Raw genomic sequence first — 72,089 nt, 5'->3', positions numbered from 1 at the left:
TTTTTAAATTAGAAAACTTCTGTATTGAATCTAGGGCTTTATCTAGGCTCAGTAAAGGAGAGAGGATGAGATGCATTTGTGACGGCAATGTGTAATATTTTGAAATGCCGGTATTTAATTAAAATTCGAATGGTAAATTCCAGCTTTTCTTTCCCTTCTTTTTCGCCCTTCTTTCTTTCCCTCCAAACCTGCCATTAAGAAAACCGGGCCAGTTTCCTTTGAAAGTGCTCAGTATATGCTCCTTGTGAATTGCAAACCCCTTTAGTGACACACAGTAGAAAAGTTGATTATTCTATCCGCCCTATTTTTCTAAAATATCGAACCTTCAACACAGATCACAATAAAATACATTTCATTCGGTTTTAGTTTTGATAATATATCAGTTGCAGAATTGCAGACAAATTTTTTTTCAGTCGAATTGTAGTAGTTGAAAGTTGAAAGACAAGTTTACCCTTCTCAAGCTGTGATAACAAGAGCAATTAAATTCACTTTTGACTCCTAAAAAGAGTACTAGAACTTTGAATTTCCATCTTAGTATCAGTAGTAGCAGTAGCAACAATAATAAAAGTAGCAGTAGTAGTAATCTTAGGATTAGGATGTTTTTAGTTCAACATACCCCACAACAAGCATTGCAAGTTTTAATTTCATATGCAAAACTGTTCCTAAGATATTGCTCATATGCCTTTTTGACAACCTCTATACGTATGGCAGGATGTCATTTGCGAAACAGAAATTTTAAGAAATATTCTCTGAAAATTTTACCTTCATACCCTTAGATATAGCTGTAACAGTAGTCATTGCAGTAGTATAACTGCTCAGCTTAATACAATTAGCCATTGCTATGATATTGTCGATTTGCTCTTTTTTAACCGATTTGCTCTTTGTCGATTTGCTCTTTTTTTTGTCGATTTGCTCTTTTATAGTCATATACTTTTTTGAAATTTTCATCTTAGTGCCCTTAACCATGGCGCGTAACTAACATGGCACGTAACGACTTACGCGCGCGGTTTAAGTTTAAATGGTCTAGTTTAAATGGTCTGAAGCAATAGTAATGGTAATAGTAGAACTAGTAAATGTTGCAGCAGCAGTAGTATTAGTAGTAGTGTGTACATATTGCCTATTAGTCAATTGATCATCCCCTTTAAGTATTCTCTGAGAGTTTCAACTTAATACACAAACCAATTCTGAAGATACGCTATTTTGACAATCGAAATGCACATAGTGTCTTTTGTTAGTTCGAATTTTCCACTAAAGTTCTCTCAAATTTTACCTTCATAGACTTAGCCTTAATAGTACTATTATCATAATACTTTCGGTGGTCGTAAGAGTAGTTACAGTGTTAGTGTTGTATTAGCAGTAGTAATAGCAGTAGTAACAGCAGTATTATTAGCGGTACTAGCCTGTACATATTGCCTTTTGGTCAGTTGAACATCGCTTTCATGATGCACTGGAAGTTTTACCTTGACATATTAAGCTGTTCCAAAAATATTTCTGATGTACGCTTCTGACACCCTTTTAACGCCCTTTAAACATATATTGATTTTTTGTCAATTGAATGGTAGTAACAGCAGTATTAATAACAGTAGTAACAGTTATATTTTGCCTTTTGGTCAACTGATCATCCCACTCATAATGCCCCTGAAGTTTCCTCTTGTTATGATAAGCCGTTCCAAAAATATTGCTGATACGCCCGTATCAGTAATCTGTACACCCATAGCATGTTTTGATTTAGTTCAAATTTCCCCTCTACGTTTTATCAGGTATTGTTTTCAAAATCTTCACCCTTAGTAGTACTCGGTACAGAAATATTAGCTTTAGTGATAGTAGTGGTAGTAGAAATAGTAGCCTACTTTTGGTAGCTGATGAAGCAGAAGTAGCTGTAGTAGTAGCGTGCAAATATTGCCTTTTTGGTCAATTAATCATCTTCCTTATTATTTCCTGAAAATTCCAAATTAATATACTCAGTCACTCCATATACACATAACGTGTTATGATGCAGTTCAAAACTCCCCTTAAGCATTTCCTGAAAAACTCATCTTGATGCCCTTAGTATTTTGGGAAAGTAGAAGTCAAACATGCATACCTCTTCTCAATAACATATACTGTATCTAAACAATTAACAAATTACATAACATTTAGCCCTTGCCCTGAGGCCTCAGGGGGGAGGGTTGAAATCCTCAATTACATAATGACTGAGCTCTTCAACAATACTGAAAAAAAATGATGTCTCAAAACTTTGTTTGGATGTCTGTTACGGAAAATGATGGGCGTAGGGGAGGGGGGTCTCAAATCACTTTGTCTCTTAAAAAAGAAAACTAAAACTTCCAATTTAAAATCAAATGAGATCCATCTGAGTTAAATACGACGACCAATTCCATTAGTACCTTATATGCCCCCCAAGGAATAACTTGAAGCGCTTGCGCCAGGCCTCTGGGGGAAGTTCCAACATAGGAGGCATTGTTATACGTTATTTTAATTAAAATTATCATCGCACAATGTCAATAATATACATTTGATGAAAAAAAGGGTATTTGGGTGGGGGGGGGTAGTTAGTTGACCTTTATCACTATTGACCCTTAAAAGGGAACTAGAGCTTCCAATTTTAACCAAATGAACCACCTCTAAGGTTTATAGAGTCATCCTTTCTATAAAAACCCCGGGGCATAACTTACAACCCTCGTTTTTAGGCTCTGGTGGTTTGTATCAGCCTCAAAAATTGTTATATGATCTTTGGACTAATTTAAATACAAGTCCTGTCTCTAAATATGTGTTGGACGCAACTGAGGATAACGACGTGCTTGTGTGTGTGGGGGAAGGGGGCTAGGGTAGCTGCGCTCTGATCACCTTGACTCAAGGTGACTTGAAAAAGGGCACCAGAACTTCTCAACTAGAACTAGAACTACAATTATTCACGTCCAAAGCATATACGACCACCCTTTCTATAAGAACCTTATATGGTCCCAGGGTATAACTTATAACCCTTGCCCTGAGAGTTTTAGGGGGAGAGTCTTCCTCACAGACATAATTTTCGGACCCTTCAACTACGACGAACAAAATTGTTATCTCCAAATTTTGATTGGAGGTGTTGGGAGAAATGATGATCGTGGAGCAGGGGGGGGGGAGGCTAGTTGCTCTAAAATCACTTTGACTCTTAATAAGGGCACCATAATCTCCAAAGCTATTATCTCAAAATTTGGATTGGAAGTGTTAAGGGAAATGATGATCTAGGGGAGGGGGGCTGGTTGCTCTCAAATCACTTTGACTCTTATTAGGGCTACTATTACTTCCAATTCCAAATCAAATGAGCCCAATCTGAAGTTTATACGACCACTCCTTCCATAAAATATTATATGCCCTTATGGTACAACTTACAACCCTATCCTTAGGGCACTGAGGAGGGGGGTTTGTCAATCCTAGAGGCATTATTATATGGTCTTTGGATTATTTTGAACAAAGTCGCTATCTCATAATTTCAATCATATGCGTTTAGTGAAAAGAGGGGTTGTCGGGAATGGGGGACTAAATGCCCTCAACCACTTTCGACACTTAAAAAAGAACTAGAAGTTCTAATTTTCAACTAAATGAGCCTCTTAGTTAAAGAACCATCCCTTCCATAAAAACCTTACATGCCCCGTGGCATAAATTACAACCTTCGCCCCCAGGCTCTGGTGGTTTGTATCAACCTTAAAAACTTGTGAAATGATCTTTGAACTAGTATGTATAAAATCACTGTCTAATTTTTTTTTATTCGATGTATTTCGGGAAAAAGATTGACTCTTCCTCTTAACTCTACTTCTTAAAACAGTAAAAAACTTTAACGTAAAGAGCGGGGCGTTGAGGAGGAATAGCCCATTTCATATACGGAGTAATTTCTGTTCGTTTTAAGTTTTAATGTCGCTCCTTGATTTCATTCAAAAAAACTTGTTTTTTTTGTTTAATTTCTGGACGTTTTTGAATTAATGTATTTTTTTTTATCTTGGCTCTCCGCGCATAAATAATTAAAACGAAACTTACATATTAATTTTGTTGGGCTAAATGGCTTTTTCATAGTATTAATCGGAAGATTTTGAGAAAGAGCAAGTGCCTCTTTTGAGAGCAAGAGAGGAGGCCTAGTTGCCCTCCAATTTTTTGATTACTTAAAAAGGCAACTAAAACTTTTAATTTTTTACGAACGTTTTCATAAGTAAAAAATATACGTAGCTTACGAATTAACTTACGTAGCGAACTTCTATATTCGTATGTTTTTATTACGTATATGAGGAGGCTCACCCCTCGTCAATACCTCGCTCTTTACACTAAAGCTTAAATTTTGTCCCAATTCCTTAAGAATGACCCCTGAATCACAAAGGCCGTGGAATAAATAGTTGAAATTACTAAAAATACTTTAGCGTGAAGAGCGAGGTATTACGAGGAGGTAAACCCCGCGTAATAATTTCTGTTCGTTTTAAGTTTTAATGCTGCTCCTCACTTCCAGTAGAAAACACTTTTCATATTTATTTTTTCATGTTTTTTTAAATGATGCTAGAAAATCCTGCGCCCCCTCCATTGAAATTCTCTTCTCCCATGAGAGGTTTCTCCATGGAAATTTTCTCAGTCGTAACTTTTGACGGGTAAGATTAATCTTGATGAAGCTTATATATCTAAAATTAACATTTAAACGCAATTCTTTTGATGTAACTATTGGCATCAAAATTCTATTTTTTAGAGTTTTGGTTACTATTGAGCCGGGTCGCTCCTTACTACAGTTTGTTACCACGAGCTGTTTGATTTGACATGCCACTCAACATTTCCTTTAAGCGTTACTTTAATACCCTAAACCTTTTTGGAGACCCAGGATCGAGCCCTCTTTTTCAATAAAAATCATTATAAGTTAGAACTATAACAATATATTTCAGCCACGTAAAGGTTTATATTTCAAAACTGTCTTTACTAATCAATAACAAATAAAAAATAATTTTGGAGAAACTTTGCCCCTTATCGCAAAGGTGTAAGTTTCAACCTGCATAAAAAACAAGAAACAAATGGCAAAAAAAGAAGAAACAGATAACGTAAAAATAAGTAGCCATAATTAGATTATGGCTAAAGGTATATTGTTGCACCACCAATTATACTCCTGACAGTTCAGAAGTGTTTGGCCAGCCTCTATTACATTATTTTACTTTACCTCTATTATTATTAATTAATATATTACCTCTATTACTTATTTTACTTTCTTCTATGACAAAAATCCTCTTGTTACTCTTGGTTTAGACTTGAATTCTTTTGTGACAATTCTAACCGGTTGGAAAAGAAAGTAATTTTATATGGTTTATGTAAAAAGATGTGCCTTCATTTCTTTATTAGAATAAATTAGTCTAGAGGCGCAGAGGTTTTGAAGCTTAGATGAAGCTTGCTAACGTAAGCTTCATGCTTTCTTACAAGTAAACAGACACCAAACCTCTAAGTGGAATGGTAGCAATCAACCATATAGGGATTTCGACTGGAATAAAAAACTTTTTGCCTTTTTTAAAGACTTTAAGAAACCTTGGCGGTTGCACGGAAGAACAAGAGCTAAGAGCTCATATGGCACTTGTGACAAGGCAAGAAGAGCTAAGAGCCAAGAGATCATATGGTATGAGCTCTAACAAAATTCTATGAATCAATAGATTGATTTAAAAGAAAAATAAGAGGCTTAATGCCGGTCAGGATTTAAAATAAAAGCTCTGAGTCACGATGTCCTTCTAAATATCAAAATTCGTTTGGGGTCCAATTGTTGTCTTGGAGTTGTTAGCAGTAGTATTTGTAGTATCTGACAAAATAGTGGAGTTATTTATTTATATACTATAGCCAAAACGAAGAAAGGTTCCGCTTGTCGCACATAAAAACAAATAAAACTAGATGTGAGGTTGCTATAACAACAAACGGGTCAACCAATATCAGTCCAAAACGGCTCACAGCCAAACCTTTTCAGAATTAAATTAAATCAGAGGAAAATCAGAGGCTTAATGCCGGTCAGGATTTGAAATAAGAGCTCTGAGTCACGATGTCCTTCTAAATATCAAAATTCATTAACATTGGATCACCCACTCGTAAGTTATAAATACCTAATTTTTTCTAATTTTTCCTCTCCCTTTAGCCCCCCAGATGGTTGAATCTGGGAAAACGACTTTATTAAGTCAATTTGTGGAAGTCCCTGACACGCCTACCGATTTTCACCTTTCTAGCACGTCCAGAAGCACCTGACTCGCCAAATCACTGAACCCCTGCCCCCAACTCCCCCAAAGAGAGCGAATCCAGTACGGTTCCGTCAATCACACATCAAGGACATTTGCTTATTCTATCCACCAAGCTTCATCCCGATTCCTCCACTCCAAGTGTTTCCCAGGATTTCCCCCTCCAACTCCCAGCAATGTCAAAGATCTGGTCGGAATTTGAAATAAGAGCTCTGAGACATGAATTCCTTCTAAATATAAAATTTCATTAAGATCCTATCACCTTTTCGTAAGACAAAAATACCCCAATTTTCCAGTTTTCCAAGAATTCTGGTTTCCCCCTCCAACTCCCCCCAATGTCTCGGGATCTGGTCAGAATTAAAAATTAGAGCTTTAAAGCACAAGATCCTTCTAAATATCAAATTTCATGAAGATGTGGTCACCCTTTCGTAAGTTACAAATACCTCAATTTTCAAAATTACCCCCCCCCCCAAACTCCACCAAAGAGAGCAGATCCGGTCCAGTTATGTCATTCACATATCTTAGACACGTTTTTATTCTTCCCATCCAGTTTCATCCTGATCTCTCCGCTTTAAGTATTTTCTAAGATTTCCGGTCCTCCAAATGCCCCCCCCCCTAATTACGCTGTATCCGGTTGAGATTTAAAATAAGAGATCTGAGTTACGAGGCCCTTCTTAATATGAAGTTTCATGAAGATCCGATCACTCCTTTGTAAGTTAAAAACACGTCATTTTTTCTAATTTTTTAGAATTAACCCCTCCCCCAATAGAGGGGATCCATTCCAATAATGTAAATCACGTATCTAAGACTTCTGCTTATTTTTCCCACCAAGTTTCATCCCGATCCCTCCAATATAAGCGTTTTCTATGATTTAAGGTTCCCCCACCCCAAACTCCCCCCAATGTCACCAGATCCGGTCAGGATTTAAAATAAGAGCTTTGAGACACGATATCCTTCTAAATATCAAATTTCATTGAGATCCGATCACCTGTTCGTAAGTTATAAATACCGCATTTTTCTAATTTTTCAGAATTAACCCCCCCCCCCAACTAAACCAAAGAGAGCGGATCCGTTCCGGTTATGTCAATCATGTATCTAGGACTTGTGCTTATTTTTCCTATCAAGTTTCATCCCGATCCCTCCACTCTAAGTGTTTTCCAAGTTTTAGGTTCCCCCCTCCCAACTCCGCCCCTCCGCCCAATGTCACCAGATCCGGTCGGGAGTTAAAGTAAGAGCTCTGAGAATCGATATCCTTCTAAATATAAAATTTCATTGAGATCCGATCACCCGTTCGTATGTTAAAAATACCGTATTTTCTCTAATTTTTCATAATTAACCCCCCCCCCTACTCCCCCAAACATAGCAGATCGGTTTCAGTTATGTCAATAACGTATCTAGGTCTTCTGCTTATTTTTCCCACCAAGTTTCATCCCGATCCCTCCACTCAAAGCGTTTTCCAAGATTTTAGGTTTCCCCCCTCCAACTCCCCCCAATGTCATCAGATCTGGTCAGGATTTAAAATAAGAGCTCTGAGACACGACATCATTCCAAACATCAAATTTCATTCCCATTTCACCACCATTTCCCCAAACAAATCAAATCAAAATTTTGAGATAGCCATCTTGTACAAAGTAGTTGAAAGGTCCGGAATTATTTATTTGATGATGTAAGTTATAGGCTGGGAGCATATAGAAAGGGTGATCATATAAACTTCGGAGGGGGCTGATTGGATTAATAATCCGAAGTTCCAGTGCTATTTTAAGATTCAGGGTGATCGGAGGGTGGATCCCCCTCACACCTCGTCTTTTTCAAAATGGATTTAACGGAAATTTTCAAATGGTCATTTTTTGTCTTGGAAATTTTGAAAAGAGCTCATATGAAAAAAACTAGTGCCCATTTTCTGGTCAAAAGTGATTGGAGAGCAGCGAAACCCCCTACCACGTCCACCATTTCTCCAAACACATCCAATCCCAATTTCGAGATAGCCATTTTGTTCAACGTAATTAAAAGGTCCAGAAATTATGTCTTTGAGGATGACATCCTCCCGGAGGGTTGTAAGTTATACCCTTGGGATATATAAGGCACTTATAAAAAGGATGATCGTATAGATTTTAAAGGGGGCTCATTGGATTTGTAATCAAAAGTTCTGGTGTATTTGTTAAGACTCGAGAGCGCTCGATGGATGGATACCCCCCAAACCTTGTATTTTCCCAAAATACATCTGATAGAAATTTGAAATGGCTATTTGTAGTCGTAGAAACTTCGAAAACAGCTCATTCGATTGGAAACTAAAAGAACCAGTGCCCTTTTGAATTGTCGAGAATGATTGGAGGGCAACTAAATCCCCTCCTAAGCCCATCATTTCTCCAAGCAAATTCATTTAACGTGAAAGGTCTGAATGTTATGTCTTTGAGAATGATATCCCACCCCAAAGCCCTCAGGGCAAGGGTTTTGAGATATTCTCTGGGGGAATATAAAGTATATAAAGAAAGGATGATTATATTAACTTTGGAGGGGGCTCATTGGATGGGTAATCAGAACTTCTGGTGCCCTTTTTAGATTAAGAATGATCGGAGGATGGATAACATTCCCCCCCCCACACCTCAGGTTTTCCCGAAATGCATGTGATACAAATTTTAAGATGGCCATTTGTTGTCGCAGAACCTTCAAAAACAACTCATTCGATTAGAGATTGAAAGGACCAGTGCCTTTCTGGTCCTTTCAATTCTGGTCCTTTCAATTCTGGTCCTTTTCCGAACGAGACTTCGGAAAAGGCTCGTTCGATTGGAAATTGAAAGGACCCTTTTTATTAGTCAAAAGTGACTGGAGAGTAACAAGCCCCACCCACATCCTTCACTTTGTTTTTACTTGTTTAAAATGTTTCTAATGTATATATGAAAGGGAAAGTCCTCCCCCTTGCGCTCTAATTATAGCGCGAGTGTCTGGTGCCCTTTTTAAGAGTAACAGGGGATGGAGGGCAAAGCACCCTTTCTCTCAAGCCTATTCATTTTCCAAACGAGACTCGTCAAAAATTTTAGACAGTCATTTTGTTCAGCATGGTAGAACAGTCCATCAACTGTGTCCTTAGAGGTATTTGGCATGTCAACCCCCCCCCCCCAATTATGCAAATGGCACCTTATGCTTTAAAACTAAATGTCACTTTAAAATAAATCAAAGGTATTGTGTTTATGGTTGCCAATAAGACACTTCAGTCGTCCCAGTTGATATTCCTGTGTTTATAGGTAGGGCGCAATTACGTCACCGATGGTGTATAATAATGCTACTGCCAGAGCAGGATAGCCTACCGATTTCGTGTGTTGTAAAAGCGAATAAAGCGTCAGTATTATGTTATGCAGATGACTTGCCAAACTTGAGGTGGTCAATGTCTAGTCTAGAGGAAAGTTTTAATGTGATTTCGAGTGAATTTAGAAAGATTGGTTTGAATCTTAACGCTGGGAAATCCAAAGTTTTTTTGTTTAATTGCCCGTCTGAGCTGCCTTGAACTTCAGTGAATCTTGGTGGAGCCTCCGTTGCCCCGTCTCAAGAGCTTATTTACCTAGATATACCTATTGGAGATTTAATATCTTCAACAAGAAAGTTATTGGTGCTTAAAACTGAAAAAGAAAATCTGGGCTGCTTATGCTTCTTTAGGGCTGTCGCACACAAATAGGACAAAAAAGCTCCTCGTGAAAATGTACAATGCTGTTTTTCTTCCCCGTGTTTTCTACTTAGCTCCGTTCACAGCACAGCTTGGATACCAATATAATGGTATCTAAGCTGTGGTTCACAGTTATTTTGAATGAAAGTGATAAGAAGCAGATTGGAAAGCTATTTTTTCGTTATACGAAGTTTCTTCTGAGTGTTCCGGTATGGTCCCTTAACAACGTACTGAAACAATGTTACAGAGTTCTCGATCCGATCGTACAGCTGGATAATTTATATGTAAACTTGTCGTCAAAAGAGGTTTGCCACCCCTTGGAGTGGTTTAATTTGGAGTGGTTTAATTAGGTACGTAATTTACCAATTAACTCTTGTAATGCACTTCTATATTTTGAATTTTTATTAAGTAAATGACAAGGATCAACCCCTAGTCAATACCTCACTCTTTACACTAGAGCTTGAATTTTGTCCCGATTCCTTAAGAATGACCCCTGAATCATAATGGCTGTAGAATAAATAGTTGAAATTACTAAAAATACTTTAGCGTAAAAAGCAAGGTATTGTGGAGGAGACAAACCCCCTTATATCCGTAATTTTTCTATTCGTTTCAAGTTTTAATGCTGCTCATTACTTCCAGTTGAAAATTTTTTTAATTCATTTTCTCATTGTTTTTTTTTTTATAATGCTAGAAAATCTTGCGCCCCGTTCATGGAAATTCTCCTCCCTCATGATAAATTCCTTCATGGAAAGATCCTACCGTGTAGCCCCCTCCCCCGACTCACCTGCAACCCAACCGAAAAAGTCCCTTTGAAAACGTCTGCACACTTCATAATAGCCATAACTGTATGTAAATAATGGTAAAAGTTTGTAACTTGCAGCCCCTCCCCCAGGGACTGAGGGGGATGATGTTGTCCCCAAAGACACAGTTATTAGGTTTTCGACTAAGTTGAAAAGAAAGGCTATCTCAAAATTTTGATCCGGTGACTTTGAGGAAAAAATGTGGGTGGGAGGGGCTTATATGAGGGGGTTCTAAATCTACGTAATAATTTCTGTTCGCTTTAAGTTTTGATGTTGCTTCTCTCTTTCAGTTGATGAAACCTGTTTTTTTTTTCAATTTAATTTTGGATCTTTTCTAAAATAATGCTGGTAAATCCGGCTGCTAGTCCATGTATAGGCTATTTCTTCCGACATAGAATACCCCCCCCCGTCAAGAAAATTCCCCCAGACAATTCCATTCTAGCTGAAGATTATCCAGGGAAATTTCTTCTGCAAAATGCCGGCTGATTTTTTTTTATCCCACTTTCATTTGAAAAAGTTTTTAACATTTCTAATCGTTTTTAACATTTGGTCGAAATTCCCCCTCCGTGGAAAATTCGTGGCAAACTGGATCAAAAGAATTTGATCAGATCACTTTTAGAACAAAAGAGGTAGGAGGGGGGGTCAGTTGCCCTCCAATATTTTTGGTCACTTGAAAAGGACACTAGCAAATTTTCATTTGAATGAGCCTTTCCTCGATATTCTTGGACAATTGGTTCGATACGTTCACCCCTGAAAAAAGAACAAATAAACACGCATCCATGACAATCCTTTTAGCAAAAATTAAAAATTCCTCTTTTTGTAGATGGAAGCTTGAAACTTCTACAATAGAGTTCTCGGATACACTGGACATGATGGTGTGATTTTCACAAAGATTTCAAGGCTCTTAGGAGGTGTTCCTCCGTTTTTTTTTGAAAATTAGGCAAATTTTTCTGGCTCGTAACTTTTTATAGGTAAAACTGAACTTAATAGTTTGTATCAATTTGGAATCAATATAATAAGTCAATTCTTTTGATATATCCATTCATATAAAAATTCTTTTTTTTAGAGTTTTTGCTACTATGGAGCCACGTCACTCCTTACTTACAGTTTGCTACCACGAATTGTTTGAAAGCTAAAAACAGGTTTTTGGGTCACTTAATTTTGGTCACGCAATTTCCTGTGTATAAACATTGATTATAAATTCAGATAATTGAAAATATTAATGCAATTGATTTTGTAAATTCTAACTGGAATTTTTGGTTGAGTGGGATTTTTTAAAATCCCTCCCTCGCTCAAAAAAGAAAGATTCAATAGTGGAACTATCTCAAAAAACTTTTTAAAAGCCACCCAGTTCAATCATTCCACTTTACAAGTCGACTTTACGTCAGACTTTTCGCCAATTAATGATGCTTGTATACAGCTAGTGCAAAAATCTTGTTGGCACCACTTCACAAGATCCAAATAGGGATAATTGGAAAGACTTCCCCGTTATCTTTGTGGATATTTCCAGTCTGTTAGTGACATTTTCGATGCAGCATCGGTGGTTGTAACCTGATTATCAAACAGTTCGTGGTAAGGAACTGTATCAAACAGTTCGTGGTAACAAACTGTAGTAAGGAGCGACCCGGCTCAATAGTAACCGAAACTCTAAAAACGAAATTTTGATACCAATAGTTACATCAAAAGAATTAGATTTTAATGCTGATTTTAAATATATAAGTTTCATCAAGTTTATGATTACCCATCAAAAGTTACGAGCCTGAAAAAGTTTGCCTAATTTTAGAAAATAGGGGGAAACACCCCTTAAAAGTCATAGAATATTAACGAAAATCACACCATCAGATTCAGCGTATCAGAGAACCTACAAGGACAAATTTCAAGCTCCTATCTACAAAAATGTGGAATTTTGTATTTCTTGCCACAAGACAGATCATGGATGCGTGTTTATTTGTTGTTGGTTTTTTTTTTCAGGGGTGATCATATCGACCCAGTGGTCCTAGAATGTCACGAGTGGGCTTATTCTAACATAAATTAAAAGTTCTAGTGCCCTTTTCAAGTGACCAAAAATTGGACGGCACCTAGGCCCCCTCCCACGCTCATTGTTTTCTCAAAGTCACCAGATCAAAATTCTGACAAAGCCAAATTGTTCAACATAGTAAAAAAAAAACTATGTCTTTGGGAACGGTTTACTCCCCCACAATCCCCGTGGGAGGGGCTGCAAGTTACAAACTTTGACCAGTGTTTGCACATAGTAACGGTTATTGGGAAGTGTATAGACACTTTCAGGGGATTTTTTTTTGGTTGGGGAGGGGGTTATGAAGGGGGGAAATTTCCATGGAGGAATTTTTAATGGGGGTAGAGAATTTCCAAGAAGGGGGTGCAGGATTTTTTAGCATTTTTTTAAAGAGCAGTTAAAAAAAAAGTATGAAAAAGTTTCTTTAACTGAAAATAAGGAGTAGCATTAAAACTTAAAGCGAGCAATTAAACGAAATGAAATTATTACGCATATGAGGGGTTCACCTCCTCCTAATACCTTGCTCTTTACGCTAAAGTAATTTTATTAATTTCAACCATTCATTCTATGGCCTTTGTGATTCAGGGGTCATTCTTAAGGAATTGGAGCAAAATTTAAGCTTTAGTGTAAAGAGCGAAGTATTGATGAGAGGGCGAATCCCCTCATATATGTAATAAAAACATACGAATTTAGAAGTTAGTACCGTAAGTTATTCTCGTAAGTTCCGTAATTTTTTATAAATGAGTACGTTCGTAAAATTAAAAGTTCTAGTTGCCTTTTTAAGTAACCAAAAAATTGGAGGGTAACTAGGCCTACGCCCCCGCTCCTTTTTATCCAAATCGGTCGATCAAAACTAAGAGAAAGCCATTTAGCCAAAAAATAAATTAAAGTGCAAATTTCGTTTTAATTATTCATGTGCGGAGAGCCAAAATCAAAACATGCATTAATTCAAAAATGTTCAGAAATTAAATAGAAAAAACAAGTTTTTTTTAACTGAAAGTAAGGAGCGACATTAAAACTTAAAACGAACAGAAATTACTCCTTATATGAAAGGGGCTGTTCCCTCCTCAACGCCCTGCTCTTTTCGCTAAAGTGTTTTACTGTTTTAAAAAGTAGAGTTGAGAGAAAGAGTCAAATTGGAAATAATAAATATATAATAATAAATTAATAATATAATAAAAATAATATAATAATAAATTATTAAATATATTAGGTTTAAGAAATATTAGGTTTTGACTAAGTTGAACAGAATGGCAATCTCAAAATTTTGATCCGGTGACTTCGAGGGAAAAATGTGCGTGGGAGGGGGCCTAGGTGCCCTCCAATTTCTTGTTCACTTAAAAAGGGCACTATAACTTTTAATTTTCGTTAGAATGAGCCCTCTCACGATATTTTAGGACCAATAGGTTGATACGATCACCCCTGGGAAACAAAAACAACAAACAAATAAACACGCATCCGTGATCTCTCTTCTGACAAAAAGTACAAAATTCCACATTTTTGCAGATAGGAGCTTGAAACTTCTACAGTGAAACTTCTACGCTGAATGCGATGGTGTGATTTTTGTTAAGATTCTATAGCTTTTAATGGGGTTTCCCTATTTTCCAAAATAAGGCAAATTTTCTCAGGTTTGTAATTTTGTTAGGTAAGACTTGATGAAACTTGATACAGCATTAAAATGCGATTCTTTTGATGTAACTATTCGTATCAAAATTCCTTTTTTTAGAGTTTTGGTTACTATTGAGCCGGGTCACTCCTTACTTACAGTTTGTTACCACGAACAGTTTGGTGAGGAGTGTTACTTTTTCTTCAATACTATATGTAAGCAATGGGTTAAGTTCATAGATTGAAGCCCTTCCCCCGGGGACTCTTGGGGATTAAGTCGCCCTTAAAGACATATTTATTTGGGTTTCGACTATTTTCAAAAAAATAGTTATCTCAAAATTTTGATCCGGTGACTTTAGGAAAAAGGGCGTTTATCAATTCCCTCTCCGTCGATATATTCCCCAGAAATCCCCCCCCCCCCAGTGGAAAGATATTCCCGTGGAGGATTCCCCCATGGAAAGTTTTTCCCACTGAAAATTTCCCCCCATGAAAAGATCCTCCAGACAGTTCAACCCCGCTGAAAATTTTCCGCGGACAATTTCCTCAAAAATCTTACCATGCAAGATTGTGTCGGCAAAGAGAAAGTAAAACTAATAAGAATAATTTCGTATAGAAATTCTGGTAAATTTATCCAGTGTAACCTAAAAAGATCACCTCCTGAAAATCTCCTTCCTACAAAAAATTATCCCCTTTTAAAATCCCCCCAGCAGAAAATTTCAGTTTCCCATATACTTGGTATCGGCATTTTATATACGTTTACCTTCGAGCAGTAAAATTGGACAGGCTCAATACAAAAGCATCTGTCACGTACACTGATAATTCGATTTTTATTTTTCCTGATAATTGATTGTCGTCTTAATTTTTCTGTCTGAATTTTGAGCTATATTTTGAGGTGTTAACCAGGGAAATTGCCAATTCTCTGAGATACTGGCTGATTTGAATTCCTATCTTTTCTCTTTCCCCTATGGGCTAGAGTTCGTTCTTAATTAGTTCTCATCCAATACTACTAGCACGATACTACATAACCTTAAGAACATACCTATTTACATTATTTACTATTATCTACTAAAGTACATTCCTCGTTTATTTTAAACATCTCCTTTAAATAATATAAAATAAAGAACCAGAAATTTCTAGTCCTTTCCATCATTGGCCCTGCAAGAATTGAAGGCCTCTCTTAATAGTCCTTAATATATGATACTTGCATTGGTACTTGTGTATTTTCAGAACACACTCAATAAGTGAAGTCAGGTTCTTTCATGAAACAAACTACGATGCAGGTACATTTTAATTAAATATTTGGTACTTGATCCTTATTCAAAACAAACTCAAGAGTTTTGCTGAGAAAATCGAAAGTGAACCACAAAATTAATATTGTCGACCCAGAAACTGGTGCCTCTACCCAAAAAGTAGAAAGAATGTGGGTTCCGTAAAGTGGTGTAATAAACGGCACCGAGGAACATCCCGCCATCATTTACAATCATCCTTAGTAGAGTACATATGGCGGGCGGCAGTAAAGGCAGAAGGAAGACCTCCTTTTAACACGATTCTCAAACGACATTTCTGCGTTCTTGGTACATAATTTTATGTTGTAATTTTACGATTTTCCTAATAAAGTATTATATTTCCATCATATTTTGTTTTATTTCATTAGCTTTATCAAAAGTTTCGGCTATATATTTACACATTAGGGGGGGGGGTAATATCAAATACCTAACTTAACCTAACCTAACCACCTCTATATATATATATATATATATATATATATATATATACATATATATATATATATATATATATAGAGGTGGTTAGGTTAGGTTAAGTTAGGTATTTGATATATATATATATATAGATATATATATATAGATATATATATATATATATATATATATATATATATATATATAGATATATATATATATATATATATATAGATATATATATATATATATATATATATATATATATATATATATATATATATATATATATATATATATATATATATATATTGTGTGTGTTTGTGCTGTTGCATTGGTGATTTCTCTTTTCATGATATTATTCCAGGTTGGATCCAGTGCTGGTGGAGAAATTTTTTTTTTAGTTTTCTCCCCGACAGACCTTTACCCTGGTCCAGGTTTTTAACCTGATATTGTTAATTATTGGTGAGATGGCACTTATACAAATTTCATGTTCTTTCATGTTTTTGTTTATGTATTTATTGACCTATTGACCTTGGCATGTTTTTGGAATTTGATTGTTGGATTTTGATTCGGATGTTGGTTTGTTTTGGATTTATTTTCAATAAGTTGTTATGCAACAAAACACAAATATTAGCCTCGGAACTCGGAACAATTTTTTGAAAGTTAGTAAGTGTAAGAGTCGTTGTTTTCTTTGCCAAGATCATTTTGTCCCACGGACTTCTGTTAAGAGTACATTGTATAATAAAAATTTTGCATGCAAGTTACGTGGTAATGTTACTTGTAGAACAACCAATTTAATTTACCTATTAGAATGTAATAAATGCTGCCTACAATATGTGGGGGAAATAACTAATAATATATATAAAAGATTTTCTGGACATAAGACAACAGTTAATAATGAAAAAACTAATAACTATCTAGTTCAACATTGTAATAATGGTAAATGTTCCATATCAGATATAACTGTCACAATTTTAGAAAATTTAGAATTAGAAAATTTAAATAAAGAAGAGAAGAATAATAGACTGCGTAAACAGGAGGATTTCTGGATCCATACTCTTGGTACAGCTTATCCTTTTGGGCTAAATGATCGTGTAGCAAAATATGGTGTCATGTCTCATGTTGTTGTTAAATGTATTGATGGTTTTATGGACCATCCTTCTTTTACTTGTCCTACTAAACGTAAAAAACGATCGAGAGGACATAGGAAAAATAATAGAAAAAATGAATTAGATGTACATATGCTTTCTATAGATCTGTGCCAGCTACTTGAATCTAGGGGTATGATTTCTGTAATAAAATGTCTAAATAATTTATCCAAGAGGAATTTAATCAAACTTTTCTGGATTGTTAAGAATAATACAGCTCTTGATTATAATTTTAAAGTAATATGTGATACAATTTGCATTCTAACCTGGTCTAACCCTGCTTCTGCCTGGGGTTACCTAGATGGGAATCAAGATGACAGCCGAGGCCCTCTCTTAGCACGGCTATGGTGCGGTTTGGGTCGCCGAAGCTGTATCTCCGTCTCTAGTGTATCCTTGGGAAGTCGACCACACTACCTCAAAGTGGTGAAGCGGTGGCAACATTCCGTAGCTACATGCCTAGCGAAAGAATGGCTAAAGTGTGGAGGCGCCGACGGACTGGGGACCTGTCGGTCAATAATATTCCCACGAAACGTTATGAAAAAAGCAGATCAAAGAGTGTTAAAACAAGCTACGGCATTCCCGACAAGCGATGCGTTGGATGATTTACCGGCGTCTCCTTCGAAAAATTGGCGAGCTGGACACCTGTTGAAACGAAGACAATCCCTTGCAATAGGGTGCTGGAACGTCTGTTCGATGAAATGTTTGACGACCCAGACTTTCATAGCTGGTGAAATACATCGCCTAGGCCTCGACATCCTCTGTGTATCAGAGACAAGAATAAATGACACACTAGAAAACCATGAGATAGCAACACCAGATTCAGAGAACTCTTTCTTCTTTTATAACTCAGGACCCAAAGATGGTAGTGGCAGTGCAGGGGTTGGATTTCTCCTTAACATCCAAGCACAAAAAGCTCTAATAGAATGGGAGCCCGTATCATCTCGCCTTGCAAAAGCTAGATTCCGAAGCAAACTGTTTAATGTTACAGTGTTTGCGGTCTACGCACCCACAAGGGTCAGCTCTGAACAAGCAATAGATACGTTTTACGCCGAACTCAACGAAGCTGTAAAAAAGACCCCCAAACGTGACCTCCTCATTATCGGTGGCGACCTCAACGCACACGTCGGCAGCAGACAGGCAAACGGCGACAGGAGCCTTGGAATTCACGGGTACGGCGAAAGATGCGAACGAGGAACCAGATTGGTCCAATTCGCCCAAGCGAACAACCTCGTAATAGCAAACACCCTTTTCAGACACAAGCCCTCACACGTCATAACCTGGAGATCCAGAGATGGAAGGACATCTTCCCAGCTGGACTACCTACTCGTGTCGTCACGTTGGAGAAGCTCGATCCAGAACTGCAGAGCCTACAGAGGACCTGACACAGGTTCCAAGGGCGGGTCGGATCATACCTTGGTCAAAATGTCTGTGAAGATCAGGCTAGTGGCTCGTAAACGGAAGGAACCCCCAAAAAGATTTGACGTTGCCCGTTTTAAGGACCCGACAGTAGTAGAACAATTCCGTGTTCAACTTTCAAATCGTTTCACCGCCCTCGAGCATGAACACTCAAATGAGTCTCCTGAGGACGGGAACTCGAGCGGGTCGTCGGTTAACGAAGATTGGCAGAAGTTCCGAAATACACTACAGGAGGTAGCTCTCGAAACTCTTGGAAGAGTGAAGCGAAAGCGAAGACGGTGGATGTCCGAAGAGACCATCCGACTTGCAACGAAGAAAAGTCTGTTACCATCACGCCACTCAGCTGAATTCAAACAGCTACGCAAGCTATGTCACCAGTCGGGCAGAAAAGACAGAAGGAAGTACTGGGAGAATATGGCGGTGGAGATGCAAAAAGCAGCTAGCCTGTCTGATACTAGGAAACTGTATCAGCTGCTTAAAGAGTCCACTGGGAAGAGGTCGAAGAACTCGGCCTCTGTAAGAGACGAACACGGTAACATCCTAACGAGTCGTGACGAAGTCGTTGACCGTTGGAAGCGCCATTTCCAGAAACTCCTAAATCCCCAAGTCGACCCTTCATCACCTGCTCCAAATCTTCAAGTGACCCAACCTCCCCCACCTCCTTCATCAACGCTCATTAACCAATACGCAGGAGTCAAAATAGAGCCCCCTGACGAAGAGGAAATCCTGGCAGCAATAAAGAAGCTGAAGAACCATAAAGCGCCGGGAATTGACGCCATACCAGCAGAAATCTACAAGGCAAGCCCCAGGCTTCTTGCACAGAACCTAGAAAAACTGCTCAAGAAAATTTGGGTACAGGAGGTTCTCCCAGACGATTGGAAAGTTTCAATTATCATCCCCCTGTATAAAAAAGGGGATAAAGCTGAATGCAAGAATTACCGGGGGATATCGCTCATAAGCATCGCTGCCAAAATATTTGCCATGATTTTACTCAACCGCTTCAGCTCAATCAGAAACACGACCACACGCCCAAACCAGGCGGGCTTTCGGCCAGGAATGGGCTGCATTGATCAGCTCTTTACACTCCGGCAAATTCTCGAACACCGCATGAAACACAATCAGATTACTATAGCCGTCTTCATAGATTTTATAACGGCCTTTGACTCGATCGTTAGAGATGGCATATGGGCTGCGATGCAAGAGGACGGCGTCCCTGATAAGCTGATACGCCTTATTCAGGCATACTACCAACACGTTCGTGCCTGTATACAAGCTGATGGAGAGCTGTCCTCCCTCTTCGACATCGATTTCGGGGTGAGACAGGGCTGCATCCTGTCCCCCATCCTCTTCAACTTTGTTATCGATTGGATCATGAAGCGCGCCATGCAATCTGCCAGAGGCGTTGAAGTAAGCCCTGACTTCTCCATCAAAGACCTTGACTACGCGGATGACATTGCCTTGCTAGAAAACGATATAGATCATGCGCAAGCCATGCTGTGTAATGTTGCTGCTACTGCAGATTTGGTTGGGCTGAAGATCAGTAAGGATAAAACCAAAATTCTGACAAATTCTGAGGATGTACTCACAAGGGGCATCTCTATCGACAACTCCCGTTTAGAGGTCGTTGACCAGTTCAAGTACCTGGGATCCCTCATCGACATTTCCGGCGGCTGCAGTACGGAAGTCCAGAGCAGAATATCATCAGCATCGATAGTCTTTGCTCAACTTAGGAAGAACCTGTGGAGACAAAGAGACGTCCTACTAAAAACAAAAATCCAGATCTTTGAAGCAACCGTCCGCTCCGTACTCCTTTACGGATGCGAGACATGGCCCCTGAAAGCAGCGGATGTTCATGCTCTCAAAGTATTCGACCACTCCTGCCTGAGACAAATCCTCGGTGTCTCCCTCCGAGACAGAATTAGCAACGTCGAAATTCGTAGACGATGCCACCAGAAGCATGACATTGAAGCCCTAATAAAAAAACGCCGCCTAACTTGGTTTGGCCATGTTTGTCGGAGGTCAGATGATACCCTCACTAAAAAGGCGCTATACTGCAAACCCCTCGCACACTGGAAGAAGAAGCGAGGTGGACAAGTCAAGACCTGGCTTAACACACTCAAGGCGGACCTAGAGCCGATTGGTGGTTTCCGACGACACGGCCGAAGATGGGACAAGCAGTGGCTTGAAATATGTGCACCACACACACACGACCGAGCGGCTTGGCACTCAACCGTCTGCCAGATCATAGCGCCAGGGAGAGCTGAAGAGCTTGTGTCCTGAAACAAGTACAAGTAAGTAAGTACATTCTAACTAAAACGAAATTTATTTCAAAAAAGAAAAAGTTCGATAAGATCAGTAATAAGGATAACAGATTATATTTACCTATTAATTTTACTTGTAAGCAGATTGAAGATATTAATTTACCAGAAATTTTAAATCAGCGGCATGTGAAACAGGCCCTTCCTAGTAATTTGAATTATAATGATAGTCCAGTTTTAACTTATAAATTTTCAAAAACTATTGGGCAAATTATTTTTAATTATAATTTAATACTTAAAAGATTAGATAGTGATATAAATTGGAAACCGGTTTGTAATTGTAAGCAACTTGGCCCATTTGTAAATCCTACTTACAAACATGTTATAACAGGGGACTTGTCAATAATAATGCAAGATGATCTTCAAATTATAATGAATAAAGGGGCTAATTTCCGTCTTTCTCATCATCTGAAACCATCGAGTGTTCTTGATGGCTTGGAAAATGATTTTGATTTATTTATTGATAAGTGGTGTAAGAAAGAGAATAAAAATAAAGAAAGTTTTCAAAGTTGGAAGAATTTAATTATTAGTAGAATAAGAAATAAAATATATTCTAACTTAAAAAATACTAACACTAAATCATTATTTTATAATGCGAAGATTAAACAAGCAATTGCTAATCTAAAGAATGAATTTGTAATTGTGCCAGTGGATAAAGCCAGTGGATAAATTCCGGGGAATATTGTTTCTGCCGCTCTTTTCATTTCTTTAATCATCTCGTTTCCATTTACTTTTGGTTTCGATACTATTTTTATAGTCTCTATAAGTAGTTTCAATACTTTCTGAATTTGCACAGGTTCAATTGTTTCTACATGGGCTCTTTCCGAAAACGAATTATTGGTTTGGTTGTTGCTGTCGATAGGCATTTGTCTTTCAAGTCCTGTTTTTGTTTTTTCGGCATAAGTCATTTTTGCTTCTTTCCAAGGAATTTTGTTCTTTGATACAATTTTACTGATTTCCAGGATTTCCTTGTACTTTTGGCAATTTTTGTCCCCACTAATGTGATCTGTGCTTTGACAATTTCTGCACTTAATCTGACTTTCAGTACAATTTTCCGCAGAATGACCTCTGCAGGCACATTTTCCGCAAGTTTGCGTGTTGGTACGGCATACATCTTTTATATGGCCAAACAATTGACAGTTGGTACACCTTCTAGGTTTGGGTGTCCATGGCCTAGCAGTAAAACTTAGTGGTCCAACAGTAACCCTATCTGGTATTGGAACATTTGAATGTAATACTAAGGATTTAGTGGGCACCAAATCCTCCCCTATCTTTTTTAAAAGTTTCTCAATTTTTGAGATGCCGTATTTATTTTTCCATTCTATTTCTATTTAGTCCATTTCTTCAGGGTTGATATTTTCATACAATGTAACGACTTTCTTAAATTGGCTTAAGCTTTTTGGCAGTGATACGTCAATTAGGTAATCGTTAATATAGTCGAGTGCCTTCAAATCTTCAAAATGAATTTTATTCGTTACCTTAACTAGAATATCTCCTCTTGCCATGATTTTCATTTCTTCCTGTACTTGGTAATTCCTTTGAGAGAGAAAGATGGGTTTATTAATATAAATAACAAAACAAAACAAGCAAATGGCCCGAAGCAAAGCTTGTTTGGGCTTACAACCCCAATACACATACAAATAAAACAATACGAAAAAGAAGAAAAAAAAAGAAAAGAAAAAAGAAAGAAAGAAGAAGAAAAAATCAATTACCCTGCATGTCAATCGAAACCGATTTACACTTCAAAAGAGACAACAAAAAGAAACCAAAACCACTTTACCAATATCGCCAAAATCAAAACCAACATCTTGGCTCCACTTGAGGTCCACTCAACTATCAAAACCATAAATATTAAGGCAAAATAGCTTTAATTCCCGCCGAAATTCAAAAAAACTATCCATGTTTCTCAAAGTCGTAGGTAAACAATTCCATGCATGGGGTCCTAGATGTCGAATAGAAAATTGAGATCTACGGGTAATAGCAAGCGGACGACGAATTATATCGGACTGTCTCGTAGAATGTGTATGAATATCACTTCCTAATTCAAACATACTTTTAAAACATGTTGGTAAACAATTTTGAAAATATTTATATATAAACATGCTTCGATAAAAAATAATAAGTCCAAATGATGGCCTTGAGAGCCATAGGCACGCAGTAACTTTGCTGATTTTGTGGCCTTGTTCATTTTCTTTGAGCTTCACTATTAGTGGGGCTATATCCAAACTTCAGCCTCTATTAGTTCAGTATGCGAAGAGCTTGCTGACTCTGGTCGATGCCTTTTGGTTTCAGGTCTCCTTTCTATAGAGCTATCACTCGTTTCACCTTTTCCAATATTTCTAGGGTTTCTTTCACTGTGCCCTTTCTTGTTCGTCCCGGCACCTTTTTTAGGTCGAGACATTTTTTTTTTAATTCACTACCCAACCTTATTTTTGTTTGAGAATACAATTTATAGTCAATGTTTTTGTTTCCCTTCACTTTGATGTTGTCACTATGCTAGTTGCAAGTTTAAGCCTCTTGCACCAATACTCTATCCTAATAAGACTCTAAGCAAGACTAGTGAAAGTTTAGTGGCACCATCTTACAATCCTGAGACTGATATAAGAAATCAGTCTTTCTAAAAAAAAAATAAAAACAAAAATCACTGTAGCCAAATATAGAGAAAACTTGACATGAAGTAATACATCAATCATGTCATTCAAAAGCCAAATGCTCTCGCATGGTCTAATTAATCCCCTTTTTGACCCCCGAGGTTCATTAGAGCAGAATGAACACACAACTACATCACAATTTATCAGCAACATTTTAATCAAAAAGGTGGCCCATGAACCAGGACAACACCCGAAGTTATAAAGACTTGCTCATTTTTGATAGGATTATTTCCAAATAAACCTAGTCTTGATAAGTATTTTGAACTGATGATTTTAATGGTTATTTTCCAAGGGTATTTTTAATTTTTTGTAAGACATGAAATTTAACAAAAAAATTAAAAAAAAAATTAAGCATTCTCTCCCTTCTTAACACAAATGAGAAAATTATGCAAACTATGTTTGCATCTACAATGCGTTTAGCATTGGTAAAAACAATTTATTTTTAAGATTTGACTTTTCAGATTTCCCAACTTTAATTTGGTATTTTTGGCAGTTTATATAATTGACTTACCAATAAAGTGAACATACCTCTCGATGCCTTTGTTTATGTTCTTTACGAATACAATAATCGTTTATACCGCAAATTCCAATTGAAGCACTTTTTGACCTAACCTAACATAAACTAACCTTATTATAAGCAATTTTGGCCCTGAAAAAATGTAGTATTATTTTGTTGAAAACAACCAAGAAAACGGTGCTAAGAAAACGTAGTATTATTTTGTCAAAAACAACCGATAACTCACATTTTAACTCTTGCGTCATTTTTAAGAGCTCAAGAAAATCAGGCCCTACTTTGCCCCCCCCCCCTAGGATTTTGACAAAATTACGCCACAGCTGAAAAATCACTGCCTTACTGACAAGGTTACCGCTACTTAAATAAAAAAAATCTATGGCAGACTTAGCGTTGCCTACAATCTTCAAAGAATTCCCATTCTTGATGTTTCGTGTCTCTCTGAACAGGTCACTTGTTAATGCTCTTTCGGGAGTCTAATTTACTTTCACAAACAGCAATCAAGTCTGTAAACGATTTTACCATACAAATTCTGTATCTATTTCAAGGGTATATGGAGCTTGTCGGAGTTAAAAACACAATAATTATTTTGAGATGTTCAAACCACAAATTCTTTGTTCGCTCTGTGGCAAATCTTTCAACCGTATATTTCTTTTTTCTTCGCTTTTATTTTTAATTCGTTCTACTTCTCGTTCTTGTGTACCTTGCTACCATATATTTCTTTATTCTTCTGTTTGGTTTCGACTCATTTTAATTCTTGCTGCTGCTTATCTTCGAAACGGATATTTCTTTGTTCTTCATTTATGTTTTTGACTATTTTTAATTGTCACTGACGCAAGCATTCCAATGGTATGTTTCTTTGTTTTTGTTTTAACATTATTTTAGACATTTTTTAAAAATCCGCTTTACCTTAGTTGGTCGGATGAGTTTTGTCATATTTGACGGTGTATGTTGTTCATTTGTCCTCTATTCATTATAAGTCTGACTAAAACACCTTCTGTGAATAGACTAATTACACTTGGTATTTTATATTTAGTTATGTTCCTTTGGAAACGTGCTCATATTTGTGACGTCAATCACATAACATTTCTTGTCAATTATATGTTTTTTGTGTAATTTTCCCTGCTTCATAGTCACTAAGAACGCTATAACCACTACAGAGGCAATGTACTGAAAAGTGCAACGTCACTAACGTCTTTTTCCAAAATTAACGAATGTTCTCAAACTCGTGACCTATATAGATTTTTTCTTTAGGCCAGAAGATCCTAGGATGTCAATTTGCCCAAAAAAACAAAAATCATCGAGCCATTTTTGAGAAACAAAAACACATAAATAAGTACATTACAGAACGAAAAAGGGCATTTATTTGCTTACGACAGTGTTTATCGAACGTATTCATGCTCTCCAGCTTTTTATTTTACTCCATTTTCCTTAAACTTAACACATCTAATGTATTTAATAATTGCATTAATGCGTGAGATTAATCATCCAACTCACGTAATTTATGAATTTTGAGACTAATATTTTGTTCCCTTCGATCGGCGTCTCTCTTTTTACCACACACAGCTCTTAATCTTCTAGCCGCCTAATCTGCAAATAACCGTGACTGTAACCTTAACGTCTTTCAAGCAGTGTTGCCAGATCTAAAAGAGACAATTGTGCTTTCTTGAGCCTACAATTATGTTTTCTTGATAGAACTCTACAACGTTTGTTGTTCTATTCCCCAAATTCATGATTAAGTTAATCAGTTTTATGTTGACATTTACTTTGATGAAAGACAGGCCCAAAGCTAGGTATTTATTAGGCTTATTGGCTGTCTGTTCAGGCGGTCCATCCAGAAGTAAAATAAGGTACTTGCACAAGTGACCTCCCATTTTGGTCACTTTCTTAAACCATTGCTGAGTTCTGCCCTGTTTTAAGTAATTTAAATTATTCTTACCATACCGAGAAGCAGCCCGACGTGTTTCTTCTTTATTTGTTTATGGAGGTTTAAGAAATTCAAATTCGTCGGCGGACCTGCTGCTTTCTTTTTACTATAAAACAAGTAAATAATAATCAGCCTTAAATCCCATATGATAAAGTTGCTACATGTCACTTATTTAAGAAAACTAATTCCAAAATTTTTTCCACAAAAAAGTTTTTCAAAGAAAAGTAAAGAGCTACATTAAACCATGATGAGCAGCTATAAATTTCAGTATTTTTTCAACCTCTTACATTGTAAATAAATAAATACGCATTAAAATCTGCTATAAAACATTCCCCAGCCAGCTTCCAGATTTGGATGGAGTGATATCTTCTAACAATATTATATTCAGTAATAAAGAGACCAATGAAAGTGACGGGAGGCGTAGTCATTTCTCATGGTCTAATAAATGAAAGAAAAAAAGGCTTAGCCTGTTGTTCACAATTTGTACACAATCTTTCTATGATGTAGGATCTTTTCAACCCTTAATAGGCTACACCAATTAAGACAGGGCGTGTAACAGATTTGGGGTGCTACTGACAGATTTCTCAAAATGGCTCCAGCTAAATAACGAATATTTTGACTATGTGGTGTAACAGCATTCTGGCCTTGTAGCATAGTTTTTCCTCATAAGGGCGTAACTTTGCATTATTAAAAACTAATTTAGTTGATAATGTGAACAATAGATTCCCAGAAATTGATGAAGATTAGAATATCTTTTGGGGGGCTTACATTTCTGTCTATAGTATCTAATTGAAATATAAATATCTCCTTAAACAATGAAATATAAAAATATCTCTTAAAACATCGTTAAGTAATGCTTTAATTTGAATAATTAGCTCATCTAGGGATTCACGTAGTGAATTTATCAAAATTGAGATACATATTGGTTCCCGGGGTTTAATCCACTGATAGAAACCAATTAATCAGTAAAATTCGGCAGGACATGAGACTTATTAGTTAATTTTTACATTCAGTAATCTTTGGAGATCAATTATAGCTTGTCAATAGATAATTTTCAAAAGGTTTCCCCTCACTTGAGATACAGGGTGAGAGCAGGTTTATGTCTCTGTTAATTTTTTTTTTTTTTTGATTTTTTGGAAAAGGAAAGACAAAGTATTGAATAATTTGGTTTAATTGGTTAATTAAATGTTAATTAATTAGTAAATTATGAGAAATAATTAGCTAATCGACCCTTTGTGCATAGAGTATTTAGCGAAAATAGCAATGAAGGCCACACAGCCTTTCCATTACAAACAAATACAAAGTTGAAACAATAGGGAAAATCTTTTCAAGATAGTGGAAATCAATTCTGTGAATTCAACTTTGTGTTTGTTTGTTAGGGTATTTGGCCTTCTAGTAGTGGCTATGTTTATTTCATTGCTTATTGTTTTTGTGGAATGTTGAAAGCACAGGTATCAATCAATCAAATATCCCCGTTATTTTCTAATATTTTGCTACTTCTAATTTTGATCCCACCCCCACTGCCACCTCAAGAAACGAAAACTGTGCACTGACCTACTCTGTTTATTAAAACAAACTTAATGTGAATTTGTTTTTTCTCCTTTTATTATAAAAACAAACTTAATGTGAATTTGTTTTTTCTCTTTTTATTATAAAAATTTCAGAAAGATATAACAATTTTACAACTCATCCTCAAATCCACCGATAATTTTTACTTGTGTATATTTTGAAACGCTTTCCTCTGGACAATTAAAGATCAGCATAGCAGCATTCACGGCTCTGCCAATTTCTTCCAGTGCAGGAGTATTCAAAGCAGGGACTATTTTGTTCGACCAGCTGGTTTATGCCGCTTATTTTTTTTTATAAGAACTGAGCCAATAGGATTCTTTACGCCACGTTGGGTACAAGTCACTGCTTATTCCTGTAATAGTTCTCTGTATAAATATACAAGTATACAATATGTATAAATAGCAGGGTAGCTCAAGAAACCGGACAAAGAAAAAGAAAAGAAATGCACATAAATATACAATGAAGACATACGTGAACATAAACATAAGTAAACTCATACAGGAATGGTTATTAAGGCACACACACAAACATACGAAGAAACTTTCCTTAGACAAGCCAAACTAACACACGAGTGGATGAAAAGGATCTAATCGTTAAAAGCCTCTTTATTTAACTTGAAATCCAACTTATTAAATGACATGGACATGGCGATAGCCTGCACGTTCAGGGCCATAGCCAGAGGAGGGAGGGGTTTTTAATTTGGAGGGGGTCGGGGGACTAAAATAACGAAAAAACAAATTAAAAATTTTTTTATATGTTTTTTGTCAAGTTTTTTACAAATCATATGAAAAATTCAGGGGGGTGGTCAGACCAAGCTTCCTTAACTATGCTTAATTTAATTTAACTATTCTCCCTAGTTAAATTGGCTTAATGCGTTTGCTTATAAAGGGGTGACAGTCTTGTTCTTATTGCTAGGTTATTCACGTCCACCTGGGGATACTTTTGTTAAAGTTAGTTTTCAGAAAAGTGGTAGTTTTTCAGAATTCCACTAACTTAGGGCAATACCACGCTTCAATAAATTTGACCCAATTTTACCAATATATTTTGCATAAACTGTGCAGCAGTAATTTATGTTGGTTATAAATTTAATCCTCACAAAAAAATACTAGCTTCTGCAAAAAAAATGTTTTTTAAGTTTGTTTAAAAAATAAAACTTATAGCCTAAAGCAATTGGTCTCCTTTGTAGAGACGAAATTTAATTTTTTAAATGATAGTATTTAGGAATACGCTTACTTCAACTGTTGTTTGCATTTTTTATCTGCATTTTAATGTGTCGAAAACAAATTTCTTTTTTTCAATCAATATACAAAAAAGAAAAAATTGCAAGGGTGGTGATAAAAAAAGTAAAAAAGGATAAAGCGTCAAAGTGTTTGAAAAGCCTTCTTGTGGATTTTTATTTTTGTATAGCCTATTAATGAAATATCTTTTATTAGAGTATTTTGAGAATACTGCTTCTATATTTTCAAAAGATATCACCTTCTTCTTATTCTTCTGGTTAAAGTATTTGTGATGACTGTAGAGAGTGATGTTAATACGGATGTCGAAAAGTTTTAATTTAAACATACAAATTTAAACAAATTAAATTGTTACGTATAACTTAATGCGTAATAGCTATTACCTGAACTTATATAGTATAAATAGTACAAACTTTTAATTGTTAAGCTTAGGCTTTGTTTAAACGATAAAAACTAAAACGAACAACAATCTCTCACTCTTTTCTACTAAAAAAATAAAACAACTAAAAATAGCGACGCCAGAGAGATTCGAAAGACTATTTATCTTAATATACACACGCTAGCCAATTCTGCCAAACATACTCGCACGAATGTTTTGTCCTTAAAAATTGTTTCGTTCAATCAGTTAAGCTGCGGTTTTATATATTGATATGGTCATCTATACCAGCGGTAAATTTTCACGAGAGTTAGGGAGAGGATGGAGGTGTTTGTCCTGAAATTGGGAATCTAAGATAAATTATATAGGCCTGTAAAACACGACGGAAATACACGATTAAGCACATGAGTATAAACAATTAATAAAAAGACAGGGCTACAAAACCCCTTTGTCTAAGTCCTGGAAAAGGAAATGATTAGAAAACTTGATAGAAGCTTATATTACCTATAAGAAAGATAGAAGCCATCTTGGTATTCGCACAAATACCAGCCTCCAAATTCTTTAATGCTCCAAGGTTGTACCTTTGCTATATACGAATAGTAAAAATCAACAGGGCCAAAAGGATAAGTGACAGCAAATCGAAAATCTTCTCGAAACACAGGTACTATTTCTTTTGGCTGGGTAACCCTTCTTTTTCTTCTGAGGGCTGCTAAATTTCGCTGTAGTGCCATCTCAGATGTAACAACCTTATTGCCACAGCAAGGGTTGTGCATCTTCTCTTTTCGAAAAATAAACTCTTTTTTCTTCAACACAGGCTGGAAACCTTTCATTTCTCGCTTGCCAACTCCTTTTAACTCTTCTGCAGCTAACTTGAAGTGCTTTTCAGAAATTGATCCTTCAGTTTTCATAATAGCGTAGCATAAAAATTACGATTGATGTTTTTCAGTCTAACTCTGAAATGTAAATGATAAATTGAAGCGTCCCACTCGTTTTGTGCTTTAAATCACGTGATCTTTATCACGCTTAAATAGCGTGATCTTTGTGCTTTATCTGACGTCATCTTCTCTCCCATTTGTTGTTGAAACCAGCGGAGATGGTTCTATGGATCCAGGCTCCGCCTACTTTAGAAATTGATGGTGTACTATTAAGAATTTGATGGTGTACATTTGTAACTGGACGGTGTAACTAAGTGCATGACTGCAGTATACTGTTCATCAATTGAAAAGTACCTAAAAGTAGTTTCATTGAAATTTTTTTCCATAAGTTTGATTATAAATGTTCATATTAGTTTATTTATAAACCAACAACCAGATCGGTTAGAATCGAGGCCATCCTTGATATTTCAATGCATAAGCTGGCAACGCCGATGCCGGACTTTTAAATGAAAGTTCACTTTGGCTAGCCATATTTACATCATATATTGAAGTGAATGGTCTATCCCTCCTCCCCAATTATGCGAAGCTATTGAATATTGGGGATTCGCTTCGAATGTAAACTGAGTTTGTTGTGGATTGCTTACCACTTTTGAAATACTTTGTCGTAATGAACTGTAAGTAAGGAATGACACAACTCACTATTAACCAAAATTGAAAAAAAAGGAATTTGATAGCAATTAATATTTAAAACGAACTGAATTTTTATGCATATTCCAAAATTATATGATATTCATAAATTTAATGTTACCCATCAGTTCCAAGCCAGAGAAAATTTGCCTGATTTTCAAAAAGGGGATAAGCACACCTTAGCATCAAGTGATACTAATGAAAATCATTCCATCAGATTCAGTTTACAAGAGGAGCCTATTGAACAAAATTTCCGCTCCGCTCAGCAAAAGTGTAGTATTTTACATTTTTTTGCCAAAAGATAATGGATATTTTTTTTTTTCCCAGGGATGATTGTATTGTCCAATGGTCATAGAAAATTGGGAGAGGACTCATTCGAACGGAAATCAGCCATATGTCCTTTCTAAGTGACCAAAAATATTTAAGAGTAAGCAGTTGCAGGCAGAAATTTCCAAGGGGGACGAAAGCTTCCCAGGGAGAAATTTCGATGGCCGGGAGGTGGGGGGAGGAGGAATTACCAGAATAATTTTTTTCCCAATCCAAACAGCTTTATTAACGAAACACAATGTGACAGCAAGTTGCACTAAAACAAAACAAGCAAAAATATTCTTTCAACTGGTTGAAAATAATTCATGTCAATTCCAAATCACGAAATAATTATAAAAACGATCGAAAATTCACTAAAAACTACGCCATCGACCGAAAAATTAACTAAAGTACGAAAAATTCTCTGGGGGACATTTTCAGTGAGGAGGGAATGAATCGAGATGGAATTTTACAAAGAGAGGAGTAATTAAAGCAGGGGAGAAATTTTCACGAAGGAAGTTTTTGTGGGAGAAGGATATTCAAGAAAAATTTGACACGGAGAGAGGAGCCCAAATTCCCGGCAAGGTTTGAGTAAACATCAGATATTAAACGAAAAAACAATTTTTTACTGAAAATGAGGAGCAATTTTAAAACTTAAACGAACAAAACGTATATGAAGGGAGCATCCCCTTCCTCAATTTGCTTTTTGCGTTAAAGTTTTGCTTTTGGCCCAGTCCCTTAGGAACGATTCCTGAAAAGCATGATTGTTTAATTAGAACAAGAAGCATGCAGTAAAACGAGAGAGGATTTCAAAATTACAAATGATTATATATGTCAGATTATTTATTTTGAATTTGTGCCCTTGCGATTAATGCACCCAGGGCGAGTGCCCCCTTAGTCCCCCTTCCCTTAAAGGATCTATGGGGAAAGGGGTGTTGTAAGACTTGTGTAAAAGAAAAGTCTAAAATGTATTTTTAAAATATGTTTTCTGATAATTCTGCTCCGAATTGTCTTCTGCTAGTCTAAGGGGAAATAAAGTCTCTTTGTTCAGAGGGGTCATAACAAATATGAGCCAAAGCTGAGACTCGACCATTAATTGGGTCGCGTTTTCTATTTAATTTGGTCAAAGTTGAGCTGCTTTCACTATTAAAATGTTCTTCACTTTTTGTTATTGTATTACTACAAGAAAACGTAAATGCGAAATAAATCCCTTTTCAATACTCTTTTCTTCTTGTTCCATTTTCTGTTGCTTTTTTAAAGTTTGTTTTAAGCCAAAGAAAGAAAGTAGATCTGCCCTTTATTGGTTTTATTAGGCTATTACAACCAAATAAAATAATTGGAATAATATCATTTCGGCAGGGGGCAACTTTCTCTCCCCCCTCCCAAAAAAAAACGATGCCATTGTTAAGGTGGAACTGACAGGGAAAGTTTTGGAGATACTGAACTAAATCGAAATACGCGATAGGAATGTAGGTTGTCAAAAGGGCGTGTCAGTAATATCTCAGAAATGGCTTAGAGTATTACGTCAAAATTTTCAGGACATGTAGAGTGGGTATTAAATCAAGTAAGGTATTAACTATGCGCACACTACTACTTTTACTCTAACTACCACTAGCAAGGGTAAATGCATTAAGGTAAAATTTTGAGGAAATGTTTAGGAGGATATTGTACTAATTCAAAACATAGTATGCGTATATGGGTGGTCATTCGCCTATTTCTTACATTTAGGCTTTGATATTGGGAAGGGTGATATTGGGAATATACTCCTGAGTTACTGCTGGTACATAGGGCATCGAATTGATATTTCAGTTGCTGCGTCTTTCTTATAAGAACAAGTATCAAGCTTCTCACCTAACCTTGATGCGGCGATGATCGAACTTATCCGTGCTTATTAGGCATTCCAAGTACAAACAAGAGAATTTGGAGAATTATTGGAGTGTCGATTAGATACTATAAGTAAAAACTAAAACCATTAAACATTTCCTAGAAGATATACCCCACACTCCTTACTACCTACCGATTTGAATCATTTGGAAGAGATAGATTATAGACAATAACAAGAGCTAAGAGCTCATATGGCACTAGTGACGATCCCCGAAGAGCCAAGAGCTCATATGGTATGAGCTCTAGCAAAATTATAAGAATCAATAGATTGATTTAAAAGGAAAATCGGAGGCTTAATGCCGGCCGGGATTTAAAATAAGAGGTCCTTCTAAATATCAAAATTCAGAACAAAATTCAAATTATCAAAATTTTGAATTATCAAAATTCGATCACCCACTCGAAAGTTATAAATACCTCACTTTTTCTAATTTTTCCTCTCCCTTCAGCCCCCCAGATGGTAAAATCAGGAAAAATGATTTTATCAGGTCAATTTGTGCAGTTTCCTGACATGCCCACCAATTTTCATCGTCCTAGCACGTCCAAAAGCACCAAACTCGCCAAAGCACTGAACCCCACCCCTAACTCCCTCAAAGAGAGCGAATCAAGAACAATTACGTCAATCACGTATCTACAACATTTGCTTATTCTACCCACCAAGCTCCATCCCGATTCCTCCACTCTAAGCGTTTTCCAAGATTTCCGATTTCCCTCTCCAACTCCCCCAATGTCAACAGATATGGTCAGGATTTGAAATAAGAGCTCTGAGACATGAGTTCCTTCTAAGTATCAAATTTCATTAAGATCCGTTTGCTCGTTCTTAAGTTATAATACCTTAATTTTTCTAATTTTTCCAAATTAACACCCCCAGCTCCTCCAAAAAGAACGGATCCGTTCCAATTATGTCAATCACGTATCTAGAACTTGTGCTTATTCTTCCCATCAAGTTTCATCCTGATCTCTCTACTCTAAGCATTTTCCAGGATTTCTGTTTCCCCCCTCCAGCCCCTTATGTCCCGGATCCAATTCGAGTCGAAAATAGAGCATCTGAGACATAATATCCTTCTATTTATCAAGTTTCATTTATATCCAATCACCTATTCGTAAGATAAAGATACCCCAATTTTCACGTCTTCCAAGAATTCCGTTTCTCCCTCCACCCCCCCCCCCCCAATGTCAGGGGATCTGGTCGGAATTTAAAATAAGAGCTCTAAAGCACAAGATCCTTCTAAATATCAAATTTCATTAAGATCTGATCACCCATTCGTAAGTTACAAATACCTCATTTTTCTAATTTTTCAGAATTATCCCCCCCCCCGTACTCCAACAAAGAGAGCAGATCCAGTCCAGTTATGTCAGTTCCGTATCTTGGATTTGTTTTTATTCTTCCCACACAGTTTCATCCTGATCTCTCCGCTTTAAGTATTTTCTAAGATTCCCCCCCCCCCCAACCGCCTCCCGCAATGACACTGGATCCGGTTGGGATTTAATATAAGAGACCTGAGTTACGAGGTCCTTCTAAATATGAAGTTTCATGAAGATCCGATCAATCCTTCGTAAGCTAAATATACGTCATTTTTTTCTAATTTTTCAGAATTAACACTCCCCCTTCCTCCCAACCAACTCCCCAAAATAGAGCAGATCCGTTCCGATTATGTCAATCATGTATCTAGGACTTCTGCTCATTTTTCCCACTAAGTTTCATCCCGATCCCTCCACTCTAAGCGTTTTCCAAGATATTAGGTTCCCCCCAAACTCCCCCCCAATGTCACCAGATCTGTTCGGGATTTAAAATAAGAAATCTGAGACACGGTATCCTTCCAAACATGAAATTTCATTAAGATCCCATCATCTGTTCGTAAGTTGAAAATACTTCATTTTTTCTATTTTTCACGAATTAACCGGCCCCCTACTCCTCCTAGATGGTCAAATCGAAAAAAACGACTATTTCTGATTTAATCTGGCCCGGTCCCTGATACACCTGCCAAATTTCATCGTCCTAGCTTACCTGGAAGTGCCTAAACTAGCAAAACCGGGGCAGACCGACAGAATTTGCGATCGCTATATGTCACTTGGTTAATACCAAGTGCCATAAATAAACCTTAAATTTGAGGAAAAAATTGACCTGAGCAAATGTTGTGAAACAGGAAGCATAGAAAATATTTCCAATTTTCTGTAAAGTATGTTCGCCAATCCTCTTGATGATGACGCTCTGAGGTCTAAATCTGATATAGTGCTAAATCAGAAGTTTCAAAGGCAGTAAATTTGCAAGAATACTGATTTGGCACACATTGGGAGGTGTAATGGACCACTATTTTCCATTCTTTTTTTTACTAGTTAGCTTGCTTTATGATTTATTTGATTGAATATTTAATATATGCGCTATATCGTGAAAGATCACTAGATCTAGAATAAAACCTAGGAATTCCTTAAAGAATCCAGAAGATTGTAAAATTCCCCAAATTCCTAAATAAAAAGTTTGCCCCTAACATACCTTAAAAATCCGTATTATAGGGGGAAACCCCTAGAATGGAAACCCTGGCTGCCATCCCCAGCGACTAATCACCATTTCTAATGAAACTTTAATAAGTTTTATAAGAATTTTCTGCTTTAGATGCTGATATGCTTATTATGCTGATTATGCTTCGTGAAACCCCTGTTAGTTAAGCAGATAATACTCGCTTCAAATAAGTGAGGGGGACTTGGGAGCTAGCTAAAACTACCAAAATATGAAGTAGTCTGCTCCTTCCTCAAACTTCGGTCTTTATGCTAAAATCTTAATGTTCTATAAAACTACCACGGTCCTTGTGTTTGATCAGTCTCTCATAAATAATTTACAAAAAGGGAAGCCCCCCCCCCCCATGCAGAATGATTTCTGCTTGTTTTAAGTTTTAATGTTGGGGAGATTTTCTTTATTTAACATAAATCGAAATAAAACCACCTATTTAATACCTCCTTACGCTAAAGTTTACTCTTTCTCTCAACTCTACTTTTCAAAACAGTAAAAGAATTGAGCATAAAGAGCGAGGCGTTGAGAAGAGAGCAGCTCCTTTCATATACGAAGTAATTTCTGATCGTTTTAAGTTTTAATGCCGCTCCTTACTTTCAGTTAAAAATCTTGTTTTTTATTTAATTTCTAAAAGTTTTTGAATTAATGCATGTTTTGATTTTGGCTCTCCGCAGAGGTATAATTAAAACGAAATTTGCATATTTATTTTTTTGGCTAAATGGCTTTCTTATAATTTTGATCGAGAGATCTTTAGAAAATAAGGAGAGGGGGAGGAGGCCTAGTTACCCTCCAATTTTTTGGTTACTTAAAAAGGCAACTAGAACTTTTAATTTTTTACGAACGTTTTTATTAGTAAAAGATATACGTAACTTACGAATTAGCTTACGCAACAAACTTCTGTGTTCGCAGTTTTATTACGTATGTGAGGGGGTTCAACCCCTCATCAGCATCTCGTTCTTTACACTAAAGCTTGAATTGTGTCCCAATTCCTTAAGAGTGACCCCTGAATCCCAAAAGCCGTAGAATAAATAGTTGAAATTACTAAAAATACTGTAGCGTAAAGAGCGAGGTATTAGGAGGAGGTGAACCCTTCATATGCGTAATAATTTCATTTCGTTTTAAGTTTTAATGCTTCTCCTTACTTTCAGTTGAAAAAACTTTTTCATGCTTATTTTTATTTATTATTATTTTTTTTAATAATGCTAGAAAATACTGTGCACCCTTCATGGAAATTTTCTTCCCCCATGACAAATTCCTCCATGGAGAGTTCCCCCACCATATCCCCCTCTTCTCAATCCCTCCCCCAACCAGAAAATCCTCTGAAAACTCCTGTACACTTCCCAATAACCATTACTATATGTAAGCACTCGTCAAAGTTTGTAACTTGCAGCCCCTCCCAAGGGGACTGCGAGGGAGTAAGTCGTCCCCAAAGACATGGTTATGAGATTTTTCGACTATGTTGAATAAAATGGCTATCTCAGAATTTTGATCCGATGACTTTGGGAAAATAATTAGCGTGGGAGGGGGCCTAGGTGCCCTCCAATTTTTTGGTCACTTAAAAGGGGCACTAGAACTTTTCATTTCCGTTAGAATCAGTCCTCTAGCAACATTTTACGACCACTGGGTCGATAAGATCACCCCTGGGAAAATAAAAAAAAAACAACAAAAAAAATAAATAAATACGCATCCATGATCTGCCTTCTGGCAAAAAATGCAAAATTCCACATTTTTGTAGATAGGAGCTTGAAACTTCTACAGTAGGGTTCTCTGATACACTGAATCTGATGGCGTGATTTCCATTAAGATTTTCGTTCTATGACTTTTAGGGGGTGTTTCCCTATATTTTCTAAAATAAGGCGAATTTTCTCAGGCTCATAACTTTTGATGGGTAAAACTAAACTTGATAAAATTTACATATTTAAAATCAGCATTAAAATGCGATTGTTTTGATATCTATTGGTATCAAAATTCCGTTTTTTAGAGTTTTGGTTACTATTGAGCTGGGTCGCTCCTTACTACAGTTCGTTACCACGAACAGTTTGATTGTAGGCTTAAAAAATATAGAAAAAAGAACAATACATCACTATCAAATCAGAAAAGTTAAAAATGAAAGCCATGGAGAGCAGAACAAACAAACATCAAATCGAACAAACAGACACATCAGTAGTAGTAATGTCCCTTGTTTTGTCAATAATAGAAGTTATGATTACAAAAAATTATATATTTATCATGTCAGCCTTTCAACTTTTCGTTCGTTAGCATCTAACTTATTTAACTTATTATCTAACTTATATATCTAACTTATTTGAGCCATTTTAGCGATTAGAAAATAAAACAAGTTATTCAGTGTTGAAAACTTTGGCGCAAAGAATAAGGTGTCGAGTAGGGGGCAACTTCTTCATATGTAGAATAATTTCTGTTCGTTTTCAGTTTTAATGTTGCTCCTTTCATTAAAGGAGTCTAATATTTTTCATAAAAATTATGAAAAATATAAATCTTATTGAAATCAGAAATTATATTAGAATTGAGGTATCGGGTTGAATTGAACCTACCTCCTCTTGTATTCTAATTTATAATTTTCAATGCAATTGGTTTCTACTTGGATTCGTCAAACGAAAAAAAAATGAATCTACAAGGAAATTAGAAAGGTTAGTAGAAGAACAAAGAGGAGGTACATGGTTCATCTCCCCTTAGGTTTTTTATGCCCCCCCCCCAAAGTTTTTTTTTTAATGTAAGAAAATTAAAAAGTATAATGAAAAACGAAGAGAGTGAAAGCCAAAACTGATGATTTATTCTGCACCCCCTATCAGGTATTTATCATGTATATCCTGATAAAAGCATATTTTTAAGTATTACAGTTTAACCTAGACAAACCTAATTACTTCGACCTTGTTTGTTTATGATTAGGCCTATAGTTTACTATACTGTACTGCTGTTAAGCAGTGATTAAGTAGTGCATACTCACAGTTTTTGATGGAATAAAATAAACAAAGTAATATAAATGATAACAAAATAATACAGAAATATATACATATATATATATATATATATATATATATATATATATATATATATATATATATATATATATATATATATATATATATATGTATATATATATATATATTAACATATAAAATAATGATATTAATTAATAATATTATAATAAATTAATATAAAATGTTAAATAAACGAGTGAAAAAAAATTCAAGATAAATGAACAAAGTAATAACTACTCACAAAACCGAAAAACAATTACCTCAGGCGATAGTTTGCTGAGCTTGATTGTTGGCTTCATAATTCCAATATCCTTAGTCTTTAGGCAGTTTAATCCAATTATCATTTTCTTACACTCTTTACACTAGATTTTTCATTCTCTGCAATTTTCACAACTCTATCACCATCACCGTCTACTCTGCTCGATTTTTCTATCAGGATTTCTTCAACCAAAATAGAACCATCAATAACACCATCTACATTATTTTCGCCAGGTTTATCCTTTGTCCTTTTGAAGTTTTTTTTGAGGCTCTTTATCAGGTGTTTTTGTGTCATTTAAAATTGGGATTTGCTCACTAGCACTAAACAACAGATTCTTGAACTTCTTCAACTTATATTCACGTCACGACTCAGAGATATTTTAGAATTTCATTCAACGGAAGTACCTGTTCAAAAGGAGGCTCATTCACTGTTGTCAAATTTTGTGACTGAGGTACATGGCCATCCATTTTATTGACATTTGCCTTCTAACATTTGGCATTTTAATTTTCAAATTGTTTTTTACAACCTGCACTGGTAAGCCAACAATATTTGGATTCACAATTGAAAGATATTTGTGTGAAATCTGCTCATGTATATGTGCTGGGAGCGTTGAGTCTGAGATGGATGAATGGCAGTTTGTGACATTGGACTTTTATGTGAAGTCCCTACACTCAAAGTAACAGAGGCAGGATATAGTGGCGAAGACCCTGGAGACTGCACTGGGGCATAAGACCTCACTTGCTGCATTATCTAAAAGTTCAAGTTAAATAATTCCAAAAAAAAGAATAAAGGAAAAAATAATAATAAAAAAAACTAATTAGCTTCATTGGACGTTGCACTTTGATCTAGAATGATCTTCCTGGAGAATTTATCCCAAAAGTTTTTCTGTTAGCTCTTTCAAAAGAAGGCTCACTAGTAAACTAAAACCTAGATAAAGGACTAGTGAAAAATATCTGACAATACCATGGGCCACAAATCTAATAATAATAAAAATCATATACTATGCATACTAATATAAAAAGGAGATATATAACACTAAAAAAGAGAAGCTGTACAAAATATTTTTGCTGATATATCAGCAGGATATAGCGCATTTCAAACTAGAATCAGCCGTGTTTATTAAACAATAATAACCGAAGTTAAAAGCTTTCAAAAAAAAAAAAAAAATTCCAAATGCTTATTTTAAACCCGTTTTATGGCTGACTATTCAAGATTAAGAGTTTTAGCCAATAAAAACGAAACAAGCAATTTATATGCTCTTAATTATGAAGCCAAAAAGTACAATTGTTAAGTCTATCAATGGAAGTATTACAAAATCCTTTTTGTTGAAAATAGCTGAAAAGGCATTTAATTTTTTATTCAAAATTCAGCCGTGTTTATTTAAAAATCGAAAATAAACTTTCAATTCAATATTCTTTCGAGCCATTTTGAACAAAAAGTAGTAGCCAATAGCCACAGACAAGTTTCAGATTAGTTTCTCTTTAAACGTGTAGCTTAGTGAATGCCGTTGACGTCTGTAAGTCTTGATGACTCACCCTCTTTGCCGCATCTCAGGAAGGGATCGTGTTGGGAAGAGAAATTCTGCTGTCAATTTCCAAAATTTAGAGGAGGGGGGAGGGGAGGGGTTTAATGACAGCTCCAAAAAGGGCAATTTTCAATGAAAATAACCACAAGACCAAAGGAGGGGGAAATCTAGGGTACACTTTTCTATGCGATTTTGTGGCGCTTCAAGAAATTGGTGCTTCTGTAAAGCAATTTTTGTTCTTAAAGCGTCTGTTTTAACAAATTTAAAATATTTCCCAAAAAAATGCTGCCTTTCTGTGAAAAACCAGTTTGTCATTTTCTATACTCTTTAATCACTGAAAAACAATACTGCATTTAAGCAGCATTACATTAGGAATAGACCTTTAATATAAAACAAAATATGTTTACTGATGGTTTTGATACAACTGGGCAAATTTTCTAAAATGGAAGGAAAAAAACATGTTAAAATTTTAACATGTAAAATAACATTTAAAAAAAAACACCGCTTTTGTACTTCGTAAAAAAACACGAAAAATAGACAAATTACCCCCCACCCCTCCCAGATTTAATACATTTTTTCCCTTCAGCCTAAAATTTAAATTGATTGAATTGGCACCATTAGCTGTCATACAAGGATAGTGTTCATATAAGGATGGTTCAACTTGCCCTATCGTATCAGCAACGGGTTGTGAAAATGTATAAAAAAAAAAAAAAAAAAAAAAAAAAAAAAAAAAAAAAAAAAAAAAAAAAAAAAAAACAGTGGAAGTCATTAGATCTGTTCAGTAATCATTTACTCATTAAATTTATTTTAGGAGAGCGGCTGGAAATAAAACAAAGAGGCAAATTAAGTTAAAAATATGTAAATTACAGAGGAAAATGTCAAAATAAAAAAGAAACACTGACCAAAAGATCCCATATTTGTTTATACGTGATACTAAAAGTAACCAAAACAGGCCATATTATGCTGTATTATTCAATGCTAGTAGAATTTATAGTCAAATTCATAGCTATATGATAGGGGAGGTGCAGGGTTGGCTCGAAGGACCAAGGCCAGAGGGGTGTGATCCCATCACTTAAACCACTTAAATTCGCTGTTTTGTTCTTCAGTTATCCTAAAGCTAATACCATGTCTCACTAGGGTTTCAAGAGCGTCAAAAAAAAAAAAAAAAAAAAAAAAAAAAAAAAAAAAAAAAAAAAAAAAAAAAAAAAAAAAACCTACAATTTTTGTGTTTCTCTCTTCACCCTTTTCTTGCTGCTAAACCTTAGGTCAAGGGCTTTTATCAAGTAAGAAATCCCCATGACTGCTGTTATTGAGAAGTAAAAAATAGAACAAAACTGCTTATTGAGACCGTTTTTCTTTTGTCGCCTTTTATTTGCTCTTCAGTTATATCCCTCTCAACCTCGTATTGTAATCGAGTTGTTTGAAACTAACTACTGAACCATCAGACAGAACTAAATCAAATGCGAGCATAAACATATTTTTAAGGCCAGTTGCTAGGCTAACAGACCGGTCCCTTTAAACCTGATTTAATTTAAACGATTCTATTTAAATACGAGATTATTTAAAAGAAAAATTAAACGATAAAATAAAACGATTCTATTCTATTTACATGTAAATACCCTTTTCGGTATTTACGACTGAAGCCAAGCAGTGCTAAAATCAACCATTTTACAACAGAGAGGTCTGAAAACCACAGGTGACTGAATTGAACACATGGGAAATGAATAAGGCCAAAATAGACGACTTATGACTTCAAAAAAACTGGAGGCTAGATCTGAACAACCAGAAAAAATCAAATTATACGTGAGCATAAGAAAGTTTTTAAGGCATGAGTTGCTACCAGTTCGGTTCCTTTAAACCTGAATTATTTTAAACGACGCAATCGAAAAACGACATTGGAAAATTAAATTAAAAGATTAAATAACACGACTCTGTTCTGTTTACAAGCGAATCTAGTAATTGATATCTACAATTGAAGCGAGTTTCGTCAAGATCAGCCATTTCTTTACCGAGAAGTTTGAAAATGCAAAAGTGTTTTCAGGAGAAGGAAAACCAACTTGGGTTATCTCAGAATTGAGGACCCGAGACCTCAATGAGGTCTCGGCTTATACAACTATTATACGGCTTATACAAATAAACGGCTTACACAAATTTGTAAAACCAAGGAGGAGTTACCCTCCCCCCTTCAAGCCATACCTAGGGAGGTGTGTCAAATCTTTAATCAGAAGTATTAGGGGTGTCCATCAAGAAAACATTTAACAGAGTGCAAGAAAACTTCCACAGAAAATAATGCTTCAATGACCTATAATAGTATTTTCGTAAACTTGTTCTTAGAAACACTATCCTTCTCATAAATCTAATTAATTTTTGTCTGCATGTATACCAGAACAAGATACTTTCCATTCTATCTAGATTAAAAAAAAAGAAAGAAAAAAAGTTTTTTTAACTGAAAGTAAGGAGTGACATTAAAACTTCAAACGAATAGAAATTACTCCGCGTATGAAAGGTACTGTTCCCTCCTCAACACCTCGCTCTTTACGCTAAAGTTTGACTCTTTCATTCTACTTTTTAAAACAGTAAAAAACTTTAGCGCAAAGAGCGTGGCGTTAAGGAGGATACAGTCTCTTTCATACGCAGAATACTTTCTATTCGCTTTAAGTTTTAATGTCGCTCCTTACTTTCAGTTCAAAAAACATGTTTAAAAAAATGTAACATTTCACAAATGATATCAAAGTTAATAACAAACAACATAAGAATAAAAAAAATCTATCTAATCTATGAAATTTAAAGTAGTTCATGCTTTCTTCATACTTATAGCATCATGTTTCATACCCTTTTCCAGATGCCTAAAATCTTAACTCAATCCCCATTAGTATTTTGACATGTATCCCTCCTCCTACAGAGAAATGCAATAGGCAAGTCCGGGTGCAACGTGGCACGTATGAACTACCTTTCAGCAATTTCTACTTGGTAAATATATTTCTTTATGCTTAGGTTTAAATTTTCTTATTCCATAAAACAGAGCAAATAATTTAAGATTTAAATGTGTCGGACTGGAAATCAGACCCTTGATCTATAGTAATATCATTTTTAAAATCCAGGTTCAAATCTTGAAGTTTGGAAATTTTCATCCGAAGGTCATCTTTGCACTTATTCAAAACTTTACTTTTGAAAAATTTAGCAAAATAAAATAATTATTCTGAATCTTAGCAAAGTATGTCATTTTAAGCTAAATCCCAAGCCTTAACTTCCAACATTTCTTTGAACTAAAATAAGACGGATTCCACAAAAAAACTTAACAAGTGTTTTCCAAATGGGAAAGACTTCAGCATTCTAGGTTTCTAAGGAAGTTACTTTTGATAATAACCAGAGCTGGGATAGTTCCATAATGTTGGATACTAGACTAGTTTAGTTTACTAGACTAGTAAACCCCCGAGTTATTTTGGGGTTTTCCATAATTTTGTAGCGCATCCGAAGGAATAAGCTGTTGGGAGGAGTATTAGAGCAACATTTATAACTTATGCAGAATAACACATCTATTATAAATAAGAATAAGATATTGAAATGTCATTAGTTGTGGTGAAAAATATTGCAGCAAACATACTGCATTATATTTTTTCGTTTCAATGCAAATTAGAAAATTATGTAATGGTCCCAACATTGGATGCATCTGCGACATCTATTTCAAAATAAAGGCAACTTCGAGCTTTGAAGCATCGAAACACAATATGGTGCCTTTCTCGAGATTGATAGTATTGTGTCCAGTGTTTCCATTCTGAAGATTTTCCCCCTATAATAGGTATTTTTGAGGTTTGTTAGGAGAAGGCTTTTTCATTTAGGGATTTTTAAAGTCTCCTGGATTTTTAAGGAATTTCTAGGTTTTTTATAAATCTGGTGATTTTTCACGTTATTGCCCATAGATTCATTGTTCGATCAAATAGCTAACTAATAGAAAAAAAAAAATTGAAAATAAGCGGTCCATTAAGCCTCCGAATATGAGTCAAATTAGTATTTATGCAAATATACCGCCTTCGAAACTTCCGATTTCGCATTATATCAGATGAAGACCTCAGAGCGTTATCATCAAGTTCATAAGCGAACCTAGTTAATTGCAAAATTACGAATATGTTCTATATTTCCTATTTCACAACATTTGCTCAGGTCAATTTTTCTTCATGTTTTGTTTTTTTCCTCAATATTCTATCACTTCCAAATTAGATTTTCTTTTCTCCTAAAACCTTTGAAAGTGGACTGGATATGGATAGACCCTCTACATCAGCAAATGGATCAGAAATGGAGTTATTGAAAAAAAGAAGGTAGCTAGCCATTAAATATAATTTTCGAATAAAAAAAAGAAGTTATTGAAAAAGGAAATTGGACTTGGTGCTTTTCATAATAAGATTTGTAATATAGCTAGATCGGTTAAATCAGTAAAAGATTGATGACTGAAGTCGGTAGGGAGTGGGCTATATCCTCTGGGAATTGTTTAATGGTTTCACTTTTTACTTCTAATATCTAATCAATACTCAATTAATTCTCCAAATTTTCTTGTTTACAATTGAAATATCTAATAAGCACGAATAACTTCCTATTCTATAGAGGTTTCAAGCTCTTATCTGCAAAAACGAAATTTTTTTAATTTTTTGCCAGAAGAAAGATCACGGATGTGTTTTTTCTCAGGGATGATCGTACCAAACCGATAGTCCTAAAACATCAGGAGACGGCTCACTTGAACGGAAATTAAAGGTTATAGTGTTCTATTTCATGTGACCGAAATAATTGGAGGGCAACCAGCCCCACTCACACGTCCCTTTTTTCTCAAAAATAGATCGATCAAAATTTTGAGATATCCATTTGTTCAGCATAGCTGAAAGGTTACAAAACCACATGCACATATAAGCAGTGCCATCCTATACTCTTTTCCTATGGTTATCAGTTTTAATAAGCAGTACTAGGAGACCAAACTTCAATTTGTGAGAGGAATTTCAGACATAAAATGATATTGAGTCTACCCCTCCCCCCTCCAAAAATGTACTACCCGAACACCTTGATACACAAAAGAAGACTTCTGTGCCATTTTTTTAAGATTTCCATCTAAAAAATGGAAAAACAACCCTAATGTACAGTGTAATTGCTGGGACACCAGCAACAATTTTGAAAATAGTCTTTTTTAAGTTTTCATGGATAAAATTTATCCCACCCTTCGCAAATTTTGAAAGGCATCAGTCTCATCGTTTCTTTAAAAAAAAGATCTAAAGGAAATATTTTTTTCCCAATATATTTCCGTTAATTACTGACAATTTACTAAAAAATGTTTCCACAAAATAAGTTTTTCAAGGAAAAGTAAAGAACTCCATTAAACCAAAAGTGAGCACAAACAAAATCAAATAATCTACCAAGCGTAATATCACTACAAGTTACTCTAATATCACTCAATATTACTTAAATATACACACTCAATATCACTCAAAACAAGCAGAAAATAAAATGATTAAGACTCACAGCCTATACGCCAACTCAAGGCCAGAAAATAATTTGCACTTTACTGAATAAAATTAAACATTTTGACTGTAATAACTTTAATAAATATAAAATTATTAAAATTTTAAACAATAAACATGAGCATATGTATATTAAACTGAAAACACATATTCTTTTGTATTCTTTCATTAGAGCGCAAATTATGTTCTGGCCTTGAGAAGGCATAGGACTTGTGAGCCCTAACCATGTTAGTTTCTGCTAGTTTTGAGTTCGACTCGGCTATTTATTGTAATTTCTATTTGTTTTGGTTTTGATTTATTTGCGGTAGTTTTTCTGGTGCCCTTTTTAAGTGACCCAAAAATTGGAGCATTGGAGCATCAATTAACGGGTATTAAGAAATCGATTCTTTTCGAATTCTCTCTTAACCTCACCAAAATATTGGAAAAAAAAACAATTCAGAAGGAAACAGGACCCTGGACTTCTGTAGCCTTAACACTATATTTCAAAAACTAAATACTGAAAATTTACGTTTTGTCCGTGAAAATAAGGAGAGATAAATGTTAAAAAGTAAATAGCATACCAAAAAAACATTGGGAGGAGACAGGGCTTCTCGTCGAAGGAGAAGTGAGGGTGAAACTATAAAATTTTATTTTGGGAGAGCAATATCTCAAACTTTTCTTGGGGGGAGTGTCTCAGAATAAGTCTGGAAGGCAAATCCTAAGGTATTTTAAAAGAAAAAACCTACTATTAGCGTGTAAAACATATAAAACAGAATTAGAAAACCTCCTCTATGAGATAGTGTTCGTCAGTGATAAAATGGGACGCGGGATTGGCCAAAAGACTTCATTGCAGAGCCCAAAATGAAAAAATAAGGGCTACAATACCATAATCATGGTAGATTTTTGCTAAATTAGAAGGAACTTATTTTAGGGAGAGTACATGGACACTGATTTTTCAACACAAGTCAGAGAGGGCAAGTGTATTCATCATTCGCAACAAACAACCCACATCAAGGGAATTAGACTTGTAAATATAGAAGTGAACTAGTACAGATAATCATCCATAGCTCTAAATTGCTCACATATTTGACCATAAGTGCACCATCGTGAACAACCCCTCACAACCCCTCGACAGACTTAGAATTTGTCTTTATGATGAGGCAAGGCAGATCAAGACAGAGAAGATACTAAACGACACTGTGGCCTTTGGAGGGCTTGGGGATGTGGTAGCTTCAATCTTATTTTGCAATTTTCTAGTCCTTTAAATTTTTGTTTACTTTAGATTGCATCTATTAATCCATAGTAGTATCTGTTAATTTTGTTAGCTGTAGCTACTCTTTTTAATTTTGTTCGTTTTAGGTTACATTGATTCCTTCGTAGTAATTGATAAAAATAAGCTGCGCTTATATAAAAACTTTTTACCTTTATTCCTCATATAACCTGAGAACAGGAAACTACAGCAAAACCCGGACTTAAATTGTCTAATAAAAATTAGACAAATTTACTTGCAAGTGTGATAAGGTAGTAATGACAAGGTAAATATCACTTTTACCAGATACAGATTGTTTACACATAACTTAAAACAAATCAAGGAAATTTTGAAGTCGACTAAATCACTATTTTCTCGTTTTCAGGGGATTACCCACAATAACTTGGTCTGAGTCTATTCTTTGCTGAAACCCATAGAATATGGCAAATTGTTCAGATAAGTACCCATATTTATTTATTTTGTTTTCTTAAATGAATATACAAAATAAACCATATTTAAAAAACTACGGGGGGCACATTGTTATATAAAAAATAAATTACGATAAAAATACTTAAAAAGCGTAATTTTCAAAATCTATGGACAAAAAGTAGTAATTAACAATTAGTATTTGAAAGTTTTCTAAATTGAAATGTAACAAAGTATTGAGCTTTCCAAGGCTTGTAGTAGCAAAAAAAAGAATATTTGCAAAGATGGTAGGTACATCCCCATAGGATGGTAGACCTTTCTGCACTGTTCTATGGGAAGGTCATCTACCACCCGTCAGATTAAAAAAAAGAGACAAATTGTCCCCCCCCCACCCCTGCCAAACTTAATAAATTTTGTCCCCTCAACCCAACATTTAAATTGGTTTGTGTTTGAGTACTAAAACACTTAAGCTAGGTAAAAAAAGCGTAGTAGCAAAAAAAAAGAATATTTACAAAGATGGTAGGTACATCCCCATAGGATGGTAGATCTTTCTGCACTGTTCTATGGGAAGGTCATCTACCACCCGTTAGATTAAAAAAAGGCAAATTGCCCCCCCCCCACCCCTGCCAAATTTAATAAATTTTGTCCCCTCAACCCAACATTTAAATTGGTTTGTGTTTGAGTACTAAAACACTTAAGCTAGGCCTGAATTTAGAAACATTTAATTTATTTTAGAAACATTATAATATGCTACAGTTTGTTGTTTACCTCTTTTGCAAGTTCGCCAAATTAAAATGTAACTAAGCATCGAGGTTTCCGTCTTATAGTCACAAAAAAAAATCAAAGAAAGCATAAGGACACTTATAAGCAATGACATACGTCAACAATTATCTCTTATTTTGTTAGTCAAATTGTTCAAATAGATTATGTTCAACAGATTTAGAAATTAGATCTTACTGGGTAGAGGAAGGGTGACTGATTACTAATTGCCCAAGGAGTGGGCAGCGAGACATGAGGAAGTTGATTTGTAATGTGAGGTGGAAAAGCACCAGATATGGGCTATGCATACATTGAGCATGTCTGAGACTGCACCATCGGCTAGATACTATTCCTTGATGGTGTTCCTCTTTGCACCATCTGATAGGATGGCTGTACCATTGGTGTTTGATTTTGAGTATTTCCGTCGCCGCCTATAAATATCAATTATATTGGAAACTCATTTTCATATAAATGTCTGTATAAATTTAATAAATGTCATAGACCTCAATGAGGTCTTGGCTTATACAACTATTATACGGCTTATACAACTTTGCAAAACCAGGGAGGAGTCAACCTCCCCCTTCAAGCTATCCATGGGGAGGTGGGTGAAATTTTTAATTAGAAGTATTAGGGGTGTCCAACAGGAAAATATTTAACAGAGTGCAAGAAAACTTCCACAGAACAAAAACAAGTTTTTTTTAACCGAAAGTATGGAGCGACATTAAAACTTTAAACGAACAGAAATTACTCTGCGTATGAAAGGTGCTGTTCCCTCCTCGACGCCTCGCTCTTTACGCTAAAGTTTGACTCTTTCTCTCAGTTCTACTTTTTAAAACAGTAAAAACTTAAGCGCAAAGAGCGTGGCGTTAAGGAGAGAACAGTCCCTTTCATACGCGGAATAATTTCTGTTCGTTTTAAGTTTTAATGTCGCTCCTTACTTTCAGTTAAAAAAAACATATTGTTTTTAAATTTAGTGTTTGAATGTTTTTTAATTTATGCATGTTTGATTTTGGCTCTCCGCATATGAATAATTAAACAAAATTTGCATATTTTTTCGGAGGTGGGGGGGGGGCTAAATGGCTTTATCTTAGTTTTGATAGGACGATTTTGAGAAAAAAGGGTTTGGGAGGAGGCCAAGTTGCCCTCAAATTTTTTGGTTACTTAAAAAGGCAAGTAGAACTTTTAACTTTTAACGAACGTTTTTTTAGTAAAAAATATACGTAACTTACGACTTAAATTACGTAACGAACTCCTATATTCTGATATTGTATTACGTATATGAGGGGGTTTGCCCCCTTGTTAATACCTCGCTCTTTATACTAAAGCTTAAATTTTGACCCAATTCTTTAAAAATGACCAGTTGGAATTGATCAGTTGAAATTGCTAAAAATGCTTTAGGGTAAAGAGCGAGGTATTTAGGAGGAGACGAACCCCTTATATGTGTGAAAATTTCTGATCGTTTTAAGCTTTAATGCTGCTCCTTACTTTCAGTTGAAAAAACTTTTTCATATTTATTTTTCCATTGTCTTTTTTTAAATAATGCTAGAAAACCCTGCACCCCCTTCATGGAATTTCTCTTCCTCCATGAAAATCCTCCCGCGTAGCCAACTCCCCCCCCCCCCAAACCAAAATAATCCCCCTGAAAAAGTATGTGTACTACCCAATCACCATTACTGTATATAAAATTTGTAACTTGCAGTCACTCTCCCCATGACTGCGAGGGAGTAAGTCATCCCCAAAAACATAGTTATCATGTTTTTCGACTATGTTGAGCAACATGGCTAATTCAAAATTTTGTCTGTCGACGTTTGGAAAAAATGAGCGTGGGAGGGGGACTAGGTGCCCCTAAATTTCTTGGTCAATTAAAAAGGGCATTATAACTTTTAATTTGCGTTAGAATGAACCCTCTCACGACATTCTAGGACCACTGGGTCGATATGATCACCCTTGAGAAAAACAAAAAAGCAAAAACAAAAAACAAACAAATAAACACAAACCCGTGATAGATCTTCTGGCAAAAAATATGAAGTTCTACGTTTTTGTAGATAGGAGCTTGAAACTTCTACGATAGGGTTCTCTGATATGCTGAATGCGATGGTGTGACATTCTATGACTTTTAAGGTGTGTTTCCCCTTTTTCAATTTTTTTTATTATTTTTCAACAGAGAACTGAAAATTAGAAACAAATAATCAATAAAAAAAATAGAACGATTCATACAAAGAAACGCTATTTGCATCTATTCATAAAATAATATATCTATTCAAAATCATTAGTTATAGTGAAAAATAGATTTGTTTCTTTTAGTTTTTATTTTGAAGCCAACATGTTACATGTTTTACTTTTAACACAAGTTAGACCATGGCAAATACAAGAGCGCTATCTATTTCAAAACAAAGATAACTTTTATAGATTTGAAGCATATAATAACAATGTGATGTCTTCCTTGTCATTGATAGCATTTTGCGTTCCGCGTGCAATAGAATTTACTTGTAGCCTTCCGTTTGCACATTTTGCTAGACAGCTTAAATCCTTTGTACAAAATATCCTCTTCAATGGGGGCTGTTTTGCCTTGTACGTAAAATGCTGTTAAAGATTACGCCCATATTCCGTTTCAGTTTTGTCTGACATCTACATTTTTTTTTATTAATAAATAAGAGAATATAAGAGAAAAATAAGATAATACATATCTTTTTTTCGTGAGCATACGATCTGAATATCTATTTCACAAATGATATCCAAGTTAATAACAAACAACTTAAGAATAAAAAAACAATCTATCTAATCTATGAAATTTAAAGTGATTCATGCTTTCTTCATATTTACAGAATAGTGTTTCATACCCCTTTCCAGATGCCTAAAATTTTAACCCATTAGTTCATTTAATTAGTTTAAATTTCAATCCCCATTAGTATTTTAACATATTATCCCTCCTCCTACAGAGAAATGCAATAGGCAAGTCCAGGTGTAACGTTACACGTACAAACTACCTTCAAGCAATCGCTACTTAGTAAACATATTTTTTTCAGCTTAGGTTAAAATCTTCTTATTCCACAAAAGATAGCAAATAATTTAAGATTTAAATGTGTCGGACTAGACGTCAGACCGTTGACCTATAGTAATATCCTTTTTGAATCCAGGTTCAAATCTTGAAGTTTGGAAATTTTCATCCAAAGGTCCTCTTTACACTTATACAAAACATTACTGTTAAAAAATTTAGCAGAATGAAATAAGTATTCTGAATCTTAGCAAACTATGTCATTTTAAGCTAAATCCCAAGCCTTAACTTGAAACATTTCTTTGAACTAAAATAAGACGGGTTTCACAAAAACTTAACAAGTGTTTTCCAAATAGGAAAGACTTCAGCATTCTCGGTTTCTAAGGAAGTTACTTTTGATAATAACCAGAGCTGGGATAGTTCCATAATGCTGGAAAATCGTCAATAAAGCACTGTATATAGAGGCCTTCTTAAACCACCATCTCCAGCCTTCTTAAACCTTATTGTTTTCAATAAAATGCTAAGACTTTAAATAGAACAAAATGAGGGGGTATCAACGCGATGAGATTAAGACAAAAAACTTTTCGTTTAGCTTAGGTTTAATATTCAACATTTCTCTTTTTCACTAGTTTTTTTTTCTTTTTTTTTGATTGAACATGGAGGAAGAAATTTCAGTTTCACGTTAGCAATTTACAATTATTTAAAGAAAAACAATTGTGCTTTAGCTTTTGACTATTATTTGCTATTTCTCTTTTTCAGGTTCTCTTTTAAGTCAGCATGAAGGAAGAAAATATGATTTCAAGTAAGTAATTTTTTGATTATTTAAAGAAACAAACAATAGTGCTTTAGCTTGCAGCTAAAATTTGATATTTCTCTTTCACAGATTCTCTTTTGAGTCAATATTTAGGAAGAAAAGTCAATTCTAAGTAAATAATTTATTAAGTTAAAATTTCGTATGGTAGTGAAAATTATCTGAATAATTTTTCAAAAGATATTACATGTTTAACAGGGGCGTAATTTACTATGGGCCAGGGGGGGGCAACTGACTCCTCCAGCCTAGTTTACCCCCTCCTCCCAGCTGAAATTTATTTTCTACTAATAATCTTGTAATAACTAAGATAGGCCTGTTTAATTCATGCATCCAGAGAAACAGGTAAATTTTCTTTAGTATATCCTTGCCTTTATGGTGTTATTCCAAAGCTTGAAAGACGCCAAGTTTTTGGCGTTTTCAATACCAGATGACACTGATATCCTGATGACTTAACCGCGTTAGCTACTTATCCCACCACATTTATTCCGTAATTTACTGGTAAACTAACTGGAGTTTAGGATCAATATAAATGCAACATAGTGTTTCAAAAGATATTACATGTTTAACAGGGGCGTAATTTGCTATAGGCCAAAAGGGGGGGGGGGGAACAGCATCCTCGAGGTCCCAGTTTACCCCCATTCCCAGCTGAAATTTATTTTCTACTAAAAATCTTAATAACTAAGATAAGCCTGTATAATTCAAGCATCCAAGAGAAATAGGTCAGTTTTCTTTAGTATATCCTTGCCTTTGTGGTACTTTATGGCTCATTTTTCTGTTTTCATTGCCATTTTCACTGGATTTGGAAAAATTGGCTACAACTTCCCCCCCCCCCCCTTTCCCAGGATTTTGACAAAATTACAACACTGATGATTGAGATCTAATGAAAAACTTGGATCTCAGTTATCAGGGATCTCATATTCAATCATTTTATTTTTCATGTTTTTAGTTCTTTTTCTAGAAATAGAAAAACAGGTTATTATATACATTGTCCCGAACTTCCTCATTTTTTGTCTACGAATCAATCGGTTTTAATATTCTGCGGCCAAAGTCTAGCGGCATTGTGCAGTTTTGAAGAGCCTATTTTGCATGGTAATGACTAGTTTGCTAAGGCAACCATTTTGTCAGTATTATTTCAACCGCTGAAATAAAGGCCATAGCTGACCCAATGCCAAATTTTCAGTTCCTGTTGGGGTTTATTTCAATTTCTTGTTCAACAGTCAATAATAAAAAATGACTTTTAAAAAAAGAAAAAAAGTTTTCACATTAAATGCAACTATAATATTTCGTTATTTTTGTATTTAACGTAAAATTAAACCAAGCTACCTTTAGATACTAGACATTTTGGAGTCGTGAGAAACCAGTAAGCACCGTACCTCGAAGTCCATATCCACCCCGTTGATGTTACCATCCTCAACAGGTCTTATAGCCCCAGCATGCAAAAGCATAGTGTAGAAATTAATAATCAGCTGTCGAACTTCCAGTTGCACAAGGGAATGTCTTTGATAATTCAGTTCGTCCAATTCACTCAAAAGCCAATCGACAAGCATTTGACCTAAAATGATGATTAATATGAAACAAATTTTTAACAGTTTACGCATATTGTCAAATAATTACCCTCTCAAAAGAGGAAACGATATTTTTTTTCAAGGTTTTTTGTTTTGGAATAAAACTCAATTGGATCTCAATACAGAATTTAAACTTGTAAATTTGAACATGCTATGCATAGAGGGGAGAGTCAACAATGTGTAATATCAAATCCTGATTTAAAGAGCAGCCAACTTTAATTTCCATTTTCCGAGCCCATTTATTTAGTAATTACATACCACGTAAAATACACACAGAAAAAGTTTACTTGACTAGTAAAACCCCGAGTTATTTTGGGGTTTTCCATAATTTTATAGCGTATCCGAGGGAATAAGCCGTAGGGAGGAGTATTAGAGCAAGAGTTATAACTTATGTAGAATAACACATCTATTATAAATAAGAATAATATATTGAAATCTCATTAGTTGTGGTGAAAAATATTGTAGCAAACATACTGCATTATATTTTTTCGTTTCAAAGCAAATTAGGACATTATGTAATGGTCCCAACAGTGGATGCATCAGGGCCATCTATTTCAAAACAAAGGTAACTTCAAGGTTTGAAGCATCAAAACACAATATGGTGTCTTTCTTGAGATTGATAGCATTGTGTCCAATGTTTCCATTCTAGGGATTTTCCCCCTATAACAGGGATTTTTGAGGTCTGTTAGGGGAAGGCTTTTTCATTTAGGGATATAAGGATTTTTAAAGTCCCCTGGATTTTTAAAGAATTTCTAGGTTTTTTTCTAAATCTGGTGATTTTTCATGTTATCGCCCATAGATTCATTATTCGATCAAACAAATCATACAGGAAGCTAACTAAAAGAAAATAGAAAATAAGTAGTCCATTACACCTCGGTAGGGATTAAGTTGGTAGGTATTAAGGTAGTGGGCTATATCCTCTGAGGATTGTTCAATGGATTTACTTTGTACTTCTAATATCTAATCAATACTCAATTAATTCTCCAAATTCTCTTGTTTGCAAATGAAATACCTAATAAGCACGAATAACTTCCTATTCTATAGAGGCTTCAAGCTCTTATCTGCAAAAATGTATACCCAAAATAATTTTTTTCGGAAGTCACCGGATAAAAATTTTGAAATAGCCATTTTGTTCAGCATAGTCAAAAAACCTAATAACTATGTCTTTGGGGACGACTCAATCCCCCAGAGCTCCTGGGGAGGGGCTGCATGTTACAAATTTTGACCATTGTTTACATATAGTAATGGTTATTGGGAATAATTTATACAAGAAGTGCTATAAAAAGTCATATCTTGGAAACAGCAATATCCTGCTCATATAAACTAAAGTTGGAGGCACAGGCAAATAAAGCAAATACATTTAGACAACAAAAGAAATAAATAAAATAAAACCGAGTTCTACCTCTACATAGCCCTTTTACTTATAAAAGTTATTCAATTTTTTTTTAAGAAACTACCAGAAAAAATCCTTAGAATCCAAGACTCCTATGGAAGAACCTGAGGCTCTCGCAAAAACAACTGAACATATTTACAGACCTAAAAGGATAATAATTGTATAAATATTGAGTATCGAGCAGTACTATTTATAGTTCTGGGTAGTCGGAAATAGTCAACAAAACTATGCAATCAGATTTTTATACGTGCCGTATAAGTTATTTTGTAGTACGTTAACGTAAAAACGTAGTAAGCTATTGTCAATGGGCATTTTGCCAAGAACTGAATAAGAGAAATCAGTCTTTCTCAAAAAAAAAAAAAAAAAAAAAAAAAATCACTGTAGCCAAATATAGAGAAAACTTGACATGGAGTAATACAACAATCATGTCATTCAAAAGCCAAATGCTTTCGCATGGTCTAATTAATCCCCTTTTTGACCCCCGAGGTTCATTAGAGCAGAACGAATACACAACTACATCACAATTTATCAGCAACATTTTAATCAAAAAGGTGGCCCATGAACCAGGACAAGACCCAAAGTTATAAAGACTTGCTCATTTTTGATAGTATTATTTCCAAATAAACCTAGTCTTGATAAGTATTTTGAACTGACGATTTTAATGGTTATTTTCCAAGGGTATTTTTAATTTTTTGTAAGACATGGAATTTAACAAAAAAATTTAAAAACAAATTAAGCATTCTCTCCCTTCTTAACACAAATGAGAAAATTATGCAAACTATGTTCTGTGTCTAAAAACAAATTAATTAACTGGAAGAAGTCCTGCATGATTGACGGACCCTGAGCACCTATGACTCTAAAATTACAATAACAAGCAATGTTGAAGCTGAGTCAATAGTAACAGAATATTGGAAGAAGGCTTTATAGAACAGAAATTACGAGATCTAGTGACCTTTTCAGGAGCTGGAATGGTAACATGGTAACAAAATAATACATATATTAAAGGCAAACTTACAACTCTCAGCTAGACACAGCACATTAGTAGCAGAAACCAAAAGAATCAAAACAAAAAGAAAATAATAATAACTAAATCATAAACACATGACATTAAAATATACAACTCTTAACTACATGCAATGCAGCAGTAGCTGGTACCAAGGATGGTTAGCTGTCTTTGCATTATGTTTTTATTCATTGAAAAACAGTTTCTTTGGGGCCAGCTACTCCAAGCCTCTGAACTATCCTAAAATTTGGTAACCATTGAGGAAATTGAAGCAGATATTTAGCAAGCCTGAAGAAAAAGGAGTAAACTTTTATGTTATCACATTTAGTAAAATATTTCCCAAAAATGACAACATATAGAATGTGGGGAAGGGTAAATGAATTAAAAAGAGGTGCAAAAATATGCCAATTGAAGCACAATTTCACAGAAACTAAGGATAAATAAGCATGGGCAATTCTGCAAAAGGCTTGAGTCATCAGATGTTGTCAAGTGCAAGAGAGAGAGTTGGACTGATTGGAAGGCCAAGATATGTGATATTTTCTACTGGCTGAACTATAGAGGAACCAAGAGCTATTGATGGAACAGGGCTACTTTTACACCAGTTGAAAACTAGGAGCCTGTATTTCCCTGTGTCAAATTCAAGACCAAAATTTAGGTAATCATCTTGCTGATTCAAAAATTTCAGAAAGTTGTTTAATAGTTCAGCTGATATTAAAGATATCATCAGTATATGACAAACGAGAAGCATTATGCCATTGGAAATGCAGGAAAATGGAAACCATTTAGTCCCTTTAAAAAATTTCTTGAAATAACCCCTCTAAATGTATGATAATGCCAATTAGTTTCCACAAATCCTTACCCTGTTTTCTTAATCCTATCCCTCCTGAAATTTCTGGGTTCTCATTTAAACTACTTTGCATCACAATTTCTTCAAATTTAAAGTGGGATATCCACATTAAAGACGTTATCCATAGAGCTAATGTGTCTATTGCCCTCCTTAAGCTTGTAAATAAATTTAGCATCCCCCTTCCCACTCCTTAAGGATTTACACATCTTATGTCTGCCTGCATCTTGAATACGCTAATCCAGTTTGGCACCCTGGTCTCTCTTACATAGAATTGGAAAAAAACTGAATCAATCCAAAAAAGAATCTTGCAAATAATTTTCAAAGAAGACAGGGTGCCATACTCTCTGCTCCCAGATTAACCCTTGAGTGCAGGGCGTTTTCTTGTGCCTCTGTTTTGCAAAAGAAATGCAATAACAAACCCTCAGATGGCAAGTATTTTCCCCAAATGTCATTCCCCAGCCAGATTACAGCCACCTCAAGCTGTTTTTGAGCCCATCCCTATTTTGTCCCCCATTTGCTGCTTTACTTCCAGATATGAAAAAAATTTGTCCCCTTCATCACAGAAAAAATGAATAAAATATCCCACTAGTTTCTCTCTTTTGTTTATTGGCTGATGATGCTGCCTAGGTTGTTGCATTTATTTGCTTATTAGTTTTTATCTTTTTAAATAAATTATTATAGTTTAATTACTGACTCATAAATGATTATTCATTATGATTTTTCTTTTCATTGTTGGTTTTTGCATTTTTGCCAGTTTTAGTACAACCATCTGATTTGTAGACTCCAAAGTCCAAATTTGGCCCTTTCTGGGTCTGTGATAAGAGATTTTTTTGAAATAAATATTTTATTTTATCTAAGCTGGATGTAATTGGTTGGAGATGTTCCAGTTTTATGAGATTGTATGGATTCTCTGTTCTGTCATAAGCTCTGTATTCTGTCCCAATTCCTTAAAAGAGAATTCTGCTTGCATGACGCCATAGTGCCATCAGTGTGGCCCTTTGACAAGTTTGTCTAACTGGAACCATGGCTGTAAATGGCATTGCAGGGTGACTGTGAGGTGTGTCACCCCTTGGGGATATTAAAACCTAGTAAACATTACAGTATTTGCAAAAGATTCTGATTGAAGGATAATTCTTCTAGAATAATTCTTTAGTTTGTTTTGGTACCGTTTCTTTGGGGCTCAAAAACATCTTCCTAGCAAAGTTATCTATTATGGCCTGCCCCTCCATAGCAGTATAATATGAAAAAAAACTTCGTTTTCTTAAAGAGTTAAAGAGGCTGCATCCCAAAGTCGAACCTTAAAACGTACAGGAATTAGGAGAGGCAGTTGGGGGGCTGCCACCCCCCAAACCCCCCGCTTTTAAAGACTCTTTTGTACAGGTTTTTTGTTGTGGGGGGCTGCCGCCACCTAACCCTCCGCTCTTGGCTTCGGAAAGGCCCTCTTTTAATTAACAAAAAATTGAAATGAATGAATAATGGAATAACTTCGAAAAATGTCAAACACAAGAGGAAAGGAGAACCATTGCGCCGAAACTAGTTATTAGTAACAATGAAGTTGACCACTCCATTTACATTTTAACATAATTATTGAAACTGTTTTCCAGACACAGAGCACACAAGCTAAGAGCTGGGGGTGGGGGTAGGGTAGCAAACAAAAACCTGTTTTGTATTCTTTGTTAATTAAAAGAGGGCCTTTCCGAAGCCAAGAGCGGGGGGTTAGGGGGCGGCAGCCCCCCACAACAAAAAACCTGTACAAAAGAGTCTTTAAAAGCGGGGGGTTTGGGGGGCGGCAACCCCCAACTGCCTCTCCTAATTCCTGTACGTTTTAAGGTTCGACTTTGGGATGCAGCCTCTTTAACTCTTTAAGAAAACGAAGTTTTTTTTCATATTATTTCTGTACGTTTTTCTACAATCCATGGTCCGATGTCGGCTGTGACCTGTAGGCGTGGCAGAAAAAATAGGGTTTCTGTCATTTTTCTCAAATAAAAATTTTACGGATTAAGACAGAATTTTTTGAAGCTTTCAGTCAGTTTCACCATGTCGAGCTGATCATTTTGATACACTTGATGTTGAAATTCGTAACTTTTAACAACAAAAAACTTAACATGGGCTCTTATGGGGAAATGGGGTTTTTCTAAGCTAGAATATCGGGGGGTTAAGATTTTCTGACAAAACTTTCAAGCAAAATTACTTAGAGAATTCCGCGTCGAATGAGTCTTCGTACACCCAGATCCGATGTCGGCTGTGACCTGTAGGCGTGGCAAAAAAAAACAAAAGGAGAACATGAGCATTAAGTGGCTATGCGTGGTTTCTGGAAAACAGGGAAGGAGTTATCGGATCGAGCTGAAATTTCGCGGATAAGCTCCTGGGCCCTAGGGGACCTTAACTTGTGAATTTCAGCCCGATCAGACAACGTTAAAGGGGGGGGGGGGGTTGGGAGGTCGAAACTTTCGGCCAGATTTTCCCCATGAAGAAAAAGTTGGAGGGGGATGAAATTTGGCAGGTTTCTTAGTTGGAGCTTGGGCTACGAAATGCATCCCTCCCCATCCCTCTGCGACCACTGGAACCGAAGATCGCTTAACATTGCTGTGGTTCGCCTCTTTAAAGAGGCACGAGTGTGCCTCCTTGATATTGTGTGTAAGCATGAATATATAATGACTTTGAAGTAATAGGATTGAGATTGCTTGAGGAAGGATTGAACTCTTGCTGATAGAAGAGCATCACCAAGTGTGTAAAAGTATAGTGTGACCAAGATGGGCCCAGAATTGCACAAATCCCCCATTCAACTGAAGCTCCAGGGGACTTCTTGCTGTCCAGCAAGTTCTCTTCTATGCTTGAAAGCAGCAGTATACAGCATGTCAAAGTCTATAAAAATTGCTAATCTTTAGAATTTGTTTACTTCAAGTTAGGGCAAACAATCATTCTATAAATGAATCTTGTTTAATATTTTAAAGAACATATTTGAACTAAGCTAGCAGAACTCACAAGAATTAACATCTGGACAGACAGTTCTATTTGCCTGGTTCTGCTACATTAAATTGCCTTAAATCACAACTTCTAGCAACTAAGGTGGAAGAACCTGTAACTATGAGTCAGAGTTCATGTCATAGTTTATGAGTGGATCATCACTATTTACATATATACAGGACAGTTTGGTTTTATTATTGGGTGTCACTAGATGTATTGCTGACTGGGCATTTTTGAGTACTAAAAGGGGTGGGTGTCATCTAATAGACCCTGCCAGATGATACTGGTTTGTCCCACTACATCGTCCATGACTTGCTGCTCTAATTAAAGTCAACACCAATCTTGAAGCTTCCAACTGATTGATACAGTAGATTTGCTGGGCGAATTCCCCACTGGAATGACATAATTGTTGAAGAAATTGGACTCCTCATGCTTTCTGCTAAATTTTTATGCAGTTTTACAGGGTTTCTTGTGCTCCCATGTATTCACTGTGATTCAAAATGGGCTTAATGGTGTAACTGGTCATCATCTTAAATGCAAGGATGACATCTCATCTCTTTCTACAGTACATTAGGGTAGGCAATTAAAGCATTTCTAGTTGTTACTTCCAGGAGATTTGTTGTTTGGCAAAAGGGAGCTTTGTTGCTCCATCCCAAGTATCATCATGTCACACTTAAAGTGCTTAGTGGCAACAAAAATGCCAAACTCAAGATGGGGACAAGCAAGGGCTGCATAAAGCTTCTGGATAACTTTCAGTTGGAAGCTTGTCACTGAACACTTGATCAAACCAAGAACCTTGTTTACCTTAGCTGCTTGGTTCTGACAGTGACTATGAAATTTAAGCTTATTGTCAATGATTACCCCAAGATCACACTCTTACTTGTCATTTCGAATGGGCATACCAGCACCTGGACCAAAGAGTTTGGAATCATCTGCATAAAGTTCCAAGCCATTCTTGCCCACCCCAGGAGTGTCATTTAAATAAAAGTTAAACAGTGTTGGGCCTAGTTTGGTCCCTTGGGGGATGTAACTCTTAACATTAACTGGTATTGAGAAGAAGAGGTCACCTCTTTCATCATATACAAGAACAATCTGGATTTTATCAGAGAGGAGGCTATGGATTCATAAGGCAACATCATTGTCTATCTGATTGTCATTGTCTTTGTTCCCAGTCTGAGAACAAAAGTTCTCAGACTGGGTTCTAGATCCTTTCTTGAATATTGGAGTAATTATGACTGTCCATCAATCTGCAGATAGGCTACTAGTCTGAAGGGACAGCTTGAATAGTGAACATAGTGGCTTGGCTACTATATCTGCAAGTTCTTTAAGGAGCCTGGGATGTATACTGCCTAGGCCTTTGGCTTTGTCAGGGTGTAATTTATTCAGCCTTTTTTTAAATCTTGTCCATAGTGTCATAATTTTTTGCACTGGGAGCAGGGTACTGTGGCTGATCAGGGGGGTCCACCAGAAGTTGGATGCACATGTGTTGTTCAGAAAATATGCAATGTCCTCCAAATTTTCCAGCTTTTCCTTCAGGATTGAGCAGGAATGAAATAGTTTCTCTACTCTTATCTTTAAGAGATATGCATCTTCAGAATCTCTTTGGGTTGTCTTTGATGTTCAATACCAAGTTATCTTCATAATCAGCAATGAAGTGCCTAGTCAGTTGCCTTGGTTTATTCCTTGCTCATGCAAAATGATCCCAGTGGTGTGTGCATTTGCATATAAAATACTTTGAAAAATCCTTCTGCTTACTGTTCAAAACCATATTAATAGGCTGGTTAAGGCATGGCAGTGTTTTTGGTGTCTTCAGGAATGAACTTGAAGTGAATGTCCTCTAAGCTTGGAGCATAGTTCTTAAAGTAGCTCAATGTCTCCCTTGACAATCACTTGGTCCCATTCTACTACCTGTTATATCTTCCTGATTTTGTAGTAGTTAGTGTAAGTTTGTTTATTAAAGTTTTTTGTTTGTTGACTAAACAGCAAGTTATGGCAGATATGGTCACTGGCACCAATGAGAGGGAGGTATTCAGTGCTCACTAACAATTCTTGGTTTTTTGACTGACAATTCAGTGCCTACAGGACTGACAATGTCCTGTTTGTACTATATTTATTGATGTTGGGTACACATTTTGCTTAATGGTCAGATTATTGGGTGTTGCTTTCTTCAAGAAGTTTAGCTATTTTTATCTGGTCTGGTCTATTTTTATCTGGTCTAGACTTTAAAATACATTTCTTTGTTACTTTTTATTATAATTTGTACTTCTATTTATTTTTAAAAACAAACTTTATTGGAAGTTTGGACACTTTACATTGTCATTAGGCCTGCTAGCCAACTCTGTGTTGGCAGTTGCTGGGTCTAATTTCTGTTTCTTATGCATGATTCTGTTTTATTGTTTCAGTAATTGACTACATGGACTCCTGTAGGGACAGATAATGTAAATAAATTTCTGCCTAGATTACTCTAGTGCATACATATAGTGGAGTTGGAGTCTAAATGTGTTGGCTACAATTAGGCTAGTCAACATATGCTGTTGCAAAGTAGGCCAACTAAGAACTGTTTTCTAAACTTGTTTACTCCTCAATAGCCCTAATTCAAGACTTTGACATGGAGAAAAATCATTTAATAGTATTTAAAGAAGAACTATACATTTGCTTTTTGTAGCCTAGCTCAAGAGCATCTTCTTCGTCTTCTTCTTATTCAGCAAACGTGCTTTTCAGTCGATACTATTTAGCCCTTTTCCTTTTGGCTCACTCTGTGGGATCGACAGAGCTATGGAGCTGGTTTGTCTTATATGATGTGTATCTGCTCAGATTTCTTGAAGTATATCTTTTGATACCAGCAGTTACCAGCCTAAGTACCAGCCTAGCTCAAGAGCATGAATTCAAGAACACCAAATTAATTTGTTTCCTCGTGCAACAACGTTCAATCTGTGTTGCCGAGTCTGTTTTGCCTACCATAGAGGGTGCGTTTGTTTACTTGTCCGATTACTAATCTGATTAATCCAAGCGTTTTTTGAGACACATATGACGTCAGAGGTTAGTCGGATTATCCCCACAAACGCTCAGGATTACTTGTCCGTGGGCTGGCACTTTATAACCCCCAAATAAAAAGATTATTTGAGGATTGTGACGTCAATGCTATATATTTTTTTAAATGGATAAACATGTGAAATCGTTAAGTCTAGAGAAAAGACAAGGAAACTGTAAATAATAGAAATAATCTTAGCTTTTCAGTGACCTGTAAGTAATATTATGCATATTCCTTAGTATCTAAAGGGTTTTTGGTGTTCTAGGCCTGTCTTGCATAGGCTAAGCTTCATAAGGAGTCAGAAGAAAAGTTTTTTTGTTATTAAAAAGGTTGATTCTTAGGGAGGCAGCTATCACATTGGTGAGTTAGTCAAATGTTATTATATCAAACAGGCCTAGTTTCTAAACCATCCTATAATTATTAGTTGGAAAAAATTTAGAATGATTAGGCCAATACCTATAGCCTGTTATATAGTCTATATTTGTTGAGACTGCTATTTAAACTGGATTTTTAAGATACAGTAGGGGTAAAATTTTACTTTAGCTACTTTTGGCTATCTTTGAAAGAGGTTAGGCTAGGAAAATGAAACTTTCAGGGATGTGTCTACAGGCTAAAGTATTTCCCAGGAAGGTATTTTGAAGTACCTACTTCTACTTCTTTTCCCTCTAAAGGGTCCTGAAATTTTTGGGTGCCTTATTTTTTTGGTTATCAGTTTCTTTTTCTCTGGCCTTAGTTCTTAATTATTCTGGCCTTAGACAACTCCTGTTGATTGAGCAGAACTTTAAGCCATAACACTGTTTTTTTCTAATTCTAAAAATAATCTTTTATGCCACCTCATTATAGGTTAAATATATGGCTTATATTATTTATTCTCCATGAATTTTTGTTTTATTTGATTTCATTGATGTCAGTTGCTTTCTGTTAAAAATATATTTTTTTTTTTTACATCAAGCTTCTTCTTTTGTGAAAAAATTTGAACTGTTTTTCTTTTTATATATTGTATAAAATGTAAAGGAATACCTGGCCCTTCATTTCACAGATTCAACTGAAAGTATTAGAGGCATCTTACATCAAAATTCATTTGACACATTTTAATGTTTTTTTTTTTTTTTAGATGACATAGGACACCATTAAAGTTTTGCATTTGCTTTGCTAAAAATTGTCTTAAAAAGTGCCAAGTTTAGAGAGTTATGTTAATATTTTTCTTGCTGATGAGTATAATTTTTTTTTTAAATTCCTTCTGTTTAAAGAATTTTAGAGAGATTCTGAGCCAACCATGGGTATATTGTTGTTACAAATGATTTTTCTCAAATGGGGTTATGGAAAACACATAGAACATATAATTTCTCTTTTTTTATTATTTCAAAACCAGAATATCACAAAACTAAGCATTAATATTGCTGATTGTACCTTAAGTAAATACAATCCCTGATGGAGTTTTGTTGATACCTGTTTAAAAATTTATTTGTCTTAATGAAATACATATTGTTTGTGGGACAGCAATGAGCAACTATGACTTGAGTTATTTTTTTTTTTTCAATATTTTCTTTTTTCCAAATAATTTTTGTTCTCTGGTGACATTTGTATTCCTTCCTAAGTGGCTGGCACTCTAGGTTGAGAATCTTTTATCCAAAGGGCACAGGTTTAATTTCTGGCATTAGCAGTTTATTTGGTTTGGGACGAAGGTCAGTGATGTAACTCTGTAAGTTCAGCCAGAATTGGCCCAAACTTAACAGGTTACCTAGAGAAATCTGGGGTCAGTAAGCAGGAAGGACATGCAAAAGCATAGGATGACTGGCCCCTAGCTTCCTATTGCACTTCCTGTCTAAAGGATTACCTGGTCCTTTACTAGGCTTCTGACTTAGCCATAGGAGCTTTCTTTTAAACCCTTTAAATATAAGTACAAAGGAAGAAATGTCAGTAAGGTGGTCCTTCCTTTTCCATGAATTTTTGATGTACAGACAACAGTGTAGGTCATAAGAATTGGCTGGTGAATGTTTTGCAAGGTTTAAAAATTTAGGGCAATTGCTCAGGTTGGCAACTGAGCACAAAAGTAAAATTTTGTGAATGGTTTTTCTTTGTGAATGTCATATTTATGTCATGTCCAGAATTTTAAAGTTAATCTTCATTGTTTTTTTTTTTAATTTCCATGGCCCTAGGACTTTAGTGTATTAAAACCTACCTATGTCCATCCATTTTCTTTTAAACAGAGAGGAGTTCTATGTTTCCTAGCTTCAATAAATTTATATGCAACTTTGAGACCAGGGTTACAAAGTAGGTCAAAACTTGCAAGTGGAACTATGATATGACTAATTAATTTGTAAGAAATGTATATCAATTTAAAGATTAAAAAATTATGTAGAAAACAAACAAGACAAATAAATAAAAGTATCCCTTTACAACCATTTAATTAAGTGTAACAAATGTAGATTATCCCTAAGATTGAAATGAACAAAGCTTCAATTATGAATCTGTTTTCTTTAAACAAACTGAAGGGACAAACCTCCAAGCTATGACAAATTCAATCTTACTTTTGATCTCTTTCCTTTTCAATAGGAACTTTCTTTGGATTTTTTTTTCAACCAAGTAAAAACATTAGGGACATGATCAGGTATAAGTGACCTTCCACTAAGCCTACATACCCAGGGGAAAATTGTGCAGCTATACTAATAATTGGTAAATTTTTTGTTGTTCATATGTTTGATTTACAAATAAAGTGAACATACTCCTTGATGCCCTTTTTTATTTTTTACAAACATAATAAGTGCTTCAAGTACAAGTTTTTGAGCTCTTGAAAATGACCAAAGTATACTCAAATAGTTTTTGGGTATAAGAAAGCTTAAAACATTGGTCTCAAACTTACTGTTTCATTATTAATCCATTTTTTACATGTTGTATAATCTATGAGCACTGATTTTCCACAATTAAGTTGGATTAATAAATTTTACAATATTATGCTGTATTTCTTCTTCTTTGATGCCACATTTTCAATTAAGGTATGTGTTTTTGGTCATTTTTGACAAAATAATGTATGTTTTTCACTGCCAAAATTTGTTAGGTTAAGTAAGGTCAAAAAGTGCTTAAACTTGAACTAGCAAAATAAGCAATTATTATATTTGTAAAGAACATACAAAAAGGCATCAAGTGGTATATTCATTTTATTTTTAAATCAAAATATGAACAACAAGAAATTCACCTCTAACATGCCTAATTTGCAAACATATAGCCCAAATTATATATTTCCAATGTTTTCTGCCACCTGTTACTTGTTTTTCCAGTTCTTGTTTTGCCACAGTTGCCTCAATTAACAGGTACAAGGGTTGAGGGATAGATTGGCAGAATCAATAGAAAATATGTAATTTCAGCTATAGATTTCCATATTAGCAGGGTTGGGGCTAAAGTAGAGCAGGGCTGCATGTAGAAAGCTATAATTATTATGTAAATTACAAAGAATCATCTTTTTTTAACAGGTTTTCTTCTATAGGTCTACAGGTCCTTCTCTTGGCTTATACCACATCAAGCATTATATAACCAAAGAAGAATAAGTAGCAAAAAGCTATATATACATAAGCACAAGTTATTTAACAATGACTTCTCTAGTGCTTAACTATGACCCCTTAGTAATATTAACAAGAAACAAGGGTAAAACTGGTGCAAACAGTATTACTGGCTTTCATATAAAGTGAATATACCACTTGATGCCTTCTTATATGCTCTTTACAAATATAATAATTTTTTTCTACTGCAAATTCAGATTTAAGCACTTTTTCACCTCTTGACCTCTTAAAAATGACCTATTAATGGAGTCATTACAAATCTGTAATAGTTTAGAAACAAATTTGGGCTATATATTTGCACATCAGGGGGGTGGGGGTAAAGCATAGCATATATTATATACGTAGACTAACCATTGCTGTTTTTTTTTAATGTGTTTGTGCATATCAAATTTTAATGAAAAGAGAAATCACCAGTGCAACAGCACACACACAAAAATTCAAGCAATGGTTAGTTTACATATTTAATATATGCTACACTTTACCCCCACCCCCTGATGTGCAAATATATAGCCCAAATTTGTTTCTAAACTATTACAGATTTGTAATGACCCCATATATAGGTCATTTTTAAGAGGTCAAAAAGTGCTTAAATATGAACTTGCGGTAGAAGCAATTATTATATTTGTAAACAGCATTACAAAAGGCATCAAGTGGTATATTCAAATTATATGAAAGCCAGTAATACTATTTGTACCAGTTTTACCCAATGGTAAAACTGGTGCAAACATAAATAGGTAACAGAAAAAGTGAAATTTAGTGTAAATGACAATCAGGAACTGGATCAAGGGGGCCAAAAACAGGGCTATATAATTGGAGTTCAAAGAACGTGGTGATTTTTTAGTGAAAAAAAAAGCACTTCCCTGGCTAATTTAGGACTTTGAATTAATTAGCCTACCAAAATTTTCCTATCCTATGCAATTGAAATAATTTTCCCTTTTCAGAGCATTAAGACAATTTATCACAATAAAAAATATCCAAAGCATCTTGAATGGAATGACTTAAAAAGGCAAATGACAACCACAATTTGAAATCTAACAATTAAACTTCTGGCCACACAAATTGTATTAGGCTACCCAGCTCTGAAATAATTGCTGAAGCTGTATTTGCCAGTAAAATTTGAAACAGGCCCAAAGTCCTAGCCTCTTCCTTGTCAAAACTTCACATAGCATTAAAATAATAATTACACGTGACCAATGTTGTTATTATTCGCAATTAATCTTGCCGTTTTCAGTAACACGTGGCCAGACAAGTATTTGTTGCTATCTTTTAGGGGTTAAACCTCGATTAGTAAAAATCCCATTGGACAAGTAAACAAACGCACCCAAGGAGTCAGAAGAAAAGTTTTTTTGTTATTAAAAAGGTTGATTCTTAGGGAGGCAGCTATCACATTGGTGAGTTAGTCAAATGTTATTATATCAAACAGGCCTAGTTTCTAAACCATCCTATAATTATTAGTTGGAAAAAATTTAGAATGATTAGGCCAATACCTATAGCCTTTTATATAGTCTATATTTGTTGAGATTGCTATTTAAACTGGATTTTTAAGATACAGTAGGGGTAAAATTTCACTTTAGCTACTTTTGGCTATCTTTGAAAGAGGTTAGGCTAGGAAAATGAAACTTTCAGGGATGTGTCTACAGGCTAAAGTATGTCCCAGGAAGGTATTTTGAAGTACCTACTTCTACTTCTTTTCCCTCTAAAGGGTCCTGAAATTTTTGGGTGCCTTATTTTTTGGTTATCAATTTCTTTTTCTCTGGCCTTAGTTCTTAATTATTCTGGCCTTAGACAACTCCTGTTGATAGAGCAGAACTTTAAGCCATAACACTGTTTTTTTCTAATTATAGAAATAATCTTTTATGCCACCTTATTATAGTTTAAATATATGGCTTATATTATTTATTCTCCATGAATTTTTGTTTTATTTGATTTCATTGATGTCAGTTGCTTTCTGTTAAAAATACATTTATTTTTTTACATCAAGCTTCTTCTTTTGTGAAAAAATTTGAACTGTTTTTCTTTTATATATTGTATAAAATGTAAAGGAATACCTGGCCCTTCATTTCACAGATTCAACTGAAAGTATTTGAGGCATCTTACATCAAAATTCATTTGACACATTTTAATGTTTTTTTTTTTTTTTAGATGACATAGGACACCATTAAAGTTTTGCATTTGCTTTGCTAAAAATTGTCTTAAAAAGTGCCAAGTTTAGAGAGTTACGTTAATATTTTTCTTGCTGATGAGTATAATTTTTTTTTTAATTCCTTCTGTTTAAAGAATTTTAGAGAGATTCTGAGCCAACCATGGGTATATTGTTGTTACAAATGATTTTTCTCAAATGGGCTTGTGGAAAACAAGTAGAACATATAGTTTCTCTTTTTTTATTATTTCAAAACCAGAATATCACAAAACTAAGCATTAATATTGCTGATTGTACCTTAAGTAAATACAAGCCCTGATGGAGTTTTGTTGATACCTGTTTAAAAATTTATTTGTCTTAATGAAATACATATTGTTTGTGGGACAGCAATGAGCAACTATGACTTGAGTTTTTTTTTTCAATATTTTCTTTTTTCCAAATAATTTTTGTTCTCTGGTGACATTTGTGTTCCTTCCTAAGTGGCTGGCACTCTAGGTTGAGAATCCTTTATCCAAAGGGCATAGGTTTAATTTCTGGCATTAGCAGTTTATTTGGTTTGGGACAAAGGTCAGTGATGTAACTCTGTAAGTTCAGCCAGAATTGGCCCAAACTTAACAGGTTACCTAGAGAAATCTGGGGTCAGTAAGCAGGAAGGACATGCAAAAGCATAGGATGACTGGCCCCTAGCTTCCTATTGCACTTCCTGCCTAAAGGATTACCTGGTCCTTTACTAGGCTTCTGACTTAGCCATAGGAGCTTTCTTTTAAACCCATTAAATATAAGTACAAAGGAAGAAATGTCAGTAAGGTGGTCCTTCCTTTTCAATGAATTTTTGATGTACAGACAACAGTGTAGGTCATAAGAATTGACTGGTGAATGTTTTGCAAGGTTTAAAAATTTAGGGTAATTGCTCAGGTTGGCAACTGAGCACAAAAGTAAAATTTGTGAATGGTTTTTCTTTGTGAATGTTATATTTATGTCATGTCCAGAATTTTCAAGTTAATCTTCATTGTTTTTTTTTTTTAATTTCCATGGCCCTAGGACTTTAGTGCATTAAAACCTACCTATGTCCATCCATTTTCTTTTAAACCGAGAGGAGTTCTATGTTTCCTAGCTTCAATAAATTTATATGCAATTTTGAGACCAGGGTTACAAAGTAGGTCAAAACTTGCAAGTGGAACTATGATATAACTAATTAATTTGTAAGAAATATATATCAATTTAAAGATTAAAAAATTATGTAGAAAACAAACAAGACAAATAAATAAAGGTATCCCTTCACAACCATTTAATTAAGTGTAACAAATGTAGATTATCCCTAAGATTGAAATGAACAAAGCTTCAATTATGAATCTGTTTTCTTTAAACAGACTGAAGGGACAAACCTCCAAGCTATGACAAATTCAATCTCACTTTGATCTCTTTCCTTTTCAATAGGAACTTTCTTTGGATTTTTTTTCAACCAAGTAAAAACAGTAGGGACATGATCAGGTATAGGTGACCTTCCACTAAGCCTACATACCCAGGGGAAAATTGTGCAGCTATACTAATAATTGGTAAATTTTTTGTTGTTCATATGTTTGATTTACAAATAAAGTGAACATACTCCTTGATGCCCTTTTTTATTTTTTACAAACATAATAAGTGCTTCAAGTACAAGTTTTTGAGCTCTTGAAAATGACCAAAGTATACTCAAATAGTTTTTGGGTATAAGAAAGCTTAAAACATTGGTCTCAAACTTACTGTTTCATTATTAATCCATTTTTTTACATGTTGTATAATCTATGAGCACTGATTTTCCACAATTAAGTTGGATTAATAAATTTTACAATATTATGCTGTATTTCTTCTTCTTTGATGCCAAATTTTCAATTAAGGTGCGTGTTTTGGTCATTTTTGACAAAATAATGTATGTTTTTCACTGCCAAAATTTGTTAGGTTGAGTAAGGTCAAAAAGTGCTTAAACTTGAACTAGCAAAATAAGCAATTATTATATTTGTAAAGAACATACTAAAAGGCATCAAGTGGTATATTCACTTTATTTGTAAATCAAAATATGAACAACAAGAAATTCACCTCTAACATGCCTAATTTGCAAACATATAGCCCAAATTATATATTTCCAATGTTTTCTGCCACCTGTTACTTGTTTTTCCAGTTCTTGTTTTGCCACAGTTGCCTCAATTAACAGGTATAAGGGTTGAGGGATAGATTGGCAGAATCAATAGAAAATATGTAATTTCAGCTATAGATTTCCATATTAGGAGGGTTGGGGCTAAAGTAGAGCAGGGCTGCATGTAGAAAGCTATAATTATTATGTAAATTACAAAGAATCATCTTTTTTTAACAGGTTTTCTTCTATAGGTCTACAGGTCCTTCTCTTGGCTTATACCACATCAAGCATTATATAACCAAAGAAGAATAAGTAGCAAAAAGCTATATATACATAAGCACATGTTATTTAACAATGACTTCTCTAGTGCTTAACTATGACCCCTTAGTAATATTAACAAGAAACAAGGGTAAAACTGGTGCAAACAGTATTACTGGCTTTCATATAAAGTGAATATACCGCTTGATGCCTTCTTATATGCTCTTTACAAATATAATAATTTCTTCTACTGCAAATTCAGATTTAAGCACTTTTTCACCTCTTGACCTCTTAAAAATGACCTATAAATGGAGTCATTACAAATCTGTAATAGTTTAGAAACAAATTTGGGCTATATATTTGCACATCAGGGGGGTGGGGGTAAAGCATAGCATATATTATATACGTAAACTAACCATTGCTGTTTTTTTTTTTAATGTGTTTGTGCACATCAAATTTTAATGAAAAGAGAAATCACCAGTGCAACAGCACACACATAAAAAATTCAAGCAATGGTTAGTTTACATATTTAATATATGCTACACTTTACCCCCACCCCCTGATGTGCAAATATATAGCCCAAATTTGTTTCTAAACTATTACAGATTTGTAATGACCCCATATATAGGTCATTTTTAAGAGGTCAAAAAGTGCTTAAATCTGAACTTACGGTAGAAGCGATTATTATATTTGTAAACAGCATTACAAAAGGCATCAAGTGGTATATTCACTTTATATGAAAGCCAGTAATACTGTTTGTACCAGTTTTACCCAATGTAAAACTGGTGCAAACATAAATAGGTAACAGAAAAAGTGAAATTTAGTGTAAATGACAATCAGGAACTGGATCAAGGGGGCCAAAAACAGGGCTATATAATTGAAGTTCAAAGAACGTGGTGATTTTTTAGTGAAAAAAAACCACTTCCCTGGCTAATTTAGGACTTGGAATTAATTAGCCTACCAAAATTTTCCTATCCTATGCAATTGAAATAATTGTCCCTTTTCAGAGCATTAAGAAAATTTATCACAATAAAAAATATCCAAAGCATCTTGAATGGAATGACTTAAAAAGGCAAATGACAACCACAATTTGAAATCTTACAATTAAACTTCTGGCCACACAAATTGTATTAGGCTACCCAGCTCTGAAATAATTGCTGAAGCTGTATTTGCCTGTAAAATTTGAACAGGCCCAAAGTCCTAGCTTCTTCCTTGTCAAAACTTTACATAGCATTAAAACAATAATTACACGTGACCAATGTTGTTATTATTCGCAATTAATCTTGCCGTTTTAAGTGACACGTGGCCAGA

At 35.2% G+C, this 72,089-nt stretch overlaps 1 protein-coding gene across 3 annotated transcripts; it reads right to left on the bottom strand.

Moving 5' to 3' along the window:
• Nucleotides 1–27,582: 27,582 nt before the first annotated feature.
• Nucleotides 27,583–62,577, bottom strand: LOC136041549 (uncharacterized). 3 transcript variants are annotated; one of them, XM_065726238.1, is made up of 6 exons: nt 62,330–62,577; nt 53,278–53,456; nt 48,297–48,529; nt 38,661–39,409; nt 29,648–30,372; nt 27,583–27,884 (listed from the first exon to the last, which is right to left on the bottom strand). In XM_065726238.1, exons 2-4 carry the CDS (start codon nt 53,449–53,451, stop codon nt 39,406–39,408), a joined length of 411 nt encoding a protein of 136 aa, XP_065582310.1. In that variant the 5' UTR covers nt 53,452–53,456; nt 62,330–62,577; the 3' UTR covers nt 27,583–27,884; nt 29,648–30,372; nt 38,661–39,405. The 3 variants fall into 3 exon arrangements, with proteins under 3 accessions (XP_065582310.1, XP_065582311.1, XP_065582312.1); XM_065726239.1 differs by lacking the exon at nt 29,648–30,372; XM_065726240.1 differs by lacking the exon at nt 48,297–48,529 and having other exon boundaries at nt 62,330–62,574.
• Between the last annotated feature and the right edge of the window lie 9,512 nt (nt 62,578–72,089).

The sequence above is a fragment of the Artemia franciscana genome, unplaced genomic scaffold (genome assembly GCF_032884065.1).
Source record: "Artemia franciscana unplaced genomic scaffold, ASM3288406v1 PGA_scaffold_27, whole genome shotgun sequence".
Lineage (NCBI taxonomy): Eukaryota > Metazoa > Arthropoda > Branchiopoda > Anostraca > Artemiidae > Artemia > Artemia franciscana.
The sequence above is the reverse complement of the archived record's forward strand: the minus strand, read 5'-3'. Positions and strand labels throughout refer to the sequence as shown.

What these genes read in the sequence shown, in the direction of transcription:
- LOC136041549 (XM_065726238.1), bottom strand. Translation starts at nt 53,451, where the DNA reads ATGCTTGTCGATTGGCTTTTGAGTGAATTGGACGAACTGAATTATCAA. An exon ending in GGGTGGATATGGACTTCGAG is followed by an intron (nt 48,530 to 53,277) that starts GTACGGTGCTTA and finishes TGATATTTATAG; the next exon opens with GCGGCGACGGAAATACTCAA.